A 64,121-nucleotide genomic window follows, 5' to 3' on the forward strand; every position below is an offset into this window, starting at 1 on the left:
TGTTATAGTTTTATTTAAACCTATGAATCTTTCCCATCTAGCTTATCTTATACGTTCATCTTATCATTTATGTTCAAATCCCCTAGTTGGTGTACTATTTTCACTTCATCCTATAGATCAATATTATCCAGTTTATTTCACTTATCATATAAAAATATAATTATATTTTACTATGATCACATAGTTTATATCTCATACTTTGCTTTCTCATGTTCACCTATATCATGTCATATGGATCATATCTTTCTCATGCAGTCACATAGTTCAGTTTGACATATGTATATATATATACCTTATATAGCACATACTTCTCATAACATTACATTCAAAAGCATGTCAGCACATATATTCATGCATACATACAATTCATGTCATTCATATACGTATAATCATATATTCATGCATTCTAACATAGGAAATAGACTTGTCGCAAGTCTTGTTTCCATTTAGCACCATAAACTAACTAATATGCACTCACCTGGCCTCACTAGCCAAATCCAATCTCTTATCTTTCCCTTGATCGATCTTACTTGCTAAACGTTCCGGAATTGCTTTATGCGTAGAATCTACATAAATGTACATTTCGAGACCATCATTAGATACCTACACCTTGTAATTGGATACTATCAATTTAAACGAACTTATTAAATCCATATCCCCAATTTTCCTTTAGGGGAATCGGTTCCCCCCCATGGGGGTATCGGTTCCCCTATGACATACTGGAAATTCTTGTTCGTTTGAAGGGGTATCGGTTCCCCTTGAATGGGTACCGATTCCCCTTGCCCAGAAATCATATTTTGAGCTCGAAAATCCTTCATTTCAGCTCAACACATCATATTTCATTCCTTTAATATTCCTAACTTTCATACACATACTTAAACTCATTTCTACTCCATAATCACTTCTTTAAACTCAAAATTCTATCTTCCATATAAGATTCAAAAATCATACCAAATTTTCAATGTGTTCTAATTCTCATTCTATCACTTCATATCTCTTAATTTAATCCTTGACAAGTCAAATTCAACTTCACAATCTATTAACTCCTTCCATATCAAAAATTCACTTAAAAACTCATTTTTCTTAATTTCTCATAACTTGTTAATCTTTGAGGTTTAAGCCACTTAAAGCTTTCTTTAATCTTTCTTAATATCCCAAGAATCAAAACAAGCTTTAAAACGAAAGAATTAACCAACTAAAGACTCACTTACCTTATACCAAGCTTCACGGTGGAGAGGAGGAAGAAGAAGACTGAAGAATGCTCTGGACTCTTCTTCATACGTGCTTATTACCCTTAAAAAAAATATAAAAAATCTTTCTGGTCAAATGACCATAATACCCTTAATTTCCTTTAATAATTACCAAATAACCTTCAATATATATATTCAAATAATCATTGAATTCTTTCATTCTTCTACTTTAGTCACCAAATTCTGAAACTTGACAATTTGGTCACTAACCCGGTATTGCGGATGTTACATGGAGGATGAGAGTTGGATGTTAAAGAGGTGTTGAATGAGTATAAAGTGGTTTAAGTAGGTGTGTGTAAGTTAAGAATATGAAAGGGGTTGAAATATGGCACAATTAAGTTATAATAAAGTGATTTTCGTCCATAAATTGGAATTTTGGGCTAGTGTGCATCAGTACACATTCAACATGTACCGATGCATCAAGGGTAAATTTCCAGAAATTATTCAGTGTGTATCGATGCACAGGAAGTGTATCGATGCACCCCTTAAAATAAAAAACATCGAATGTAATTTGTGTATCGATGCATAGTTAGTGCATCGATACACATATTAAGGAATGTACCGATGCACTTTAGAGTGTACCGATGCATACCTTAAATAAAAGATGAAATCATTCTTTCTTTTAGTCTAAGGAGTGAACAATTAGAGTATATCAATTTGAATATTGATATGGATCCATGTATGTTTATGTAGATATTAAACGTAATTATGTTCCGGAACAATCGAATGACTATGATTGATTCAAAGAAAACAAGGTTAAGGTGAGTGCCTATTAGAGGAGTAATTCAAAGGAATTATGACTTGTGATAAGTTTATTCCTATGATTAATAGTTATAGCATAGTCATTATGAACATGCATACATGATGTTTATTATAAGTATATGCATAAGTTACATATGTTATATATATGTGTACGTGTGTGTGTATTTATAGTAATTGTTAAATGTTATATGATTCATATGAATAGATGAAAGTACACATGTCATATGATACGAGATAGATAATTATATGTACATGTGTTATGTGATAAAAGAAAAAACATATGTGAATACATGAGAAATGACATGAGTACATGAACATATGAAATATAAGAATAATGCCCATGGTATATGATATGAAAGCTATAGGTATAGTTGGCATGACAAGAGTCGAGGGTTCTACGTGGTCCTTCGGGAAAAATACAGAGGTCCTTCGGTGTAACACCCCGACCCGACCCAAATACGAGTCTGAGGTGTCACATTGACTTTTCAAACTTTGACTCTTGACAAAATTCAAGGAAAATTTAAAACTTTCATTAAAATAAAGGTAATCTATTTACATAAATTGACCAAAATAACCAAAATCGATCAGAGCATTCATAACTGACACTTTTTTACATGCCAACACACTATACACAATAAAATACATACTTTATCAGTTACTTCTGATATGGTCTTCTAGTAATGATGTTGTTCTTGCCACTCCTATTTATGCTCTTCTGGATTCTTGGTACCTACGTGTAAATCACTTACACGCTAAGTCACAGACTCAGTGAGGCATAGTATAAATATATATAGATATAACAATGCATTAATGAACATGCACTCTTACTATTTGATCATGATATTTTAATTTACATGCATCGATTACACTATAATATATATGATAGTGGCATACACATATAAAACATATATTTTTATGCTAATTTCACTTTAATGTATCTTTGGATTTCCCATGTACATTATTGAGAACAGAATGTACGTAAGTACACTGAGGTTGTGCACAATGCTGTCACCACAGCTCGAATAAAATCCCACTAGGGGCACTGAATATTTGTCCCAAATGACCACTATGTCCCGAAGGACCACTGATAATCTCTCAACTCTTGGCATGCCAATTATACCTACAGCTCTCACATTAAGTAACATGGACTTAATTATAATACAATTTTCATTTTCATACATCTTCTATCACTTTTCACATAAACATATAATTCACTTCATATGAGTACACATGATCATTTTCATTATTTCCCATACATGAATGGATTCTCATATAATTGCATTCATTCAAATAAGTTCATATTTATACATGAAAGTACTATAGCATTAATACATATATAAATATGTATGTACATGAATGTAAAATCATAAGTTTAACTATAAGAGATAGACTCATCGCAAGTCGTATCTCAATATAATTTCATATGAGATATGCACTCACCTTAGCCTTGCTTTGACTCGATTCTATTCCTTCGATTATTCCAGAACAAGATTATGTTCTATATCTACATAGTAATACATTGATACATATCAGTGTACTAATTGATATATTATAAACTATCACTACTTAGGCTAAAAAGAAAGTTATTTTTATCTTTTAATGAAGGTATGCATCGATGCACTCTACAGTGTATCGATGCATTCTTTAACGTGTGCATCGATGCACTAGCTATGCATCGATACACAAATCCCATTCGATGTTTGTATTTTAAGTGGGGTGCATCGATGCACTCCTCATGCATCGATGCACTAATTGCATTAGATGTTCATTTATTTGAGAGTGCATCGATACACATTGAAGATGCATCGATGCACATAACCCAGAAGTGTGATTTTGAGCACGAAAATCCCTTTATAATCCTCTCAACACTTCTTATTTCACCTCATTTTATGTCTCTAACTTGCATACACCTACTTAAACTAATTATTATCCTTTCAATACCTTTAAAACTTAAAAATCCAATCCTCTATATAAAATTCAAGAATCTCACTCAAATTCCAACATGTTCTAAATCTAATTCTAACACTTCATATCCCTCAATTAAGTTGGTGACATGTTAAATTCAACTTCCAATTCTCATTATGAACTTTATTTCAAAATTTCATTCAAGAACTCCTAACCTTTAATTCTTCCTACACCCTTTCATTCATCTTGTTGTTTTGAAGCAAATTAAACTTTCCTTAAGCTTAATTAGCATTTAATGATCAAAACCAAACTTAAATCTCAACTAATAAGAATTCTTACCTTTACCTTGGCTCATACGCACAAAGAAGAAAGGAGGAGAAGAGTTGTCTGGAAGATTGGATATTTGCTTCCTCTCATACACGTGGCCTCCATATATATATAACCAATTTAATTATTTACTAACAAAATGACCATATTGTCCTTCCATTCTCCATTCTTTGAAATTTGATCATACATAACATTTTCATGTAAGTCCTTGAACTAATCAATTATTCTACTTTAATCACCAGATTATGTAACTTTACAATTTAGTCACTAACCCGGTATAGAGGATGTTACAAATCTCTCTCCCTTAAGAAAATTCGTCCTCGAATTCTCATTACACGAAGAGATAGGGATATTTATTCCTCATATCCTCTTCAGGTTCCCATATTACTTCCTCTACCTTGTGATTCCTCCACAATACTTTGACCAATGAAATAGTCTTGTTCCTTAGTTGCTTAATCTCATGAGCTAAGATTCGAACCGCTTATTCTTCATACGTCAAATCCGGTTGAATCTTGATCTCTTCTGGAGTCACAATATGGGAGGGATCATATCGATACTTCCGAAGCATTGAGACATGGAAGACATCATGAATCTTTTCCATCTCAGGTGGCAAAGTCAGTTGATATGCCAATGGTCCAACTTTCTTAACGATCTCATACAGTCCGATGAATCTAGGACTACGTTTTCTCTTACGTCCAAACCTTAAAACTTTCTTCCATGGGGACACTTTTAAAAACACTTTATCTCCCACTTGAAACTTAATTTCTTTTCTTTTTAAGTCTACATAAGATTTATGTCTGTCAGCTGCATCTTTGAGGTTATTCTATATCGCTTGTACTTTTCTTCCACTTCCTGGATCAACTCAGGACCAAGAACTTCTTTATCTTTAAGCTCGAACCAATTTGGATAACTGTTGTTATATGCAAACTCGGCAAGTGGCAAGTATCTTTCCCATTATCCTTTGAACTGGATAACACAAGCTCTCAACATATACTCTAAAATTTGGATTGTTCGCTCAGATTGCCCATCAGTTTGAGGATGAAGCGTTGTACTAAAGTTCAATCGAGTTCCCAACGCTCGATGTAATGATTTCCAAAACCATAAGGTAAATCTAGGATCTCAGTCTGAAACAATAGAGACAGGTACCCCATGTAGACGTATAATCTCCCTGATATATAGCACGGCGTACTTATCCATGGAAAAGTCAAGTCGTACCGAAATAAAATAAGCTAACTTAGTCAATCTGTCAACAATCACCCAAATCAAATCTCTTTTATTCGGAGTCAAAGGCAACTCTGTTACAAAATCCATTGTTACATTCTCCCATTTCCACTGAGGAATAGACATTGGTTGCAATAGTCCTGACGAAACCTAATGCTCAGCTTTGATTTGCTGACAAGTCAAACACTTGTATATGAATTCCGTAATATACTTCTTTATTCCAGGCCACCAATATCGATTCTTGAGATCCGTATACATTTTATTTCCTCCCAGATGCATAGTCAATGGACTACAATGAGCTTCCGTTAACAAGTCTTTCTTCAACTCATCGTCATTTGGAATCACTAGCCTCCCTTGATAATATAAGTTCCCGTCAGCTTTCATTTCATAATCCGTAACCTCTCTATTTCTTATATGTTGTAGCTTCTTTGAACACTTTTCATCTCTAGTTTGCAATTCTTTAATTCGATCTAGTCATGATGGCTTGAGAATTAACTCTGAACATATTGCACCATCTCCGCTTAACGATAGTCTGACATCCATAGCTCGTAAGGCTAAAAATGTCTTCCGACTTAAGGCATCTGCTACCACATTTGCTTTTCCCGGATGGAAATCGATCACTACATCGTAATCTTTTAGGAATTCTACCCATCTCCTCTGTCTTAAATTCAACTCCTTCTGAGTCATCAAATATTTCAAACTCTTATGGTCCGTATACAAGTAGCATCGTTCACCATACAAGTAGTGACGCCAGATCTTAAGAGCGAATACTACTGCAGCCATCTCCAGATCGTACGTTGGATAATTCTTTTCGTACGGTTTTAATTGCCTCGATGCATAAGCCACCACTTTACCTTCTTGCATTAATACGCATCCCAAGCCATTATGAGATGCATCACTATACACTACAAAGTTCTTGCTAGGCTCGGGTTGAACCAACATTGGAGCTTATGTCAAAATCTTCTTTAACCTTTCAAAACTCTCTTGGCACTCTGGAGTCTACAAAACTTTTATCACCTTCCTCAATAATTTAGTTAGGGGTAATGCTATTATCGAAAAGTTTTTAACAAACCTTCGGTAATATTTAGCTAAACCCATAAAACTCATGACTTCTGACACATTCTTTGGAACTTCCCACTCTAAAATGGCTTTAATCTTTTGGGGATCCACTCGAATTTCTTCTACAGAAATCACATGTCCAAGGAACGTCACTTCCTTCAACCAGAATTCACATTTGGAGAGTTTAGCATAAAGCTTCTTTTCTCTCAAAATCTGTAGAACAATCTTTAAATGTGAACTATGCTCTTCTTCTTACTTTGAATACACTAAAATATCATCGATGAACACCACTACGAATCGATCCAAATAGGGTTAGAATAATCTATTCATAAGATCCATGAAAGCAGTCGGTGCATTCGTAACTCCAAATGGCATAACAATAAACTCATAATGCCCATATCTCGTTCTGAATGCCGTCTTTGGAATATCTTTATCTTGAATCTTCAATTGATGGTAACCAGAACGTAAATCAATCTTCGAAAACACGGAAGCTCCCTTCAACTAATCAAATAAATAGTCAATTCGGGGAAGGGGATACTTGTTCTTGATAGTCACTTTATTGAGTTGTTTATAATCAATGCAAAGACGCATGGATCCATCTTTCTTTTTGACGAACAAAACTGGAGCTCCCTATGGTGAGACACTCGGTATGATAAACCTTTTGTCCAATAATTCTTGTAATTGGATCTTTAATTCTTGTAACTCTTTTGGGCATTCTGTATGGTGCCATGGCGATAAGTGCAGTTCTTGGCATTACCTCAATTTAAAATTCTACCTCTCTGTCTGGAGGCAAACCCCTGCAGGAAAAACGTCGGGAAACTCTCTAACTATAGGAATTTCTTCAATCCCCTTCTCTTTAACTCTAACATCCAACACATTAGCAATAAACCCTTGACATCCCTATAACAATAACTTCTTTGCTGACATCACTGATATTACATTAGCCAATGAGTTACATCCTTCACTAAATACAATAACTTCTATACCTTCTGAACTTCTCAACATTACTCTTTTCAGTCTACAATCAACATTAGCGTAATAGCGATATAACCAATCCATTCCCAATATCACTTCAAATTCGTCAAAAGATAATTCCATCATATTAGCAGGGAATTCAATTCCTTGAATTCATATGGGACACCCTCGCTACATCATATTGACCCGAGCATTGTGCCCTAACGGATTAGTCACTACCACCTCACTGTTAATAGCTTCTAACGGAATATTCAATTTTTTACTAACTTACTACAAATGTAAGAATAAGTAGACCCTGAATCAATCAATACAAACACATTCTTATCATACAACTGAAAAATACCTACAATTATCTCAGGGTCATCTCGATCCTCACTAGTCTTGAGATTATACACACGATTTGTAGAACATATCTCTTGTGGAGCTGAGGACTCTGACTGACTTCTTCCTCTGCCTCTACCTCTTCCCCTCAGGGTAGCCGAGGCAGACCTCTCTGGCTGAGAAAATTCACTAGCTAATATGGGACAATCCTGAACAAAATGCTCGGTGTCCCCACATTTAAAACAGGCTCCAGAAATCATCCTACATATCCCCGAGTGATTCTTTCCGCAATGTGAACATTGTCTGACTTGACTTGGGTTAGATCTCCCAGCTCCAAATCCCACTGACTATGTTTGTCTACCCCTCATCTGATTTGATCCCCTTGCAGAAGATGCAACTGACTCTGATCTCGTTTGGGGCCGAGAACTCATATCGCTGCCCTTTTTTAGGGTACATCACTCGATGATGCACCCGATCTTTTCGAAGCCTGAGCTCGAGAATCTTCGAACCTCTCATTTTAAGCTCTTTTCAGAGCTTTAGCACGATTCACCACTTCTTGAAATGAAGATAAATTCAACACAATCAATATTTCTTTCAATCTTTGACGCAAACATTCTACAAACCATTCACAAGCATCATTCTCTATAGGAATAAACTCGGTAGTGAAACGGCTCAACTTGTTGAATTTATACTCATATTCATATACAGTGTGATTTCATTGCTTCATATTCATGAACTCTTGCTTCATCTGTCGGATGAACTGATCTCCTATGTATTTATGCTTGAATTCCTCTAAGAACAAAGACCAAGTTACTTGATCACCAATCATTCTCAGTGTAACATTTATCCACGAAATCCGTGCTTGCCCTCTAAGCAAGGCAACCACCCCATCTAACTTCTCTGAATCAGAGCAATGAAGTCCCTCCAACATTATTTTCACATCATTAAGCCAAAGGTCCGCATCAACAGGACCTTCTTTGGCTTCACCTCTAAACTCTGGTGCTCCTAAACACTTCAACTCCTTTACAACATTCATTCTCGGAGTTGAAGTAACAGAAGGTTAGAAACGAGCCAATACTACGTCCAAAGTCCTAAAGAATACATCTTGATCAGCTACAGGCACTCCAGAAGGTGTATGCTCTTCACCTTGCCTGGCAAGGGAAGGTGAATTGCTACTTTCAACGGGCCTATCATTTCCCGCTTCACTTCTAGAACTACCATGTCCAGACATCTATATAAAAAAATAACCATATCGTTCTATTAGCAAAACAACATACTTACTATTATATCATATCAGAATTTTTCACTATTTTGTTGGCATGCATACTTTATAGGACACTCTAGACTCCGGTTTATATCGAGAATCGACTAAACCGTAGCTCTGATACCATTAAATGTAACACCACTAACCCGTACCTGACCCGAATACGAGTCTGAGGTGTCACGTTGACTTTTCAAACTTTGACTCTTGACAAAATTCAAGGAAAATTTAAAACTTTCATTAAAATAAAAGGTAATCTATTTACATAAATTGACCAAAATAACCAAAATCGATCAGAGCATTCATAACTGACACTTTTCTTACATGCCAACAAACTATACACAATAAAATACATACTTTATCAGTTACTTCTGATCTGGTCTTCTAGTAATGATGTTGTTCTTGCCACCCCTATTTATGTTCTTCTGGATTCTTAGTACCTACGTGTAAATCACTTACACGCTAAGTCACAGTCTTAGTGAGACATAGTATAAATATATATAGATATAACAATGCATTCATGAACATGCATTCTTACAATCTGATCATGACATTTTAATTTACATGCATCGATGACACTATAACATATATGATAGTGGCATGCACATATAAAATATATATTCTTATGCTAATTTCACTTTAATTTATCTTTGGATTGCCCATATACATTATTGAGAACAGAAGGTACGCGAGTACACTGAGGTTGTGCACAATACTGTCACCACAGCTCGAATAAAATCCCACTAGGGGCACTAAATATTTATCCCGAAGGACCACTGATAATCCCTCGACTCTTGGCATGCCAATTATACCTACAGCTCTCACATTAAGTAGCATGGGCTTAATTATAATACAATTTTCATTTTCATATCTTCTATCACTTTTCACATAAACACATAATTCACTTCATATGAGTACACATGATCATTTTCATTATTTCCCATACCTGTATGGATTCTCATATAATTGCATTCATTCAAATAAGTTCATATTTAAGCATGAAAGCACTATAGCATTAATACATATATAAATATGCATGTACATGAATGTAAATCATAAGTTTAACTATAAGATAGACATCGCAAGTCGTATCTCAATACAATTCATATGAGATATGCACTCACCTTAGCCTTGCTTTGACTCGATTCTAATCCTTCGATTGTTCCGGAACAAGATTACATTCTATATCTACATAGTAATACATTGATACATATCAGTATACTAATTGATATATTCTAAACTATCACTCCTTAGACTAAAAAGAAAGCTATTTTTATCTTTTTAATGAAGGTATGCATCGATGCACTCTACAGTGTATCGATGCATTCTTTAACGTGTGCATCGATGTGCATCGATGCACTAGTTATGCATCGGTACATAAATACCATTCGATGTTTGTATTTTAAGGGGGTGCATCGATGCACTAATTGCATTCGATGTTCATTTATTTGAGAGTGCATCGATACACATTGAAGATGCATCGATGCACATAACCCAGAAGTGTGATTTTGAGGACGAAAATCCCTTCATAATCCTCTCAACGCTTCCTATTTCACCTTCTTTTATGTCTCTAACTTGCATACACCTACTTAAACTAATTATCCTTCAATACCTCTAAACTTAAAAATCCAATCCTCCATATAAAATTAAGAATCTCACTCAATTCCACATGTTCTAAATCTAATTCTAACACTTCATATCCCTTAATCAAGTTAGTGACATGTCAAATTCAACTACTAGTTCTCATTATGAACTTTATTTCAAAATTTCATTCAAGAACTCCTAACCTTAATTCTTCCTACACCCTTTCATCTGTTGTTTTGAAGCAAATTAAACTTTTCTTAAGCTTAATTAGCATTTAATGATCAAAACCAAACTTAAATCTCAACTAATAAACAACTAATAAGAATTCTTACCTTTACCTTGGCTCATACGCACAAAAAAGAAAGGAGGAGAAGAGTTGTCTGGAAGCTTGGATATTTGCTTCCTCTTATACACGTGGCCTCCATATATATTATTTACTAACAAAATGACCATATTATCCTTTCATTCTCCATTCTTTGAAATTTGATCCTACATAACATTTTCATATAAGTCCTTGAACTAATAAATTATTCTACTTTAATCACCAGATTCTGTAACTTTACAATTTAGTCACTAACCTGGTATAGAAGATGTTACATTCGGGACAAATACATAGGTCATTCGGGACAAATTTCACATGCCCCTAGCGGGACCCCATACGAGCTGTGGTGATAGAAATAGTGCACAACCTTAATGTACTCGAATACCTTTAGTTCTCAGTAATGTACATGGGCCTATAAAATGTCATCAAAGGTAATTGCATTATTATTGTTATATGTTACCATGTTATTATCGTTTACATTGAATTGAATGGATAGATTGCATGTTCATATTCATAAGGAATACATCATTATTATATTTATATGCCTCACTAAGTCAATGACTTAGCGTGTAAGTGATTTACACGTAGGTACTAAGAAACAGGAGGATCAAAGTTAAGTTCAAAGGAACAACATATCTCCACTCAAAGATCATATCAGAAATAAATTATACAGTATGTTTTGTTTTGTTATAAATAGGTTGGCATGTAAACAAAGTCGGTAAATTATGTAGGTATGCTCTGATCGAGTTTTGTAATGTTTTAAACGTATTTATGTAAACGGTAACTTTATAGTGGTGAAAGTTTAAGTTTTTATGAGTTTTATATATGTTTTACCGAAATTACTGTAGCAGTGCATCGGTATACTGTAGCAGTACATCGATACACAATTTATGTTCGAAGTTTTCGTGCATCGGTACACTGTAGCAGTGCATCGATACACTGTTTATTACTGTTCATACAATATAATATTGTTCATAAAATATTTTTTAAAATTTTTATAACGAAACATAATTCAACAGTATAGTATTGTATTTCCTTAATATAAGTCCAAACGTTCTGATATTTTGTAAAAATATTGTTTTAAAAGTCAATGTGACATCTCAGCCTCGTATCTGGGTCGGGTACGAGTTGGGGTGTTACAATCGGCTCTGTTTATTTTAGTCATCTACAATTAAAAATTAAAAGAACTACTAACGTACGTATTTTTTTAATTTTTTTAGTGATAATATATTATTTTCTTATAATGATACATCAATAATGTAATTAATTTTTTAACTGCGATTGACTAAATAAAACTAAAACTAAATATTAAATATTATTTTTTCTAAAAATAGTTAAATAATAAAAATGAAAAAAATGATAATTGAAATATTAAAAGAGAGTTTTTTAACTCTTAAATGAGTGTTTAAGTTCACAGAAAATATTATTATCAATGATATAATTTTTCTCAGAAACATCACCCATATTTAATTTAGAAGCATTTAATGCCATCGAATTCGGGTTGAAAACAAACTGGTTACGCTTGATCCAAATGCACCAATTATTGACCCAAACAATAAATCCCAATCATCCACGTGTATCGGAAAGTAGATGGGAGCTGCAATATTTACTCTAATCCAATCACCAGTTTCCGTTTGCATGTACTCATCAAAACGACTTGGTTGATAAGAAAGGCCAAGGCAGATCTTGCAAGCACGCAATCTCGAAAATATGTGAAATGGATTCAAGAGCAGAGTTACAAACCGAACATCTTGAGGAGTCGGACAGATGACGGAGAACTCGTTTCTCGTTGTCATCAACTGCTGCTTGCCAATTAACCAAAGGAGCATACAAACCAAGAGCGAGCCCTTTATATGAAGCTATGGTCCGCCACAACTCCAGGGAGGTGATATCCTCTCTCCCGACTCGCTCGTATATGCACTCGAGGAGGTTTCAGCCTGTTCACGATCATCTTGGTAACCACTTTAAAGGGACAGTGCATAAGCTAATCAGCCTAAAATGGGAAATCAGTTCAGGCGCATAACTTTGGGAATGAGCACCAGAATCGTTTATTCATCTCCAGCTTTAGATTTGTTTTTGAAGCACTCACGAAATAGCTGACACACGCGCCGGACCAAACTTCCCAATTTTCTGAAAAAATGAAACTTGAACCATCAATACCCGGAGCTTTGGAATGATCCATGCTAAAAATAGTTGATGGATCTTCTCATCAGTAAGCCGATGCAGACAATCTAGCAAAGGCATATTCGGCAACCTGGAAACAACCACGGATGTTATAAGTATAACCAAAAGCACCATCACTAGTGAAAAACACCTAAAGAAGTCAGTAGTCAGGCGACTAATTCCTCAGGATCCGAACACCAAGTACCGTCCGCTTGTTTAAGAGCGAGGATGGTATTACGACTTCTCCAAATCCTAGCAAAAGACTGATAGAATTTCGTATTACGGTCCCATAATAATCCAGTTGGCCTCGATTTGAATCCAAATACTCTCTTGTTCAAGCGTTTGCTCCAATCCAATTTCAACTCCTTTTCCAAATCTACTAAAAGTTCCGAATGTCGACAAGTTAATGCCCGATCAATACCCCTCAGCCTTGCCAGGAGCCTCCTTTTACGATCACCAATCGAGCCAAAGCTATTGTCATTCCACTTGACCAATTCGGTTCATTGTAATGTTATTGTGTGGATTGAATTTCTCTTATCAAACAAAATCAAGTCTTCACGAGAAACTCATTTCGGTTTCATTAATTTTGGGTCTCTCATATCTTTATGTTGAAGGAATGAATGTTGTATGTTGTATGTTGTATGTGCATCAAATATTACCTCATAAATTATTATTTTATTTTCACACCGTGGTAAAAAAACAAATTAATTGTATCCTTTGAGGTTTGATGATCAGAAAATTATTTTTAATATTTATTAAATTGAGTACCATTATTTGCATACTATTAGTTTAATGTATTAGATTAAATGATAATTATTTGATGATTAATCGAGAAGTGGAACCTTACATGATTATGACAGTGAGACATAGAGAGAGTTGGGTCGGGTCAGCAAAGGTTTAGGGTTTGAATGGGTTAGACTATAATTGAATTGGGCCAATTCGAGGCTAGGCATAATCAATTGGGCACGATTTGTCGATCCAAACAAAATTGATGTCGACATATACGTGAGATATGCATGCTGGGTAAACCTTTAATATTGTGTAATGTTATTCAACCCAGTGACAGATCCATAAATATTTTTCAGGGTAAAAATTTTAAATAGCATAGGTAAAATTAAAATTTCAGGATTGTCACTGTCTATAAATATAAGTAAATAATCGAAGAAAACTCCGTTTCAAGGTGGACATAAAAAATTTTAAGCTAGACACCATCAATAAAATAAGTAATAATCGAAAAAAAAAATTTCGAATTTCAGGATGGGCCGTGTTGCCCTCACCAAGCTGCGGCTCTGCCTCTGTTTCAGGCCCTCTAAGTTTCATCAGGATATTCTTTATTTAAACATACTTGCATTCAATTAGTTCCTGATGTGGAGATTGTTTGATTAACGACCAAGTAGTTGTTCATCAAAATATATATATATATATATATATATATATCAAACCCTATATTTAAAATAACTATCAATTTCACCCTCACCCTTTTCATCAAGTTCAAACTCTAATAAAGCCTCATTTAAAAACTCTGATAAACCTCTTTATGTACGATATTGACATATCAAATAAAGATTGTATACTAATAACACATTAATCCTTTGTTTTTTTATTTGAGCTACCTCTAAAATTTTATTTTCTCTATCCTATTAAATGTATTATTTTGAATTTTAGAATTGTCTCATTCAAAATGTTTTATTAAAAAAATTAACAAACAACAATATTTACATTCTTTTTTACCCTTTATATCATATTATTTACATTACATCAAAACAATATGTTAAATTCATTAATTGTCTTTTACGAATAATTTAATAATTTTTTTAATTATAATACTAAAATTACGTGATAATTAATATAAAACAAAGGACGGAATGAATAATAAACACAAGGGAGAAAAAAAGTATATAATATTATTAGTAGATCTAGAATTGTCTCATTCAAAATGTTTTATTAAAAAAATTAACAAACAACAATATTTACATTTCTTTTTTACCCTTTATATCATATTATTTTACATACATCAAAACAAATATGTTAAATTCATTAATTGTCTTTTACGAATAATTTAATAATTTTTTTTAATTTATATACTAAAATTACGTGTATAATTAATATAAAACAAAGGACGGAATGAATAATAAACACAAGGGAGAAAAAAAGTATATAATAATATTAGTAGATCTTAATGGATAATAACATCACGTGAGAAAGTGATGGACCCCCACGTGTCCTTGAAAGCGATTCCTTGTAGTACAAAATTTGTATGTCAGATCAAATGTCGTAAATATCCCTCGGCATGCTTGTTCTTTACTCGTTTGGAACCTAACGGGTAATTCAAAAATATTATCATGTTTGAAAATCCGTTTTACTGTTTAAATATATATTAACATATTAAAAGATTAATTTATATTTGTATTCAGTTTTTTTTTACTAACAATCTTTTTCAGAATTTAAAAAATATCACGATATTAATTATTTTAAAATTAATATTTAAAAAATTATAATTTTATTTGTAATATTAATTTTCAATAAAAAAATATTTTTTAGGTGTCAACTTGCACCCTAATCAACCGGCGCCCTTAACTAATTATTGTAATAGTATTCTTTCTTTTTCAAAATTCAATTTTACATAAATTTCAGTAAAATCAATATCTACATTATTGAATTCATGGGATTTATAAAAAGTCGATTTTCCCCAAAATCACCTTTGTCTTTTATATTTTCCTATCAGATACCCATTTAGATATATTTCTTGATCTAACACAATTTACAAAAAAACGCCATCCATACACCACGATTTTATACCACCGTATAAAAATCATATGTTAGTTTTGTAAATTTTTTTAAAATGATGTCTAATATGTAAATTTTTTTGTTAGAGTGTTTTGTGAAAAATGTCAACTTTTTTTATTTTTGATTTGTGCAAAAAAAACATTCAACATTAAAATCTTTAAATATTCTTTTGCAAATTATTTTAGAACTCTATAAATTTTGATTTTTATATGGAATTACACAATACGTATAATCTAGTATAGAAAAACTTTGAGGGTAAGTAATTTAAAATATGAATAATTTTATAAAGTATTAACTATTATTTCTTTTACAAAATGATGATGATGATGATGATAAATAAATATTTTATAATTTAAAAAATAATAAATTTCATATATTTTTTAAAAAATTATTGATTTTTAAATTAATTGTTTAAAAATATAAAAATATTAAAATAAATTTTTAATTACAATTACGGGATCAAATGAATTATTATTCATTATATTATTTTTTAACAACAATTAATGATGTTTATTCATTTTTAATAATGAATGAATAATATTCATTTTGATCCCACAATTGTAATTAAAAGTTTTTGATCCCGCAGTTTTAATTAAAGTTTTTGATCCCGCAATTCTAATTTTATTAAAATAAATAAAAATTATTAATTGTTGTTAAAAATAATAATTAATTAATAATAATTTATTTGATCCTGCAATTGTAATTAAAAGTTTATGTTACTATTTTTTATATTTTTAAACAATTAATTTTAAAAGTCAATAATTTTTTCAAAAATATATGAAATCTATAATTTTTTAAATTATAAAATATTTATCATCATCATTTTGTAAAAAAATACTAGTTATAAAATTTTTATAAAATTATTCATATTTTAAATTACTTACCCTCAAAGTTTTTCTATATAGATTATGCGTATTGTAATTTCATGCAAAATTAAATTTGTCAAGTTATAAAATCATTTGAAAAATAATATTTAAAGATTTTGATACAAAAAGTTTTTTTTACACACACAAAATAAATAAATAAATAAAATTGACGTTTTTACAAAAAAATCATCCAATAAAAATATTTACATATTAGACATTTTTTAAAAAAATAAAAACTAACACCCAATTTTTACACGGTGACATAAGGCGCGATGCATGAGTTGTGTCTTTCTGCAAAAAAAATGGTGTTAGAGCGGAAAATATATCTAATAGGGTGTCTTATAGGGAAATATAAAAAAATATATATGATTTTGGGGGAAAATCACCTTATAAAACATCCTCTGAATTAATTGATTTACATTTATAGTTATGATAAGACACCAATTTGTACCCACCAAAATAAATATTTTCCATAGTTTAAAATTAAAATTAGCTCGACCACTTCAGAAATGTAGGAATTAATATATTCCATTTGTAGGTAGGAGTTGAGGTGTTCCCAAAATTTACTTTACAAATATAGTTGTGGTAGTGAATTTTATGGGGTCTTTTTTAAAGTTTAATATTGTTTATGGGTCATGTCAGAAATATTTATCTTTATTTAAGTTGCTTTAGGTCTAGGTTGATTATGGTCTGTTTTATACGTGTAAAATTAATATTTTAGTAATTTATATTTTATGCAAGTTTTTTTCCTAAAATGAGATCATAATAACTTAATTTTTTTAAAAAATTTAAATTAAAACTCAAATCAACACGATAAGAAATACTTTTAGAATACTAGGTTTAAATAAAATATTATCAGTGAATTCTAAACCTACATTTATATTAATTATTAGATTTTCAATGATAAAAATAAATATAAAATTAGGAAGCGTATTGTAAGATCACACGCCATTTTATTCATCTGATTTGATAGGAAATAAAGAATAAACTAAAATAAATTAATATAATAATCGTATTGTGAAATAAAAATTATTATATCAAATCAAATATTAATATATCCCCAAATGTGAGATCATAGAAATTTCAACCCAAAGGGACACTTGGCCGTCACTAAAGGACAATATACCTATTGTAAAGTATAGAAGAAAATTGAATAGAAAAAGTCTATAACAAAGTAATTTATAACCATTATTTTGAAAATCGTACTGGATCGGCCGGTTCTACCGCTTCAATCGAGTACTGCTGTTTAATCCGGTTCAATTTACACCGGTGGAACCGCTACTAGTGAACCGGCCGAAATCGCTGAACCGTTTGAACTGGACCGGCTAAAAACTGGAAAAAACCGAAAAAACCATCAATTTTGTTTTTAAAAAAAAAATTAAACCAAACGACGTCGTTTGTTAAACGAGCCAAGTCGAACTCGAGTATTGCTGAGCTCACTCAAACTTGAAAACTTTAAAAGTAAGCTCAACTCGACTCAAACTCACGAGCTAAAAATTATCAAGTTCAACTCAAACTCGAAAAGACTTGAACTAAAAAAATTTAGAAGCTCGATTAAAGCCTAAAATTTGAGCTTGATTAAAGTGAAAGAATAGTTCACTCAATGCTCACAAAAAGGCTCCATGATTTTGAATGCCAAATTACCTCTATTATTTATATAAGTTAGTTGAGATGCTCTTCTATGTTTCTTAGCCATGTGGGATTGTTTTGTTCTCATATTTTTACTCTTTAGACTTCTGGAATGTCCTTTTATGTTTCTTAGCCATGTGAGATTGTTTTTAAAATAAATTTAAACCAAACAATATCATTTTGTTATGATTTTTTTAGCCCCAAATTTATTTTTTTAATTATAGTTATATAATTATATTTATTATTTAATATGTTTTACCTTAAATATTATGTTGTAGTTAATTTGAATCATTTTGTTTCACTTGATTTTATGGTTTTTAACTTATATATGTTATGATTTGCTTTGAATATGACTTGTGATATAAAAAATTATTTTTTATTAAATATTTTTGATATTTTTATTTAATTTTTTAAATAATTATGACGTCGTCCGGTTCTTCCGACCGGTCGAATCGGTTCGACCGGTTGAACCAGTAAATCGATAGCATAACCAGTTCGCTAACCAGTCCGATTCTAAAAACCATGTTTATAACCTTCGATTGACATTTATGCCCATTTGACAAGTACTCAAAAAAAGCACCAATACTGTTTTATTCCATCAAGGTTTAATGAAAAAAAATAAGGGATCAAATTGTTATTTATTAACTTTATATTTTGAAAAATTATTCAAAGTAGGTGTCTTGTAACATCTTAATTCGTCTGACTCAAAGATCGAATGGTTAGAATGTTACACGAGACCATCGAGATAACCCATTTTTTAAAACAATAATGAAATCATCACTTGAACATCATCAATTAAATATATGTGAAAGCATAAATATTAAAGTTGGTAAAATGAAGAGCTCCTAATACACCCTAAAATAAAAAAAATGTCAATCATTTCAAAAATAGAGATACAACTTGAATACATGAAGATATATAAATAGTACAATTCCTTTAAAAAGACTCAAGACGTACTATGGTGTCTCGGTAGATCTGGAATCCCGAACCGACGATAAAGCTACTCAAGAGGTCTCATAAGAGCCTGCACACATCAACAAATTTTGAACACTTAACTCACAAGCTCAATGTCACACTAATAACTATACTATGTGCATTCACTATACGAGCATGTTGCAGGCAAAGGCATAAACGTAGATAGGGTTGTAAATGAGACGAGACAGATCGTGAGTTATTTGAGATCGACTCGGTCAAAACTTATAAATACTCGACTCGAATGGACTCGACTTGAGCTTGACTTGAGTTCTTAACGAGCCTAAACGACCTACTTAATACTCGACTTGAAAAGCTCGTGAGCAACTTGAAAATATAATATATTAAGATTTTATTTTTTTTTAAATAAATTATTAATAATATTAACACTTTTGTGCTCATTTTAAAAAAAATACAGTATAAGGTTTTCATGTATTTAAGGTTCATGTTCTAGTTTGAGACTTTAATCGAGTAAGTTTAAGAATTTTTTTCTTTTCGAGCTTTTACAAGCTTCAGTTCATGATTTCGAGTTCGAGTCAAGCTTGAAAATTTTAGGCTTGCGAGTTTTCGAGTCGAGACGAACTCAATAATACTCGAGCTCGATTCCGCTCGTTTATAGCCCTAAACATATAAGAACACTAACATACAGAGTTGAGGTAGGAATCATGGTGTATTCAGAGAATTCTGCATCTCGAGACACCCCCTCTAGCCTACTTAAGATATATGTGGGTACCTTAGGTGAGATTCGTAACTACATAAGAAATGAACACTTAGTCAGTTTACTCGTCTAGAGTACTTGGGGCATTTACGCCCAACCAACGATTGAAGTATCTTGGAACATGTTGGGATATATACGAATGTTATAATCAATCAAGACGATCTTCATAGCTACTCAAATAACTAAGGTGTCTGAATTGTTTCTCGAGCATCATACAAGGATTAGTTTTACGACATATTACTTTATAAGTTTTCTTATATATTTGTTGTATTTATTAGTTGTTCTCACTTGAAAGTTTATTAAAGGAGTATCGATATCATAGACTTTTTCCCAAACCTTCTCTCAAAGTTGGGCTTATTGTCTAAGATTGTGCGATGGTACTGATACTAAGCCCTTTAGTATTGATACTAATCCCTTTAGTATTGATACTAATCTATCAATATATGTTTTAAAAAATAACCCTTCAGTATCAATACTCAACCATTATATTGATAAAAATTTTGTTTATTGCAATATGAGAAAGCCTTATAGTATTGATACCTTATATGAAGTATTAATACTTCTTTACTAGGGTACTGATACCATCTTGGGTATCGATACCAATTTACGATTCGATGTCTAAGAAATAATTTAGTATTGATACCCTTACTTAGGGTATCATTACTTTCTGCTTTTTAGTATCGATACACTCTGAGTACCGATATCAAAACTAACTACTAAAATTTGTAACTTGTCACTGGTACTGATACCCAACCTTTAGTATCAATACTCGAAGAACAATATCGATACATAATGAAAAGGGTACCGATACTACCCATCCCAAAAACCCTTTGTTTTGGCTATCTAAAGAATAGATGAGTATTATTTATCCAATACTGATATTCGAGCCTAAATATTTTATTTTTGCTTGAAAATGGCATTCCAATTTACCCATTTATCCCTCTAAGGCCCTTAAACTTTACTTATATCTTATGTAATGTTAAAGAGGGTCATAATAGGTCAATTTCCATATTGTATAACATTATAAACTGAAATATACCATGGATGCACTTTATGCTTCATGAACTCATGCAAGTTAACCAAACACATCTAGTGATCTACAAGTGGTATAGGTGAGGAAAAAATGTGTTGTCTTGATCAAAAGTTGTTGGAATGACTCAAAGTTCAACCAAGAACTAGTTTTTCCTTAACCTTGCCCTTAGAGCTCTCACTAACTTTTTTTCTCTAATTGAAAACAAGAAAATGAGTTACTAACTTATTTAAGAGCTTGTAAAGAAGTTAAAAAAAAAACTTTCTAAGGCTTAAATTCATTAAAATCATGTTGGTTCACTAAGGGTTTTTAAACCCCTACTAAACTTCCATTTATGGCCAACATGACAAAACTTTTTTGTTGTAGGCTCGAAAAGAAGCTTGAGAAAAGGAGATTACAACTCTTACCTTGGTTTTTTTGGATTAAGCTTGCAAGGCCACAAAGTTACTACATTTTCTAATCTCTTGGTATTGAAGAAGATGGAGAAGTAAGGGGGGAAACAAATAAGTGAGGAAAGATGAGGGAGTTGAGTATTCTATTTTGATGTTTCTCCATTTGTCGTTTACATTACCCAAAATAAATAGGTTTTCAGCCTTTGAATCAACAATTGGATAACTACCTCCTAGGTCTTTCTTCCTTCGCTTCTAATTTAAAAACATCATTTTTAACTCTATTTGAGCTCAACATGAGCCCAATCCAACTCAAACTCAAACTAAAGGTTGTCTACAAGGCTAATGGGTAATCTAAAACTCTTTCGGGTTAGTCTAAAATTACTAACCCAGAATTTGAGACGTTACATGTCTAATGTTTATAATATTACTCTTCTAAGTGCTTACATTGTAATGATAATAAAAATTGTTATTTGATATGAGTCGCACTTATTTTTTTTTCTTTCAAAAAACTAGTTTTTAACAAAAAAAAAACTTATAAAATTAGTTTTTATTAAAAAATAAATTACTTGAAACTACAAAAATCCTAAATCTCTATCATTAATTTCATTCTATCGTTGATTATTTATTGTATATCGTATAAGTGACAAAAAAACTCGATTGAGTTTGGCCTTGTAGAGTGAGTCGGTGTCGATATTCATTTGACGTATTAAGGTCATGTCTCGTAAGAATGTGAGTTCACTGGGATTGATCTCGACAGAGCATGAAGACACTTCTCAATGGTCAGAGGTGAAAGGCACAAAGATCTTAAACGATTATGGGAATGGTGTTGACGGAGATGAGGAGGTAAAGGAATACAACAGAGTATATGAGCTTCATATTGACAGAACAAACAGTTATTCTTTAGATTTTTCACTTTTGTTTTCCTTATTCATTTTCTTTATTTCTTCAACTTTTTATTTTCTATTTCCTTTTCCTCCACTGATGGAAGTTGAAATGTCGCAATGGAAAGAGGTGACTGGTAGTGGATTCCGTCGATGTTGGTTGAGTGTTCAACGAATATGATGACGGTGGACAATGGGTAATATATTTTGGGTTAGACATTTAGAAGTATTAGAGGATTTTATGAATTTTTAGGTGTTTTGTGAAAAATATGAAAATTAAAGAGATTTTTTTAAAAAATTATAAATTTTACTTTTAAAAAATAAAAATAGAATTAAGACACATGTCAAACATTGATTAATTAGTTAATTTTGGTTTAAGAGCCATAATTACACTGTAATGACCAAATTTATCAATTTCATCTATATCGTATTTTCGCATCAATTTTACCCGAATTATTTAATTATATCATTTTTATACCGTTGATTGTGGTTATTAACACGACCATTAAATTCTGCATATATGGACAGCTGTTTCCACTTCAGATAACATTACTAACGTGTCTACTTGATTATGTGGCAATTAAAAATAAATATTATTTTTATTTTAATTAACCTATGAACTTCAATCCATCAAATCGTGGCGCGAATTTCTCCCTTTCAGACGCCGTGCAATTCATCTACACTCCGTTCTATGCTCCTAAACAATCATCATTCAATGTCAAGATCAAGACACTAAAACATAAACTCCTTCCATCGGCAAATTTTTTGATCCAAATTTACACAATAAAATTTAAGGAGCGATCTAGAGAAAGCATACTAAAACTACTAGAATTAAACAGTCAAAATCTCACAGCAAAGTAAATAAAATGAGAGAAAAAGCATTCATCGGACATTGGAAAGGGAGAATTAACAAACCAATACGAAGAAAATAGAGGAAGCATTAGAAAAAAAAAGTTAAAAAAAAACCTTGTTGGAGGAGATCGGAGAAAATAAAAATGTTGGACTCCAGTGGATGAAGATGAAGTGAGAGCCATCGTGGAAGCAGCGATCACAGCCGCAACAACAGGCCCATCCCTTCATTTTCCCGAATCCTTTTATTTCAGTAAACAAAACTCAGATCGAGAGTGATTACTTCCGAAGCTCCGATGAGAAATATGTGAAATCCGACGAACTTCGCCGGGTCCAGACCGCCCGCTTTCCCCTCATTTCTTTTTATTCCATTGCATAAATACAATGGTGATTTTTGGGTTCAGGATTGGTTTTGGGAATTTGTCTGTTCTCTTCATGTTTTTAGGGATTAGGAAAAAAATTAAGGATTTCTTGGTTGAGTCTCGTATAATAAGCTAATTAAAATAAAATAATATATTTATTTTAATTATCACATCATCAATAAACACATCAACAATATTATCTGAGGTGAAATAATTAACATCCACATCAATAGAAATTAACAGTTTTGTTAGTTAACATTACAAAATGATATAATTAAACAAATTCGAGAGTAAAATTGATGTGAAAATACGAAAGAGACGAAATTGATAAATTTTATCTATTACAGTGACAACTCTAACCTTTTAACCATTAATTTTTAATTATTTTTTAATGACCATTATGACGTAGGTACTTAAAAGATTAATATTAAAAACATAAACACATATTTTAAATGAAAAATTATTTAAACATAAAAATTAATTAAAAATATATATAAATCTCCTATTAAATAAAATCCCTATCAAGTGAATTGAACATTCAATTCAAATATTTATTAAACATTTAATATGAAATGTGTAATATTGATATTATCAAAGCTTTAACTTAAAAAGTATCACCAAAAAAATATAAAATACAAAATTCTAAAGTTTCCCCCTTAAAGTACAAGGAGATTTTTGTAACTTTGACCTTTCTTGAAGAAAACGAGTAACCGATAAATAAATGAATCTGTACTAACATGGGCATGGCCGAGATGTGGTTACACTGTGGTTGGTTGTTGGAACTCTAGTCTTCGGCTGTTCTGTTCTGTTCTGTTCATTTCCTCTAAGTTTCACAATTTCTTCTTTTCAATCTCAAAACATGACAAACTCAGCCATGATACAGTGAAGGAAACAAAAACACATACATGAAGATCACCTTCTCAAAAGCTTCAACTCTCAGCTCTTCCTTGTCATCATCAACCCATACTTTTTACAGGCTGTTTTGATTGTTTCCTTCTCCAAAATGGATTTTGGGGTTCCTGGTTTGGATGGTCCATCTCAAACTCAGCCTAACCTTGTTGGATCTGGGCTTACCAAGCAGGAGAGATCTTGTGAGTCAACTGAAGATCACTGGAAATGTTCAAAGTTGCAAAGAACTGATGGTTTGTTAACTCCTAAGACAATGCCATTGCATCAAGGCACTCCGTTGTTGAGATCTAATTCTTTGGTCTCAGCTGACTCTGGTGGTCAGCAAGAGCATATGCTTAGCTTCTCTTCACTCAAATCTGAAGCTCCTTTCAGCAACAAAGACGGTGACTTTTCGGAGATAAGTGCACTAAACAGTGGCTTTTCTATTATCACCATACACCCTCCACATATGCTAGAAATCCAGGTAACCAAAAAATATTGGTTCTTTGGGATGATGAGGTTTTGGGGTATGACTGTATGAGATTTAGGCAACACACTTTGCGCAGAAAAGGGTCTTTTTTTTACTAGAAATTTCACGATTTTTGCTTGCAACATGTGTTAATGTTTGTGGTATGTGGATGTTCAATGAAGTAGCAGCAAAGTTAAGACTTTTCAATGTTGTGTGCTTTCAGGTTATGGTTGTGGAAGCTCTACTGCAAGCATGCATGAGGCTTTTAGAGGACCATTAACTCCATCTCAGTTGACTGAGTTGCAACACCAGGCATTGATCTACAAATACATCACTTGTAATGTGGCAGTGCCTTCCAATTTGATCATACCTCTCAAGAAATCACTTTATCCTTATGGCTTCACCGTCATCTGCTGGATCTTTGCCCCCAAATTCATGTAAGTTTCTTTGAAATTATGTTACTTTTTTTTACTCCATTTGAGTTTTGAAGTGCCTGCTGGTGTTCTTGTTGGTGTATATATAATTTCATATCCTGGATTACTTTGCTGTTTGTAACAGGGAATTTTGGATTTTGCAGTGATCTCAAAGTTTTCTGTTTATCTTTTTATTTGAAAAGTATTTTGGCTAAAAGTAACAATGGGTTGATGTTTAATCCTTTTCCTTTTATTGTTTGCTCGTCTTTATTATTGATCATTGTGTTTTGTTTTTTTGCTTTAAATATATATATGTTCGTGTAGTGGATGGACTTCTTTACATCTGGGGTACTCAGGTAGCGCTGACCCTGAGCCGGGGAGGTGTCGCCGGACAGATGGAAAGAAATGGCGGTGCTCTAGAGACGCTGTTGCCGACCAAAAGTATGTGAAAGGCACATAAACAGGGGCCGCCATCGTTCAAGAAAGCCTGTGGAAGGCCAGACTGGCCATGCCGCCTCTGGGACCACTAATCCGAAGGTGGTGCCGATGTCCTCCCCTTTGTCGGCATCGGTGATAACTGGCGGAGGTGCATCCAGAAGCCTCGCAATCGCACAGCAGCAGAGGTTTAAAAGCTTGCAATCTGGTGCTACCGATCATTCCCCAACACAATTGTTAACAGGTAAAAAATATTGCTCATGAATTCGAGATTGCTTTAGTTGCTTGCATTCGTATAATTTGGTTAGTAATATTTTAGATGGTATTGGTTTGAACAGTTCGACTAGGGATACATTCTGCTCTTTTCTTTTCTCTTTAAAGTAGACCCCATTGTTTCATCTTTACTTTGGTGACATTGACAACACATTTTGGAGCATTTTACTTGTATCTTCTGCGTTCTATTGATACGGACTTTGGTTTATTGGATATTATTACTGATTAAAATTCAAGTTCTTGATCTTTTAATCATGTTCGTTATGATCGGTTTCCGTATTTCGACTGTATTTAAGTTTTTCTAAACGAAGGGTACTTGTGTGGCAGGATACAGGATCCACGAGCGTCGTCTGTGATGTCTTCCACCGCCAACCTGAAATCAAACAACTCCACATTTACCATTACGAAGCAAGGTGGTCCGTTTGCAGAATCCTCTCAATCAGATTTTGAACATGTCGCCTTTGATTCTCTAGTTAATCTCTCGCATGGAAGCTCGAACATGGATTCTAAAGAGTATGGTCATCTCCTAGACTTCACTAGTGATCAAGAAAACCAAGGGCAAAATCTGCGTCACAGATTCATCGATGACTGGCCCAAGGACGAATCTATTCAATCCCTTATTACTTGGCCGGTGGATTTGAGATCGGACTGGACCCAACTATCTATGTCTAATCCTATGAAGTCTTCTGAGTTCTCATCATCCTCGTCCTCGCCGGTACAAGAGAAGCTTGCCCTTTCGCCTCTTAGGCTATCTTGCGAATTTGGTCCGGTAGTGAGCAGTGACATTGGTGACCCGAAGCAAAGCCAAGCTCACTGGATACCGATATCTTGGGGAAGTTCAACGGGAGGCCCTTTAGGGGAGGTCATAACCAACAGCGCAAGCAATGTGGGTAGCTGCAAGAACTCATCCCCACTTAGCATCATATCTGAAGGTTGGTCTGTCAGTCCGCATTCGGGATCTCCTCTGCCAACAGGCATGTTGCAGACAACACCTTTCGGATCACTTTCGAATAGCAGTTCAGGGAGCAGTCCGATATCTGAGAATAAGACGCTCCACGATGGTTCAAGCCTTTGTGACGACGTGCTCCCATCGACCCTTGTAAGTTCTGCCTTGATCCCCTCCGTAATCCGTAGCTTATGATTTAAGCTAGACAAGGACGGAAACTTGAGAGAGAAAACAGCTTTTATTCGAAGGATGTTTGAAGAAACTCATGTTCAATCAAATTTCTTTCAATCTTTGTTGAACTTTTAAACTTGATTGTTCTTAAATTTGGCGAAAGTAGGAAATGTTGAACATTCTTCGGCTCAATTAGATTTGTGGAGTGTGTGAACAATTTATGATCAGATTCAGGAATGGATCGAGGGGCCATGAAAATTTTAAATTATTATATATATATATTTAATAAATTATTTATTTTTACTTTTTTTTTTTTGAAAATTTATAAGTTTATCCCTTATTTAAATCCTGTGTTGTGTCGTTTTTTCCAATCAGCTTTGTCCCAGTTGGGTACATGTTTTGCCAAAGGGATGTCTTCTTCCCATCTATTCCTGCTGGTTTCAACAATAGAGTTACCATGACTCCAGGCGGGAGGCACATTGCTACCTGTCCACGTATTTAAAAAACAGGGGACCATTTCTTTCATTTCTCTGTTCCAAAACCCTATCGGACTTTATATTAAACTCTTTATTTTTTAAATTCTATTTGACTTTTTTTGGGGGTTCTAAATCATGATGGATTGGGACCATCTTTGAAACGGACATTTTGGTGCATGGGTCCCATAATTGGAGGGATTGAGAATGAGGCCTTAAATATGTGTTTTTGACATGATGGAATTAAAAAGAAAGACACTAGTTGGTACTAGTATGTGCTGTACCCTACCCTACATTGGGTGAGAAAATAATCGATTTTGTCGAGTGGCCTTGCTTGGCACCAAGGGAAATGAACACCGTTCCAGTTCGTTCCCAGAAAACTAAGCAAGTGGAAGATTTGTTGGCTGCCTGCAGACAGTAATCGCCATTGGAGTGAAAATTGGAAATGCATGGAAGAAGAGAACTAAAATTCCCTGCTGCGATATTTGACTGCCTTGTTTTTCTCTTTTTGGATCAGAAAACTAAAGCTTTTACGTTTTTGAATTACCAAGTGAATACATCAAAACTAAAGTTGGAAGAAATTTCTTGGCTTGAATTCTACTGTTGGAAACATATAAACATTGGGTTCCACTGTAATTAGAGTTCGAAATTTCTAACAATGATGGGCCTTCCTCCTGTTTCGAAACAGATAAACATTGGGTTCTATTAGTAATGAAGGTCTGATGTTATTCTCCTTAAAATATCTACATGTAATCAGTAAGATCTAACCAAGTTCCCCTAACGTAAAAGAAACGGTAAATATACTTTAGTAGCTAAATTTGATTTTAAAGTGCAGTTTCATACTAAATATTTTTCTTGGGTCCAATTAGGTATTTGAACATGAATCGTCGGTTCAAATTGGCATCCAAACTTCATTTTATGATCCAAATTGGTACGTATAAGCGACTTTTTGAACCATGAAGTCAAATTTAGGTATCAATTTGAACCTAAAGAGCCAAGTCCATACACTTTAATTGGAAAAAAATTCAATTGCCAAGTTCAAGTACTTGAGTGGATCAAGATAAGTTCTGGTACTAAATTGTGACTTAAAACTAAGATCAGGCCAAAATATATATTACCCAAAAATAAAGGCAACAGTCCTAATTACAATTTTACCCTATCCAAAGAGAGGAATTAACAAAGCCTCAGCCTGTAAACCTCTCCGCTACAACTTAGCTACAAATTACTTCATTTGCCTTCCAAATTTCTGCTGTAATTGACATATGCAGTGGGTGTTTAACAGTTTATCGGTAATTGTTTTAAACTTAGCTAAAAGTTGAGCCATTATGGACTGTTAGTAATTTAGACTTATTTTGTTTCTTCCACTTGCTACTTACATTTTACTTCTGAAAGTAAAAACATAAGTATATGATCAAGAGGTATGCTTGATGAAAAGGCCTACAGCATTCTGGAAACCTTATTGAAATAAGTGGATTTGATTTTCACATTTAGAGGAACCTATTGATATGACATTGAGAACGGAGCTTCTGCAAGTTAAGAGGGATGAAAAGGCTTGAGTATCCAGTAAGTCTTGATTCTTACTATAGTTGCACCAATGTATATGAACCCTACTTATGTGGCATCCTTATACTATCAGTCGATCAAACGGATTTGTTTGTACCATTACTTTATGACTTTGATGGAAGAATTTGTGAATGACAGTCCTTTGGCTAGTCAGATTGTATCAGTACGATATGAACGTCATTACTTGTTTAAATGTATCTCACTAGCTTGAATTCCTGATCTGCCTTCTGGGAGATTCTTCACATGAAGAGCTTTTTACGATCTACTATATTCATCTGTTCTGAGTTTTAAATGTCTTATTATGTTTTCTGGTTCAGAACATAGAGATTTCGAACTTCATGCCGAGGTAAGAGAACAAATTGCACAAGGTTGCAGAGTGGAGGGAGGAAGGCAAGGCGGAAGTTGTGCCCGGTGTTCTCTTTATGATGAGTGTGTATATGCTTGACATTGAGTGCTTTTTCGTTCCCCAGCTGTGCTCTTGAGAATGAGATGACCCCTATGTTAGTCGTTTCTATAACATTGCTTCGACTCTCAACGAGAGCATAGTAGATTTTTTATTCATTTATTAATTTTGAAATTAAGATTAATCTGTCTAGTAGCACACAGCTTTCGTAGCTCAGTTGGTTAGAGCACTCGTTTAAGTGGAGGTCTTGAGTTCGACTATCACGAAAACACATTTCAAACTTTATTTCTTTGATTTTGTTGGGTATTGACGCTCGCTGTCCATGAGTACACGAGAAGATGAATATCCCCATTACAGCCAGGCATTCTACCATTAATTTCTGCCCAGATTTTGATAGCTGAAAACCATTTTTATAACCAAAATTTGAACCTTTAAGATTCAGTCATTATAATTATGATTGAACATGTTTTAGCTGTATGATTCAGTCTTTATCTTACTTTAGCTCTGATTAACCTTTATGTTTACATTGCATAGATTCGTAGTTTATATAAGTTACGACATTTGTAGTCCATGAACCAAATAATGGAAGATACGAATGATGGACTCAGAATCGCTAGATGCTGCAGAATGATGGACTCAGAATCGCTAGATGCTGCAACGGAAGCGGAAGGTGGAATCCGTGTAATGATATAAGCAAGGCTTTCTCAAGAACCCTCACATCTAATATTCGTCCACATGCTGATAGTAGTCGTTTTCATGAAGTTGGAGTCAGTGTTGCAGCCAAGGCTAGATGTTTATGTTTGAGACTATACTGAGTAGGGATATATTATCTCACATTTATTTGCAAGTACATGTAACCCACCTTATTCATACTAAGATGCATGTGTCGGACATAAGTACGTGTCCAATCCTAGTTATTTTGTCTCATATTTATATGTATTGAAGGGTTCTTGGAGGAACATTCCCATGCCCTGTACCTATATCCAGTATACATGGAAGGGTTCTTTGAGGATGATTCCCCATGCGCTGTTCCTATATCCAAGTATACATTATACAGGTGTATGAGACACGGATGCATAAGGAAAAGAAGAATTGGAGCAATATAACATATGGAGAGATTGGTGGCCTGAGAAAACATATAACATATGGAGAGATTGGTGGCTGGTACGTCCTCTGCTGTTCGACTTTTTATGTTCTCCTCTGTGAATCTTGTTAAACCCTTTTGCAGAGAAGATAAATTGTTGCAGGTGTTGATTATGGTGCTACTGGTCATCAGAGAACCAAACCTTGTTAAAAAACGCTTTCCTAAATTTCAGCACATACGAAGTTGCTACAGGTTGTGCATTAGCTGTTAGAGCCGATGAGCGTATTTGTATCATAGCTGGTCCGATCTTGGATGAGAATGGATGCCTTGTTAATTTATTGCCTCTTAAAGAGCAAGCTGTGTTAATCCAACAGCGAGCCCAGCAAAGCGAGATAGCAGCTAAATATGTTAAAGCTTTTGCTGAAGAAGATCTCACCTGCCCAGCATAGGAGGAGGGTATTATCATGCAAGTGTTTGGCATAAAGCATGACCTATTGCAGTCGTCTAATCTTGGCGGATCCTTAATGGTGCTCGTAGCTCAGCCTTTCATAATGCTGCTGGTTTTGATAACCGCAATGGACTAATGCGAAGTGCAGGTTGGAATGTAAATGACTAAACGTCCCATAAGTTATTTGTAAAATATTTATTTATTGACAACATTTTTTTATTTAATTAGTAAACAAATAATTACACATAGAATGTGCGTTTGATTTGTTTATGCTCACCAATAAACTCATTTAAAAACTTATTGATCGACTCATTTATAAATTTATTTATCTAATTTCACTTTTTTTTTCTTTTTTACATTTTAAATATTAATAAAGACAAATTAAATTAAACTTAAAATGAATTTTAGAGTTCAATTGTAAAACTTAATGAACTTACAAACTGATAGTCTAGTTTACCATTTTCTTGGCTCGTAAATCAAAAGGTTTAAAAGGTTGCAACTGACATGTCGACGAAGTTTGGAGGTAAGTATGTTTACTATCATATACGTGAAAATTAAATAAATATGTCTATACCATTAAATGAATCGAATATAAATATCTTCATAGTAAACAAAAACAAACATAAAACATATTAAAATTTCAAACAAACAATAAATACCACCAATAAAAACGAATATACAAAATCTTATTTGTTCAAAGCGGCTAAATTTACAATCTGAACTAGCAACGTAATTTTAGAAATCAAGTACAGGTACTACATTGCTCCAAACAATCTTCTCCCTAAACTAATTCAATCTGTAGTACCCAAATTTTGGCTAGTAACAAAAAATGTAATTTTTGAAAGTTTAGTGATCAAAGTATACATTTAAGAAAAGCTTAGGGTTCAAAGCGATAATTTTTCCGGGAAAAAAATTTATTTCGTAAATGAATAGTTCACCCTCAAGAATGACTTTTTCATGGGTTTTAGATTGAACAAAAAGATCGTGATAACTTCAGTACTTCCACTAATAGCTTATTTTTGGACTCCCGTTCGGTTGCTTGTCTTAAATTCTCTGTTTCAAACATCTAATACATACAGTACACTTATTCACTTTCATTAGTAACCTCCCGTTCGGTTGCTTGTCTTAAACTCTCTGTTTCAAACATCTAATACATACACTATACTTATTCACTTTCATTAGTAACCTCCCGTTCGGTTGCTTGCCTTAAACTCTCTGTTTCAAACTTCTAATACATACACTACACTTATTCACTTTCACTAGTAAGGAGTGACATCAATCAAATCATATAAATATCATATCAGTAATAATGTCAATAAATGTAACACCATTTTCCCGTATTTATTACTGAATACAAGTCAGGGACGTCACATGACATTTATAATATATTTGTTATTTGAAAACAAGTAAAATTTTGTTTCTTTAAAAGTTATAAAATTTAACATTAAACATTGAAACAAGTTAATCACGTAAAATCAAAAAATAATATTTAAAAATATATTTCGCATTCGATTTTAAGCAACATAACAATTCAATATTATTTCATATATAAGGTAAAACTGCCTAAAAACTACCAAATTTCAAATTCATTTTTACGCTAATAAAATATAACTTTATCAAATATAAAACTAAAACCCTTATTTTTAATCATATTTTACTTACTAAAATCCACTCATATAAATTATTATGAACCATTTAAACGCCATACACATATCAAAGTATTTCTAATTTATCTCAAATTTTACCATATTAAAATACTACGACATTTATTATATGTATACATGTCAACTAGAAATTAAACAATAGTAGAATGCTATTATTGATACCGGTAAATATTCTTTGATGATTGATGTCAAACTAAGTTACTTGTTCCATTTTTTTTTCATCTATGTGTAAAAATCATCACATGCTAAATATGCACTTATTGAGACATTTATAACTTTTAAATTAAAAATATCAAAACATTTTTTTGACTTGAAACGTCTGCCATGAAATAAACCAAACAAAGTATAGCTGTCCCGCAAAACAAATAAACTAAAAATAAAAGACATCGAAAGAAAGCAGCTTCATCAAAACAAATAGAAAACAAAAAGCAAAATAAAACCATGGCTGACGTTTCTTTTTCTTACATGTAACTGGAAACCATGAACGAGCGATCTACAAGAAGAAACAGAAGAAACAAAATTCGAACCTAAGAGAGTAGCAACTCAACCCCTCAGAAGACATCTAAGGAGGGTTCAGGTAGTGACGGTCCTCCGGCACTTGAAGTTCCACAGCAGGAGGTGCTTCCTCAATCCAAAACCGATCGATTTCTCCAACCCCTCTCTCATTTGCTAAAATATGGGCCGCCTGATTTCCATTTCTATTGGCGTAGCATAACGAACAGGCATGGAAACCAACTGCTCGTCGCCGAGCTTCCCAAATCAGCGCACTAATTTCCGAACGATCTGACTCCGATGATGAAATCTTCTCGATCACCGTCTTCGAATCCCCTCCACAATGACGTTTTGAAATCTCAGATCCTGTGCAAAATCTATGGCATGAATCGCCGCCCAATCTTCACCCGAGAAAACAGAGGTAATTCTCGAAACCTTCCTTCTGCATGCACCTAGAATCTGCCCAAGGTTGTCACGAATGATGATACCTGACCATGCAACTTTTGATGCAAGTAATAAATAGGCGTCAAAATTGATCTTTACAACCGACTGAGGAGGAGCTTGCCATTAAACCACAGGGGAGTCGAGAGTATTTCCCAATCGAGCGTTGACAGTGGGAAAATCGCTGCATTAGGAATGAATCAAGGTAAGAATATATTCATTTCTCAACATTTTTCCTTAAATGTAAATGTATATTACGAGCATACCACAAGGACCATATTGACACCTGAATCTCTACATGTTTAGAACTAATATTGTTAGAAAAAGCTACCCTAGCCACTCCACCAAATTAGATCGTGAAATCACCCATGGCCAAGAATAATTTAAATCCCTCCATACTGATTTTGCAAGGACGCAATCCCTGACCACATGTAAATTTGATTCCACTTCGATAGAACATCTCGGACACATGGACTCTGAATCAAACGCCTAAAGCGTAAATTCTGAGCAGTTGGAATGAAATTCCTAGAAAACGTCATACTTGTATTTTAATCTTCAGTTGACATGAGGTAGCCCATATAACATTATAAACCATTTTCTCCGATTGTGATACGTTTACCTCCAGTAACATAAGTCGGTATCCGCTTCTAACATTGTACACCCTCGATCTCTCCCCACTCCATACTCTACAATCTTCCTGTCTACTGCTTGCTCAGGGAATCTCCAAAATTTTATTAGCTTCCTCTGCCACAAACACCTCCATGCTTCTCATCAATTAGATCGACCACCATATTTATCGAATGCACAAGGGAGGAAAGCACCCTGTGAGGCGCCTGATTAGGTAGCCAACAGTCAAATCAAACTGAGATGGCTTCTCCGGATCCCACCTTCCACTACATACCTTTTTGAAGCAAACCCTTTACACTCCAAATACTTCGCCATATATATGATGGGGAAGAACCAAGAGCCGAACTGAGAAAATCTCCTGAAGAATAATATTTTGCTCTTAAAACACGTCCAACCAGCGAAGTAGAATTAGTTAATAACCACCCCCTGCTTTGCTTTGCAAGTAAAGCAACGTTAAACTTCGCCATATCCCGGAATCTGAGACCCCCATCCTCCTTATGCTGACAAAGGGCTTCCCACGTGCACCAGTGAATGCCTCTTTTCGTTTCGGACTTTTGCCACCAAAACTTTGCCATGATCCTTTCAAGTTCCAAGAAAAGTATAAAACATAATATTGATATCATATATTAACATTTAATATAAAATTTACTTTCAAATCATTTTTCTCATATTGTAACATGTAAATCAGAAATTCAGATATAAAACATTTTATATCAAATCAGAGTATTTGATGAAAGATTTACTTTTAACGAATCAATTAAACATGTACTTTTCATTTTCATTTAATTCGCATGCTGATAGTTTGCGCTACTCTCAAAGAATCATTATTATGTATTGATCTATACACTTAGAAAAACTTGAATACAAATCTAACCATATATGAATTTCTTTCTCATTCAACATGTACAATTTATAGTGAATTTTCTAATATAGCTCACAGAATATATTTTGAGCAAAATCTTTTGTCTCGATTTTTTTGACCTATCATCGATAAAAAAAATTCATATAATCTATTATACAATTCAAAATCAGTATTCGTTTGTTTTACACACAACTATATTGACATATGAATCCAACGATATAAAAATCACTTTCTAATCATTTTTGTAGCATTTATAGTGATTTTCTAAATCTACTGTTAAGATCATACTTTCTAAGCATATTTTATTATTTTACATCTTTAGTTAATTCACTAATAATATTAGCTTCTAATCACAAAATGAATGTATATGCATAAATCATTAGTCACATAATATTCATGAGTCACTTTTTATCATAATAACTTCGTCACTGACTCATCACAAGCCAATATTTACATAATAACATAAAGAGAAAATAACTTCAGTGACCGAAAATGTCTTATAATTTACGATTTTAACCAACTTTTTTTTTATTTGCGAAAATAACCAACAAATTCGCAACGCGATCTCAAATTTGTAACACGAACTCCAATTTTGCAACACACTTTCCAAATTCACAACATGAAATTTCAAATTCGCAACTCGATTTTTGAATTCGCAACGCGATTTTCAAATTTGCAACACGAACTCCAATTTCGCAACACGGAATTGCAACTCGATTTCTGAATTCATAATGCGATTTTTAAATTCGCAACACAAGTTTCCTTTTCGTCGTTTTTCTCTAAGTTAGTGATGATATCTAGTTTATTGCTCGTTTGTTTAGTAAATTAATTTACAATTTGTAGAATGAAATCATCTAATGTTGATCATGTTTGGATATATTTGTGTTATAGGGGGTCATGGGAGAATGTTAATGGTGTTTTACAATATATGCCTTTACCCACGAATCTTCAACTAAAACTGTCATTAAAAAAGTTAACTTATGAAACTCTAATGTTACGTGTTTCAGAAAAATTGAATTTAGAGTCTCTAAGTGGATTTAGGCTATCTTATCAGAGAAAAGGTAAAGTTTATTTGTTAACCGATAATGAAGATGTTGAACGATTCATTGCTTACATTAGTGTTTCGCAAGATGATGTTACATTGTATGTTGTTGAACCTAAAAGTAGTGAAGTTGGGTCAGTAACGGGTAGTAATCAACTAAGTTCTTCAGCTCCAGTTTATGGTGCTCACAATGTACAACGTTGTTATCAACCTCAAAATTTCATGATTCCACCACAATTTAATCACCAAGAAAATTTTGTTTCACCACATTTACAAAACCAAACACAATATCAAAATCCACAACATTTCCCTAATCCAAATCTCAATCAACTTTCAGCACCAAATTCCGGTTTTCGTATTGACCAGTTAGACGATGATGAGCCAACAGAAAAAATGTGAGTACTAGTCAGTATTCAAAATTTGATCTTGGTCAATACTCGGACTTTGATCTTGCTCAATACTCAGATTTTGATGATGTTTCAGAAGAAGAAACATACCATGCGTGTAATGATTTTGATATTGGTCAATACCCAAATTTTGATGATGAAACAACCGCTACCGAGGAAGATGTTGTTGATGATAATGAGGAGGAAGTTAAGGCTGTGAATGAACATGTTGAACATCCATTCTGTAATTCATATAACCCTGAAGAAGAAAAAGAAGAAATCCTCGAAGAAAAGAAAAATAAGAAAATACCAAGGGAGTATAACTGGAATATGCCAGAATTACTTCATATACCGGAATAAGAGTTGATAAAGATAGCAGTTGATTGTTAAACAAAAATTATTCGTTTCAAGAAAGATGATTGTTTTGATACAAAGGAAGTCTTGAAGATAACTTTGTATACGGAATGTGTGGAAGATGGTTATCAACTAAAAGTTAACAAATCAAGCAAAACTCATTTCGAAACAAAGTGTATGATTGACAAAAACTGTACGTGACGTATGATTGTAAAGAGGATAAAAGATTATGAAATGTTTCAAGTTAGGACTTTTATTGATAAACATACATGTTCAAGAATCCAAATTTTTCCTCACCATAGACAGACAAACAAAAAGATGTTGGGTGGTTTTCTAGCTGAGTTAATGTTTTTGAATGACATGGTATATCAGGGACATAAAATTATGACTGACATGAATGTTCAGTTCAAGATTAGTATCTCATATTCTCAATCTTGGAGAGCCAAATGTTATGCCTTGGAATTGTTGAGAGGGTCGCCAGAAGCATCGTTTGCCCAACTGTCGACTTATTGTCACAATTTAAAGCTGAAAAATCCTTGGTCGGTAACTCATATCAAAACAGATAGAGATTGAAGTTTTGAGTTATTGTTTATCGCCATTGGTGTTGCGGTTAGTAAATCAATATAATTTTGTTGACTCATTTTTGTTAGTTACATTCATTTCACATTTAAATGATTATATTTCATGTGTATATTATTTTGTAGATTCGTTCGTTTATTACTTGTATTTTCCCAGTTATTATAGTTGACGGGGCACATTTCAAAGGTCCATACCTTGGAGTAAACTTATTAAAAGTAGCCATGGATGCTAACAATGTGATACTGCCAATAGCTTACGGGGTTGGCAAATCTGAAACCTCTTATTCATGGACATGGTTTATGGGGAATCTTAGGGATTGTATAGATCCTATTAGTAATCTGACAATCATATCCGATAGGGCAAACTTAATTGACAACACTATATGAAGGTGTTTCCCATATGTTTTTCATGGACTTTGTGGTGTTCATTTATACAGAAATCTAAAATCAAGGTCTGCTGGTATAAAAAATCACAAATGGACATATTGGAATGCTGTAAAAGCTTATCGGGAAGTGGATTTTAATAAGCATATAAATTGTTTAAGACATGTTTTGCCTCAATGTGTTCAAACACTAGAAGATGTCGGGTTTGAAATATGGTTAAGAGTACATCAACTTGGAGCAAGATATGGTTTCATGACGTCTAATAGTGCAGAATCAATCAACGCTCTAAGTCGTCATTCCCAAAAATTACCAATTACTATGTTAATGGAATTTTTTCGAGTCTCTATTCAACAGTGGTACTACAAGAAAAAAAACCATGCATGTATTATTTATTAAAATTCGTAACTTATCATATTTAATAGATTTTACTAAGTATTATTTATTTAAATTTACAGAAACATTAGAACGTCGTGTTACACCATGGACTGAAAAAAAGATAATGAAACGTGTAGTTGAACCATGTTCAAACACTTTGTTTGAAGTCTTGGAAAATAACTTAAATGAACTTGTCGATCTAAATGCAAAGACGTGTAGTCGTATGAAATGACAAACATCTGGTTATCCGTGTGGCCATGTTATAAAAGTTGCTCTTCATCTAAACCAAGATAATTCAAGCGCATACGCTATGGATTGCTACACTACAGAAGTATATCGACAGACTTATGACGAGATTGTCTACCATATTCCACATCTTTCTGAGTGGGACATACCAGATGACTTACAAACAGTTTTGCCATCAGTCATGGACAGAAGACTACTTGGCTGACAAAAAAATCACGATCGTATAATGTCTAGGGGTGAAGAGAAAAAGATATCGACATGTAGTCGGTGCAAGGAAAGTGGTCATACAAGGTTGACATGTGAATCATAATCATCTTTTCCTCTACCAAAATATGGATCCTCATCAAAATTCAAAGCTCATATGGTGCAAAGCAAAAAGAAATAAAAATCGCAATCAAAATCAAAATCCCAATCACAACCGCATTCACCTTTTGTGACTATTAACTTAGGTGATTTTTAAATGCAAACGTTGTATTATGTGTATTTTATGTGTGAATGCATACATTTTTAGTTAGGCATGCATTAGTGACTTGAGTTTGAACATTGCTATGATATGTTCAGTTGTTATCACTTATCAGATTGTTGTCTGTTATCTTTTTGAAGGTGTTTATCTTGAATTGAAACTAGAAAAAGATGGTTATTGTGAACTCCGATTCGCAACACGAAAATCGTAACTTGATACTCAAATTCACAACACGAAAATCGAATTCGCAACGCGAATTTGATTTTCGCGTTGCGAATTTGATTTTCTTAAAGGTAGTGTGCCTTTAACATGTATTTATTGCCTTTAACATAATGTAGATTGAAATTAAACAACAAATCAATTAAACAAAAAAAATAATTTTTATTTACACTTTACAACACATTGATACATCAATTTGCCCCAGACAGTACATCCAAATGCTCCTAACAATAGGGAGCTTACAGACATTGGTTAGAAATTAGAACATATGGAATGATTAACCTGCAGAAACGTTATGGCCATGAGATTTTCTACACATCCAAAACCAACAAATATGAGCTGAAATTATTGAATTCTAAGTACTTAACCAAACATTTTCAAACTACTTTTGATCAATATTTCATCTAAAACAAAGAGTAACATGTTAACAACCCTTGCTCAAACTTACCAATAACAAATGGTTGTTTATGCACACTTTCAGCACCCGGATGCAGATAGGCAACGTCTCGCATATATCTCTCTAGCCATAAAATGCCGAAACCACAACCCTACTGCACTTCTATCTCTATCTGTCGGAGGTAAAAACTGTTTACCTCCTCTCGTCATACGTTCCAAGCACATGCATACAAGAGGACCACAATCCCCTCTGGTTCCCGACGTTTGTTGTGGCGTTGTCTCGTCTCTCATCATTGTAACTTTTAACTTATTTGGCTTCTTGTTTCCTGAATTAGTCAAATAAGCAATCACATCCAAGTATTTAACCAAAAGATCGCTCCATCCCATACAAATAATATCTTTCAAATCAGACAATCGTATGTAATTCAGCATGATGTCACATACTATCGTCTTCAGGGATGGGAGCTGAAGCTCGACGAAAATCCAATGACGATGTTCCATAACAGGGATAAACACCTGCAATATAATAAATAATACTTCAACTGCGCACATCAAATAAATTTTATGAACGTCTTTAAATATGTAAAAATAAATACTAACATTATCGACCTCCCACCACGTAGGATAAATGATAGCTTTGCCATTACCCAACGCATATGAATCGTCTCTCTGATCCTGCAAGTGAGCTGCGTGAAAAGACGAAGGCATAATAGTCCATCGCGTCTTTTTGATTTTCTTCAATTTCCTTAGAATCAGGAGACGTAACACCCATGTATCAATATGTTGTTTTATAAAAAAATACATATATTAGTGAATTTAATAAATTTTAAAAAAATAATCAAAAATAATATAAAAAGAATATATTACTTACCCCCGTTCGAAATAGTCATTCTCTTCAACCCCTAATAAAACACCCCACAAGACCACTCAAGAAACAAATGTGTATTGTCAATTTTGCATATGTCAGTGTAGCACCCCTGGCTCCGCTTATGTAGATAAAATTCAACTGCGGTCTTAGCCCAAATGGTATTATCCATAATTGTGTCTGATAGTATGCATATCTCGTGCTGAGGAATGGTACTGGCCAGTAACTGATACGAAAGCTAACTCTGATCCATCATACCGGGCACAAGAGGGGGTTTACTAATATGTCGAATGCCATGTGGATCCTGAACGGTAGGAGGTGGATCATGAACGATGGGAAGGGCCTCTTGAACGATGGGGTGTGCCTCTTGAACGATGACAAGTGATTCCTGAACAATGGAAGGTGGATCCTGAACAATGGTAGGTGGATCGGGCTTCTTCTTAAGCAGTCTTGGAACTATTGGGGTGAAAGGAGACGTAATGGCACGTCCACGACGTCTGATGCGTGAACCTCGTCGTGCAAGAAAAACCCGACGTAAAGCACCTACCTTATCGGGACGCTAAAAATAAATTAATACATAAATCAGTAAATAAATAAATAAATAATGTCGAAAAAATGTTATTTACATTTTTAGTATAGTATTTCTTATAAAATTAAACAAACTTATCTCATTGCGTAGAGTATGAACCTCATTCTACAACGATAAAACAATCTCACGTAGAGCAGCTACCTCATCACGTAAAGCATATACCTCACCACGTAAATCACCATTGTCATCACGTAAAACAACTACCTCACCATGTAAATACCCTACCTCATCACGCCATGCACCATTGTCGTCACATAAAGCACCGACCTCATCACATAAAGCACCTAACTCATCCCGTGGAGGTGGAGAACAGTGAGATAAATATCATGACATCTTTTCCGATCGCCTATCATGAGGTGATGGTGGAGAAGAGGCTCGATGATGTGATGGAATAGGTGATGGCTCTTAGTGTCGAGGTGTAGAATCGACTCGATTAGGTGATGGCTCTCGGTGTCGAGGTGTAGAATCGTCTTGATCATGTGATGGATCTCGGTGTCGAAGTGGAGAAGAGGCTCGATGAGGTGATGGATCTCGGTGTCGAAGTGGGGGTGTTCATCATCCGTCCCATAAAAAATACCTACTAACTTGCCACCAATCAGTGGTAAACTCAGCCTCTGTGGGTGTCAATGTCTGTAATGGATAGTTTGCTTCCTAACAATATAAAAGCCCAAACAAAGTCAAACATCTACTAGTAATAACTTGTTTATATATGGTAGTATTTATGTTAACTTACATCATTCATCGTCGTATATGGTAGTAAATCTTCCCAATCCAACAATCGGATCCTCCTCCAAGTAATAACCCTATGAATATAATTTGAATTCTTGATGGCATAAGTACGCATGCTGGGAAATGCCTCAAATATCCAAATCTACAAACAATATAATACAAAAACATTAATTTTAGTAATTGTTAAATAATTAATTTTGGAAACATTATATAGAAATTCTTACCTTAAAGGCCCAAATAAAGCCTGTCAAAGTGTATTTAGAACCATGCACATACAAACTACGATGGTCCTCAAAGGCATACAACAATTTTTTCCAGGTAGCTTTCCATAGAAATGAACCCCACGGAAACACGTTCCATGCATCTAGGTCCTCTACTAATAATATTAAATCCTGAGAAATAGGTTGTCTACCATCTTTGGCTAAAAAGCCGGCATACAAAAGTAACAAAAGGCATACTCAGACAACATCAAGGTCATCTATCCGAGTAAAACCATCTTTAAGAAGTAATTTTCTCAACTCGTCTCGTGTAAAGTGGCCTTCAACTTTGCCAGCTCAGGAAAAACCTGAAATAACCATGATGGGCGGGAGATATAACTAGTGTATGGACCTAATTCATAGTGTCTTCCGAAACGTAGACCAGTGACTAAGCAAAACTCCTTCCACCCAAAACAAGTATACGCCGGTGGAAAATTAAACCATATCTCCTCATCACCACGTTGTATCCCCTCGGGTAGATCGTTAGTCATGGTCTGAAGAAACAAATGAGTCAACATAGCATCTCCACCCGGATGTTGTACTTTCAGCCATGGCCCGAAACAAGTATTCTCAAACAAATTTCTTTGGACAGGTGTAAGTGTCGACTCAATTGTAGTGACTATGCTTAATTTATTCCTTAAAGTCAATGCAGCCGAAAAAAATTCCTAACAAAAACAATAAACATACCAAGTTAGATATGCTAATAATATACCAAAAACTACAAATTATACACAATAAACAGACATGATATTAAACATGGAAAATATAGTCAAATATGTTTTAAACTAGCTCGGTATACACCCAAGTCATTATTCTATCATAGTTCACAAAATGCATCATATAACATTTCAGAAGTAAGTATAAATATTTAAAAGGACAACATATAGGTTTAGTGTAGGTTCAATGACAACATTCTAGAAGAGTAATAGTTTATTCTTGAAACTTAAATTCGCAACACTGTGAAGTTAGTATTTGTCTTTGTTTTTTTGTTGAAGTAATGTAATTCATTCAAGTTTCAATTTGCAGAAGAATAATAGTTTATTCTTGAAACTTAAATTTGCAACATGAAAATCCTAACTCGAAAATGAAATTCGCAACACGAAATTCGCAACGCGAAAACTAAAATCGCGTTGCGATTTTCGTGTTGCGAATTTAAGTTTCAAAAACTACTCTTCTTCTACAAATTGAAACTTAAATGAATTGTATTACTTCAATTAAAAGACAAATACTAACTTCACAGGGTTAAAGACTAAACAGTTTAGCAGTATTGGCAGTAACCGAATGAATTTACTAAGCAATCTAAGTGAAATTGTTAATCTATATATTGAAATTATGAGTAAATTTATTATCAATTTAAATATGAAAAATCTAATAATAATTCAAAATATTCAAAATAAATATAATTAAAAAAGCTAACTTTCGGTGGTTGATTTTTTATTTGTGGCTGTGAATGGTTGTGAGAGAGTGGCTCTGAGAGATAGAGATGGAGGGGGTCGCCGGATATGGGGACGGATGTCGCCAGAGATGGGGACGAATGTCGCCAGAGATGGGGACGAATGTCGCCGTAGAGAGTGAGAGATGAAGATGAGACTGAGTTGCGATTTAGAGTTTTAGGTTATGAGTTGCTATTTAGGGTTTTAGGTTATGAGTTGTGATTTACGGGATATATTGATTACATTTGTGTTGCGAAATTAATATTCGTGTTTTGAATTCGAAAATAAAATTCGCGTTGCGAAAATAAACGCGATTTGCGAATTTGACTTATGTGTTGCGAATTCCAAATTCGCGTTGCGAAAAAAGAAATTCGAGTTGCGAATTTCAAAATTGAGATGCGAATTTGGAAACTGTGTTGCGAAATTGGAGCTCGTGTTGCAAATTTATTGGTTATTTTCGCAAATCCAAATTTTTTTTTGTTAAAATCGTATATTATAAGACATTTTCGGTCACTGAAGTTATTTTCTCTAACATAAATACAAATTAAATATTTTATTAGCTTTCATCTTTATCCTTGCATTTTTTCAAAAATTACAAACTTACCACTTTAAATGGTCCCGATTTAACTTAGAAAATCAACTTAAATCTAATGATCCATGTTAAATTCTATTTATTAAAAATATGAAAATAACATTATTAATCCTTCAAATCTTTCTAATTTTTTCGTTTTGATCCGATTATTTGAATATTTTATCAAATTTTATTGTGTAATAATTTTTAATACAAGTTCCGGATCAAATATTTGAAACTCAAAAAACCTCACTCTTGAGGATGAATTATTCATTTACGGAATAAAATTTCTTTTCAGAAAAATATCATTTTAATCCCTAATATTTTCTTAAATTTATACTTTGACTATTAAACTTTCAAAAATTACATTTTGATCACTGACCAAAATTTTAAGTACTACACAATCAAATTCGATGCATACACCCATAAAGTAAAAAAGCATTAAAGTCTCTCCAAATAATTTCAATAAACCGAAAGAGCCTAAACTTCTGTAAATGGGCTAAATTGATTTCAGCAAAGTTTTCCATTTTCCAAATTCTAATGGAAATGCTAAGAACAAAAATATATTCGTCTAACTTCTTTCCCAATTTCCTCAGAACAATGTTATTTAAAAATTAAAAGGAAGGAAGAAAGAATCATTCAAGTACCGCAGTAGCACCCAATTCCTGGAGCTTCTTAATAATAGCTTCAGCGTCTTCTTTCGTAACGCCCTTTCTAACGACCACCGGAACTTTCTCCACCAAGTCTTTAGCTTCTTTTAATCCCAAATCCGTAAACGACCTTACTTCTTTAATTATCTTGATCTTCGCCGCCGCATCGAATTTCTCCAGCTTTATATCGAACGCCGTCTTCTCCGCGGCTTTCGTTTCGGATGCGCTGGCTCCGGGTGCCGAAGCGGCGGGGGAGGTGACGCCGGAGACGGCAGGGCCGTAGCGGTTGAGCCCGAGTTTTAGGCGGAAGAGGATGGAATAATCATAGCGTTCGAGCTTTGTAAGATCTAAGAGCTCGTCGGCGATGCGGTCTAGTTTCTGGGTCCGGTTCTCGGCGGTGACTGTGGAAAAGAACTGGTAAATGAGCCGCTTTGGTGAGGAAGAAATGAGGCGCTTGAAGAGAGATTTGGTGGGGATCCTTGTGATTGAGGAAGCCATTGTTTGAGAAATAAAGAGAGGAAGTTTCACTGTTAGGTCTGGGGGTTTTAATTTTAAGGGCTTTAAAAGGAGATGAGAATGTTTTCGAAATTTTATTCATTTATATAGATATATGGAGTGGAATGTGGATGATCCCCGTTTGCACATTAGATTATAGGTCATAAGATGCATCATTACATTTTCTTTTATTTTTGTTTTTTTAAAGAATATAAGGTAATTAAGATATAGTATCTATTAATTTTTTAACTATTGATAATATGCCTATCATATAAATGTATCTATTAAATTTGCACGAAACAAATAATTTCAGTAGTAAAGGAATTGTCGTTATTCTTTGAGATTTTGGGTTCAAGCACCAGAATGTCTAGGGATGGGCATGAGTTGGGTTGGGTCGGGTTTTTGGTACACCCGACCCGACCCGAGAGCAAGAGAGTCTCCACCCGAGACCCGACCCGACCCGACCCGACTCGAATATATGACATAGAAACCCGACCCGACCCGAAATAATAAAAAAAATTTATTCAATAAAAACAATGACTTAATTGAAAAAAATATATATAGAGGGGTATTATTGTAATTGTCCCTAAATATATAGGGTAAAATTATATATTTTTTCGGGTCGGGTCGGGTCAGATTTTTTTCACCCTAAACCCGAACCCGATTTTTTTTTAAAAAAAATCCGACCCGATCGGGTCGGGTTTAAATGCCCATCCCTATGAATGTCCATGATGTGAGTGTTCAATATCAAATGGTGAAGAGTTATATAATAACATATACTATCATGTACTTAACCCAGATTAATCAAAAGAAAAACAATTCAAATTTAAAATATTTAGAGAAAATGATATATTATTTAACCAATAAAGTCACTTAATGGGGTTATCCATCATTATATTTGATTATTTAACATATGTTGTGTTGTTATATTGTATTATTTGACACAAATTATGAACTAATTAAATGTATAAAAATATCATGTCAATGGTATACATTGTTATTAGTCAAACGATAATTTTTCTAAAAATATATTTTGACTAAAATTAAAATATTGAATACTAAAATATTATAGAAAAAGATTACGGATCAAAGTAGTGTTATGAACTCAGTTTCTTAATGATATGAACTCAAGTAATTAAGTTGTATTCCATTGAAGAAGGAGAAATTACAGCAAATAGAGAAGATAGACTGAGAAATAGGAGGGAAGAATAGAGAGAACAATAGAAAGGGAGAGAGTAACAGATTATAACAATATTTCATGCCCTTCCTTCATTGACTCCACTATATTTTATAGCTAATTACCGTAACCAACAAAGCCTTGGAATGTTGACCGGTCAATAATTGATAGGATTGCTGAGTTGGCATAGCTGCTTGGGTCATAACAAGTAGTTATTTTAATAAACATCGGAGGTTAATTTTATCTATAGTCTAATTAGAAATTTGGGTTCATTTTATGGTACAGTGTAAAAAAATATGGTAATGTTTATTAAAATGATTATTTTAGCTCATATTATTTTTAGAACATTCTGATTTTAATTTTTACTTTAGGATAAAAAGATATTTAATATAATGATTTTGATTCTTGTATCTTTTATGAAGTATTTTGACTCTCAATATTTCAGTTAAGAATGAAAAAACTCTTTTTTAGAGCATTAACTATTTGTTAACTAGCACTAACCAAGTGTCATCAGTGATTAAGGGACTTGGTATTCTCCTTAAAGATTTTGGGTTCAAGCACCGATTGTGGTATGAGTGTTTATTGGCAATTAGTCGAAAGTCTTTCAATAGATAGTATCTTATATTCACCATAGATTTATAAAAAAAAACTCATTTGTTAACTAATAGTTTCCGTCCACACGGATATTTTTTTATCCTAAAATAAAACGTTTAAATCAAAATACTATAAAAAAATATGAGGTAAAATAATTATTTTAATAAATGTTTGGAGTTAATTTTGACACTATATCTTATTTTAATTGAAAATAAAAAACTAAGATGGGCCTTAGTACCCATAACGCCCAGGCCCACACATTCCCAAGCAAACCCTAGTTTTCTTCTCTCTTCAACCATATATTCGTCCAAAAACCCAATCCCCTACTTTCCTCCCTTGCAGCCGCCGAGTCGAAGAGGAATCAGTCGCCATCCCACCGTCGCAACAATGAAGTACAACCCACGAGTGTCCTCCTCACGCCGCAAGAGCCGCAAGGCCCATTTCACGGCCCCCTCATCCGTCCGCCGCGTGCTCATGAGCGCCCCTCTCTCATCCGATCTGAGGTCCAAGTACAACGTCCGGTCCATGCCGGTCCGCAAGGACGACGAGGTCCAGGTCGTTCGTGGGACCTACAAAGGACGCGAAGGGAAAGTCGTTCAGGTCTACCGTCGCAAATGGGTGATCCACATCGAGCGCATCACCCGAGAGAAGGTGAACGGTACCACCGTCAACGTCGGAATCAACCCGTCGAAAGTCGTCATCACAAAGCTCAGACTGGACAAGGATCGTAAGTCGTTGCTGGATCGTAAAGCCAAGGGACGCGCTGCCGCTGATAAAGATAAGGGTACCAAGTTTTCGGCCGAGGATATCATGCAGAGCGTCGATTAAGGTTGTCATTTATGTTTTAAATTATATGGGTTGCAACTATTGAACTTCAGTTTTATCGGGTGTTTTTCTTTCTTTCTAATGTTATGAATCAGTAATATGGCGTGGAACCTGGGATTTTGTAGACGTGATAATGCTAAATGTTGCGATTCTTAATATGGTGGTGGTTGTTTCTTTTGCTGTATTTGTGTTTGTGATTTTAGATTAATCTGGGAAGCTAGAGTGAGCTCAATCAAGACTAGTTTAAAATACATCAAAAGACGTTTGGGTTTCAGCTCTGTTCAGTTTTACTTTAAAAATTCTCATAATTGCAAAGTCTTAGTTCATGGATTTAGGTTGCTCTTACAGCACTGTGTGTTAATTTCTATTTGCATTTCCCCTCAAATGGGTATGCCCCATCATCTTTCAATTTTTGTGTGTGTTTTCCCTTTGTTTCTCAAACAAAATTCCAACATTAATGTATGTTTTTCATTATATAAAAAAAATGAATGCTAGTTAGTTGGTATAGCCACTTGATTTCTCAAAGTTTGAATTGTGAATGGAGCACAATCGATTTTTTTTTTTGGGAACAATCGATTGAATTCTTATGTTATGAATGAAGCACGATCGATTGAATTTTAATATTATGAATGCTGCAAAATTTATTGAATTATCATTTTTTTCGGCTGATATATTAATGTGATGTTTTTATTTTTTTTAAATGAAAGAAACGAAGGGATTTAAAATATAATAAATACAAATGTCTAATTTTGAAACATTTACAAAGATAATTGTAAATGAAAATGAACATACAAAAAGCAAACCATGCTTATAAAGTAAACTAAAGGGCTAAAATTTATGTCGCATTAAAATTAAGTATACAAATGGTCTTATAGTTTTGTGATTGTAGGACATTGCTATAAAATATGTATCTGAAGTTTTCTCTGTTATATTTTTAGATGTCTATCATTAAAAATTCGTTAAGTGACACGTGTCACGTTCAGATTTTAATATATATATATATATATTATTTTGAGTATAATTTAGGCACTTTAGGCACTAAAAGTTAATTTTGAGTATAGTTTATGCACTTATTTTTATATTAAGCCTAAAAACTAATGATTATGAGTTAGATATTACCATGTTGATTGAGATATGATAAAATATTAGAATTGTTTGAGTTATATTTTGTAGATTGACTCTCTATTTCTATTATATCGGCGATTTAGTGTTTGAAATATTATGTCATCGAGTCGTGCTTGGAACATATGAATGGTTGACTGGCCATTTTATAATTTTTAATAGTTGGAGATTCAATAAAACAACATTATATTGTCAGGGACAATTTGTGTACTTTACCCTAAAAATAAAAAACATGAGTTTACGTTGTACTTTAAAAGAAATGGTGCAAAATAGTAGGAGAAAGAAAGCAAAGAAAATACCGGTTCAAACACTACTAAATTGCATCAAATTTCGGGAATTTCCCTCGAAGACTCATATTTCCTCCTAATTTTATCTTCATATATTTGATTGAATCTGAGAAATCAGTTTTAGCAACGAAATGGATAGTTATTTGAGTGACTTCGACGTCAAATCCAAACATGCTTCGGAAGAAGCCTTGGAAAAATGGAGGCAAGTTTGTGGTTTCGTCAAGAACCCAAAACGGCGGTTTCGATTCACCGCCAACCTCTCCAAACGTTACGAGGCTGCTGCAATGCGTCGCACCAATCAGGTCACCTCCCATTTTGAATCCAGTTCCATTATAAAATTTTCATTTTCGTTGTTGTTATTTAACATTAATGAGATTATTTTTTTTAGGTTTTTATTATTTGGTTTCGCTGTTCAAATATAGTAGGATTATTATGAATTTAAATATTTTTTTTTTATTATCATGGGGAATTGCAGGAAAAATTGAGAATTGCTGTACTGGTTTCAAAAGCTGCCTTTCAATTTATCTCTGGTGAGATATTTTGCTGCAAATTCAACTTTGTTATGCCTTTGAACATATATAATTGAATCTTTCTGTTGCAGGTGTACAGCCTAGTGATTATGTTGTTCCTGAAGCAGTCAAAGCTGCTGGTTTTCACCTTTGTGCCGATGAATTAGGATCCATTGTGGAAGGTCATGATGTGAAGAAAGTAAAGTTTCATGGTGGAGTAGAGGGCATTGCCGAAAAGCTCTCCACATCAACCGCCAAAGGACTAACTGCTGATACCGGTTTGTTGATTAAAAGGCAAGAGATTTATGGAATCAATAAGTTTGCTGAGGCCGAAGCTAAGGGATTCTGGGTATTTGTTTGGGAAGCTCTTCATGATATGACCCTTATGATCCTCGGGGTGTGCGCTATCATGTCGTTGGCCGTTGGGATAGCGATGGAAGGTTGGCCGGAAGGATCTCATGATGGACTCGGGATCGTCGTGAGTATCTTATTGGTTGTGTTCGTCACGGCGATGAGCGATTATCGCCAATCTCTGCAGTTCAAGGATTTGGACAAGGAGAAAAAGAAAATCACCATTCAGGTAACAAGAAGTGATTGCAGGCAGAAAATGTCTATATATGATTTGCTTCCTGGTGATATTGTACACCTTAATATTGGTGATCAAGTCCCTGCTGATGGCCTTTTCGTCTCGGGATTTTCAGTGCTAATAGATGAATCAAGTTTAACAGGGGAGAGTGAGCCGGTATTTGTGAATGATACAAACCCTTTTATGCTTTCTGGTACTAAGCTTCAGGATGGATCATGCAAGATGCTGGTTACCACTGTTGGGATGAGGACTCAATGGGGTAAATTGATGGCAACCCTCAGTGAAGGTGGAGATGATGAGACACCGCTGCAGGTGAAATTGAATGGAGTAGCAACCATTATAGGGAAGGTAGGCCTGTTTTTTGCTGTAGTGACTTTTTCTGTAATGATTCAAGGACTGGTAGTGAATAAAGTGCAGGAGGGGAGTATCTGGAGTTGGTCTGGCGATGAGTTACTGAAACTGCTGGAGTTCTTCGCTGTTGCAGTGACAATTGTTGTTGTTGCAGTTCCAGAGGGTCTACCATTGGCAGTGACTCTGAGCCTTGCTTTTGCCATGAAGAAGATGATGAATGATAAAGCGCTAGTTCGACACCTTGCGGCTTGCGAGACTATGGGGTCAGCAACGAGTATTTGTAGCGATAAAACTGGGACACTAACCACTAATCGCATGACGGTCGTGAAATCATGCATTTGCATGAATGTCAAGGAAGTAAGTAACGTTGATAAAACTTCTTTCTGCTCTGACATTCCAGAATCCTCTGTAAAACTTCTGCTACAATCAATTTTTCTGAACTCCGGGGGTGAAATTGTTATCGGCAAAGACGGAAAACGTGAGATATTGGGAACTCCCACAGAGACTGCTTTATTAGAGCTTGGCTTGGCTCTAGGTGGAGATCCCCAAGCAGAACGACAAGCATCAAAAACTGTTAAGGTTGAGCCATTCAACTCCACAAAGAAAAGGATGGGTGTGGTGCTGGAGCTTCCTGGAGCATCATTACGAGCACATACGAAAGGAGCTTCAGAGATAGTGTTGGCTGGATGTGACAAGGTGATCAATTCTAATGGACAAGTTGTTCCCTTGGATGAAAAATCCATGAACCACCTCAATGATATAATAAATCAGTTTGCTAATGAGGCTCTCCGAACCCTGTGCCTTGGCTATGTGGAACTTGAAAAAGGTTTCTCCCCGGACAGTGCTATACCAGTTTCGGGGTATACTTGTTTAGGAATCGTGGGCATTAAGGATCCTGTTCGCCCTGGTGTCAGAGAATCTGTTGCTACTTGTCGAACCGCCGGCATTACTGTAAGAATGGTTACCGGAGACAACATAAACACTGCAAAGGCCATAGCCAGGGAATGTGGAATTCTTACAGATGGAGGTGTAGCCATTGAGGGTCCGGATTTCAGAGAGAAGACGCAGGAAGAAATGCTTAGTTTGATTCCTAAGATTCAGGTATCCTCCAAATTGTTGTTCTTTTGCTTCACATACCAGTCAGGTGCTTGTAACAAGGATAAATAATGACTTTATATACCTCAATGTTCCTTTCTTTTGCAGGTGATAGCTCGATCTTCTCCTATGGATAAGCACACTCTAGTAAAGCAATTACGAACCATGTTTGATGAAGTTGTTGCTGTGACTGGTGATGGAACGAATGATGCCCCAGCTCTACATGAAGCAGATATCGGGTTAGCAATGGGAATTGCTGGAACTGAAGTCAGTAATGCATTAAATTTTCACATTGTGCATGCATCGTGTACCAATCAAATGAAGAAGATCTAACTAATCTTGCGTTTAATTCCAGGTAGCCAAGGAGAGTGCTGATGTCATAATTCTGGATGACAATTTCACAACAATTTTGACAGTGGCCAAATGGGGCCGTTCAGTATACATAAATATTCAAAAATTTGTGCAATTTCAACTGACTGTCAACATTGTTGCCTTGATTGTTAATTTCTCCTCAGCATGTTTGACAGGTTAGAAAGGGATATATTTGCCTACTCATATTTCAAACTTATGTCCTAACTTTCTTTGTGAATGATGATAATTTTTTACTTGTACTCGTATCGAACTTAAATTTTCTGATTCCACCCGTCTCTGACCACATGTCGGACATGCATGTCAAATACAAGTATTATAAAATGGAAAAGTCTGAACAACATACTTTTTTGTATGCTGCAGGGAGCGCTCCTCTGACAGCTGTTCAGCTACTGTGGGTGAATATGATTATGGATACTTTGGGAGCACTTGCACTTGCAACCGAGCCGCCAACCGATGAACTGATGAAGCGTTCACCAGTGGGAAGGAAAGGAAATTTTATCAGTAACGTCATGTGGAGGAACATCTTTGGGCAATCTTTCTATCAGTTGGTGGTAATATGGTGTCTACAGTCAAGAGGAAAAGCATTGTTTAATCTCGACGGCCCTGATTCTACTCTGATATTGAACACACTTATATTCAATTCATTTGTCTTCTGTCAGGTAAGCCTCTTTTTTATCAAGAACTCCTTCATACTCTTCAATATATACTATCACACAGTTGCCAGAAGGCGTTGGAGGTATAATCAGAGAAAGAAGCTAGAAGTTCGCTTGAACTCGAACTCAATCTAGTATTATTTTTAAAGTTCGAGTTCATTTCGAGACAAAGATCAAACTATTTGAACACATTTGATTACACTCGTCTACTTAGTAAAATATACGAGTTGCTTGATCTTTAGCTTGCCCTCGTTTGTTTTCTTTTTTTTTCCTTTCCCCAACAGGTTTTCAACGAGATAAGCTCACGAAATATGGAAGAAATAGATGTTTTCAGCGGCATATTAAATAATTACGTTTTTGTGGCTGTTCTTGGCTGCACTGCATGTTTCCAAGTCCTCATCATCGAATTTCTGGGTGCATTCGCTAGCACAACGCCGCTTACTTGTACGCAGTGGTGTGTGTGTGTCCTCATCGGGTTCATAGGCATGCCGATCGCTGCCGGTTTAAAGATGGTCCCGGTGTGAATCCTTAAAAAAAAAACAACCATGGCAGATATGTTGGTTTGTGAAGAACATCAACAAAACCTTTAAATGCCCCTTGTGATGTAAGACTCTCTAGTGACTATGAACCTTTTGGTCTTCTGTTTTCTTCTTTCTTGACAATTTGCCTGAGTTTCTTGCCATTAAATTGGTAAATAGAGAGTTTGTGATCAAGAATCTCCATGATCAAGTCTTTTTCCCCTTAAATATTTTGGTTTTTATAGGCAAAGCAGTAGGTTGGTTCTTATATTTTTGTAATTGTTCTTGATTTACTTGTATTTGGATTAAGTGTCATATGCTTGTATTTGTCATTTGCCAGACATGAACAATCGTATTCCCCCACCCCATGTTTATAAAATCATATTCCATTCTTAGTCCTGAATATTTGCTTATAGTTTCAATTTATTTTATTTTATTTTTTAAAACATTTATTTTGGATTTAATGTTTGAAAAATTATCTAATACACATATTATATAAATTTCAATTTACATAAGTCTATCTGTTTTACGGGTCACGTAGACAATATGGAACTAATTATAGATACAATGACATGTCATACAATCTTGTTCAAGCCTTTGTTTGTTCTTCGGAGAGCTTGTTTTCACTCTGATGCCCTTGATAGTTGATGGGGATTGTTTTTTCTCTAGCGCGAATGATTGTATTTCTCTAACACACTCTCTCGACGTGATTGCACTTTGGTGCCCTTTACATGATACATAACAGTAAGTACAAACAAATTAATGATTTACGTATCGGTGGTCGATAGTGTCCAACAGTGATTATTGGCAACAGTAGTGAGTGACGCCTAGGGATGGAAGACTTCGGTTAAATTTAGAGGTTAAATTGATATTTTATTTAAAGTTTAATGGTCAAAATGATATTCTATCGTCTAAAGTTCAAGGTCAGAATAGTATTATATCTAAAGTTCAATGGTTAAATTAAAAATTAACACTTTTGATTAACGTTCATATCATCAAATTAACCGACATTGGTGACCCAACGATCAAAATGTAACAATCGATATTATAAATGATCAAAATTTAATAAAATGATAATATAAATGATTAAAATTTATTTTTTTAATTTTGGTGAGTAAAAGTATACAAATATAAAAGAAAAGTTACCCTTATTATTTTCATAAATGGAATCAACCTATTCGAATGGGAGCAAGAGCATTAAAACTCCAAAAGCACAAATTTCCAAGTTCGAACCAACCAATGCGTTGTCGGCACTACTGGTCCAACCTTTCAGAAAGGGTTAGCCTCTCGACCTTTCTTCCTTCACACGTTACCATTATAAAGTAAAAGAACGTGACCAAACCGAACCCATTCCCGGTTCTCAATCACGTGAGAAATGGGCCAGTCTGTCGGTGGTGGTCCAGGTCCAGTCAGCCAGCCAACCTACATGCTCGAGTCCCTTTTGAGTTTTGTCCCAATGGGACCAAAACCCGAGCAAGATATGGTTAGGTCAGACCTACCGCCCAACAAACAGACAAAAGCGGGAAAAACTTGAATTAACGCAAACAAATGACTCGTAAAACCTGGCTTCAAGTGTGCTACTGTCTAGCACCTTCAAAGAAAAATTGACCATTATCTAAACTAAATATCTTCTCTTTTTGGCTTTTATAATCTTAGGTTCTCTAGGGTTGTTCAAAGGAAACGTTTTTCTTCTTGTTCTTTCAGCTGCTATGGAGGAAGTGAGAGAAAGCTCTGCTTGGGTGGCTCGTAATTCTTCTCACGTCACCATTGATTCTTCAGGTTCTTCCATATATATATATATTACTCTGTTTTTCTATTGAGAATGTGGGGTTTTTTCCTACTCTAAAAGACTATGATTGTGGGTTTTTTTTGGAGTGCAGGGATTGAGAAAGTAGTGGAGAAAATGAAAGAGTCAATTCCCAAAGTGGAATGGGATTACGAAGGGATTCATTATTTTGACAATGGACCCCTCACTGTACAATACCTTTTTGTTTTGGATGCTTTGAATTTCTGTTTTTGGCCTGGTATCTTCCTTTTATCTTTTTTTTTTTTTAGATTTTGAAATACCAAAACCCTTTCTGGGTTTTTCTTTTTGAAACTAAAATTTACTTTTTTGATTGGTTGGTCGTTTTTCTTTGTTAATCATTATGCTTTTGTTTTTGTTTATTAGTGGTGAATAGTTCTGAGACATCTTTGAAATCCCAGTTCTTAATTTGAATTTATTGATATGTTTGAATGCTAAATTTTTGTGGATTATGATTAATGATTGTGTTTTGACTTATTGTAATCTGTCTCTGCAAAATGGAATTCTCTTCCATTGTCTATAAGGGATCAATGATATGCAAAACATTTGTTATTGGCATTAATGAGTTTTAGGGCTCTAACCTTACATTCTCTCCTCGTGTTGGTGTTACCCTCGTTAGATAAGGATTTAAATTATGATCATTTGGCCAAGGGATTAAAGGATGCTTTGCTGAATGACAGCTCTGCATTCGATGCCGATCGTCTGCAAAATTACACAGGTAATTCTGTTTTCGGTCTTCTCTCATCTTCATTGACAAGCTTGCTTTCAGACATTCGAAAACACATGCTTGGACACATTCGTTTCTGTGTATCTGTTGACATGTTCTCATATCAATAAGTAGCCTTGTTTATGTGTTCGACACCATCATAACCATCACATTCTTTTCGTTAGCTCTTCATATCGATAGGAAACGATGAGCTGATCTTTTTTTTTCAGGTCCGCAACTGCGCGAGCTGTTGAAATGGCCTCGACCACTTCCTTTAGAGGAGGAGCGGGTTCGTTTGTTGCATGAGGTGTAGTATATTTTACTAATCGCTGCAGGTTTTGTCTTGTTTTAGTATTTGAATTCCATAGATAGTATGGATGGTATTGCTTTATTAACGGGCTTATTCTACCCTGCAATAAGTTGTTTGATATCATTATTTTTCATGGTTTAGGTTGGTTTTGAACTTGAAAGAAGCTTTGAGGGTAAGGCATTGAAACTTGTTGAATCATGTGGAAAATCAGCCGTAAAGCTTGTCGCACTCGTCACACGTCATTTTCCGGGTACATTTTCACTACACTCGATGTATTTAACCGGAAATTTATCCTGCTGAAGAATGGAAGAGTTTATCCTGTGTACGATGAATTTATTGCAGGGTTTCGAGATCACTCGGTGTACAAAGGGCACCAGGTATTCTTGTACAAAAGAGCACAGATATTTGCTGCCGACTTGTGGGGTGCATTCAAGGGCCAAGGATATGGAGAATTCAGTGACATTTGCTCGATCACTATGTTTGCCGACTATATCGTTCCGGCTGTCCTCCGGCAGCTTGGTGTGCTGAAATATAGTTCGACCCTTGCCAATGCCATTCAGGCTAGTAGCGAAATAGGTGCTGGGACAGAAGAGGAAATCGAACTTCGAGCATGTTCGATTTATGCTGTGGAGAAAATGAGAGAGTTACTAAGCATAAAGTCCGGAAAGCAGGTGCGGTCCGAATTCTTTAAACATGCTCGTACACTAACTCTTAATGTCGGTTTACGAGCTATCGCTCTGTAAAAACAGTATCAGAAAAGGTTTCTATGTCTTCAAATGAATCATTTACTCCCTCTTTTTTGCGATTTTCAGGTTTTGAGTGTGGAGTTAGATCTTTGGCTCTGGTCTGTTGGTGTTCAGTGCCCGTCGCTCCAACATCATCGAACTCTGTCAATATATTACTGAGTAGATCATATGCTTGTAAGAAGCAGGGCAGGAAAATTTTGGCTTGGAAGACATTAGGGAACTTCTTAGGATAAGTTTCATGTTACTCACCTACATCCTTTTATGTTTAATAGGTTCTAAGGATAGGTTCTAAGGATTACAGTTTCCTGGCTGAACCGTCCACCATATCGGACGAAGAAAAAATTCGGATGATTGGATCGGTCTAGGTATTTATTCGGATTTACAGTGAAGGGTCCAATCCAAGTTCTTTAGCTTCTCTAGTAGTTGTATCGCCATTGCCTTTGTCCCCGTACTCTGCTTAGCTGTGAAACTTCCCCGGCAACAATATATAATCATATTAATTAGTTTAATTAACCTTCTCTTAAAATATATAATTGAACAAAAATTAATTTTTTATATAATTTAAAATAAATTTATATATATAATTATATTAAACCAAAGTTTATATATTTTATTATACATTTGTATACACTTGAGTTGAATTAACATCTAAATTTTTATTTTAAAAAATCCAAATTTTAACAAAAGGTTTGTACATAGTAGTGTAAAGTCACAAGAATGAAGCGATTTTAGTAGTTAAAATATTTTTATTATTGGTTTTTTTGGCCCAATATCCTAGGCATATGAAATATTTAGGGTTTTATCCAAATTTTATTTAGTAAAATACAGTAAATGTTATAATCCATATTGAATTTGTTATTTTGAAGTGACGAGTTTCATGTGATACTATTTTTTAATGATCAACGCGTAGTAGGCACCACGTGGGCTATTATTCTAATGGCGTAATACTGACTTATCACATCGATGTGATGAGTTCATTAAAAAATATTTTATTAAAAAATAAAATTTATAAAATCAAATAAAAAAATATTCTATGAAACTCGTCACGTCGATGTGATGAGTTCCTCCGAATTAAAAAAAAATATGTCGTTGTTCAACGGGCAACAACAATCACTTGAAACTCATTATGTCGAGGTGACGAGTTCGACCGAGGATTTCAAAATACTAACTGTTTACAACCGTTGGGGGTAAGGTTATAAACAGGGTTTTGGTTTTTCACCAAACCTTGAATTCGAAAAAATTGAAAGAAAACCATACGTTATGAGAAAATCTCAAAAAATGGCAACCAGATAATGTATGTTGCGCCTGAATAACGTCCATGTTTCGTCCATCCAACGTGGGTTGGACGAGGAATGTAATATTCATAGTCGGGGGATGACAACCAGAGAGTCGCATCAACGGATGATGACATATATGCATCAATCTGGTATATTTTTAAGTGGCTTCAAGGTGTACTTGGCGTTGATCGAGGCTTTGATCAAACGTTGGCGCCTCGAAACGCACACGTTCATTTCTTGAGTGGCAAATCGACGATTACTTTAGAAGACGTCGCTTAACAACTCAGTGTTCCTGTGAATGGAGCTCTCGTGGTGAGGCAAAACATGTACGACCCTTCGACGTTGGTTTACCAAGTTATGGGAAAATGGCCACCATCTGACGTCAAGAGGGGCTAACAGGTAATGATAATGTGGCTGAAGTCTGAATTTGAAGTAACTGTTGATTCTACCGAGGCGGAGGTAGTTTTCGTGTCTCGAGCATTTCTTATCCTAATGATTGGACTGGATAAATATGGTAATCTGGTGCACATTCAGTAACTGCAAATTTTGGAAGACTTCGCTGTGTGTCATAATACCAGCTGGGGCTAGGGATGGCAATGGGTCGGGTCGGGTCAGGTTTTTGGGCCACCCGACCCGACCCGAGAAGAAAGGGTTCTCCACCCGTGACCCGACCCGACCCGACAAAATTAATGTTTCACCCGACCCGACCCGACCCGAATATATGACTTAGAAACCCGACCCGACCCGACCCGAAATAATAATAAAAAATTTAATTCAATGAAAACAGTGACTTAATTGAAAAAAATTATATATGGAGGGATATTATTGTAATTATCCCTAAATATATAAGATAAAATTATATATATTTTTCGGGTCGGGTCGGATTTTTTTACCCTAAACCCGACCCGACCCGAACAGTGCATTAAAAAAAACCCCGACCCGACCCGAACCAAAATTTTTTTAAAAAAAATCCGACCCGATCGGGTCGGGTCGGGTCGGAACCCGTCGGATTCGGGTTGAGTTGCCATCCCTAGCTGGGGCTCGGCGATTCTAGTCTTTTTGTACTGGGAGCTTTGTAGGGTTGCATTTGTAATGCCGGGTCGAAAAGTCGATGTAGCATGCTGTCTGATACTGCTACAATCTTGGGCTTGGTATTGCTTCCTTTTTTTATGCCAATTAAAGAAGCCTCGATCGAGTTTTCGTTGGCTGGAATATAATTGTTTAACTTCATTTATTTTAACTTTTTTTTAATTTTTTAATTTTTTATTTGTTTATAATAATTTTTTTTTTATATTTTAGATTGCGTCATAAAATATCAAAGACGAAGTTGGTGGGTGCCACTGCACGACACATACGGATGATGATCGACATCGTCGGTCGATTTGTGGTATGACATACAATTTTTTTTTTTGAATCTTTTTAACTTTGATATTTAATATTTACTGTAACACCCCAACCCGTATTCAACCTAGATACGAATCCAATGTGTCACATTGACTTTTCAAACTCTTTGACCCTTTTTAAATTACAATTAAAAACATGAAAATGAACATAAAACTTAATAAATCATAGTTAAAATACATATCATAAGATCTATAATTTACTTTTATGGTATATGCCAACAACCTTCCTGTGACACTATCACATACAATATTACATTTCTCTAATCTGAAAATCTGCAAAGATATGATGTCATGCCCTTGCTTACTCTACTTACATCTCGCATACTCTTGAACATACGTGTGAAAAAACTCACACGCTAAGTCATTGACTTAGTGAGACATTATAAATAATATGAAACAATAAAACATTTGTATAAATTTATAAAAGAAAGTTTAAAATTACAAACATCACTACATATAACTTATACACTTTTCATTTAATATCCATTTGTTTAATCGGCCCAACGTGTAATACTGAGAACTCAAGGTATGTGAGTACATTGAGGCTGTGCACTAATGTTGTCACCACAACTCACATAATTTACACTAAAGTGCCACATAGGTTTGTCCCGAATGACCACGTAGAATTTGTCCCGAATGAACTCGTAGAATTTGTCCCGAATGACCACATAGATTGTCCCGAAGGACCGCGTAGAACCCTCGACTCTTGGCATACCAACTATACCTCTAATTCTCATACATATACATATGGCTTTAACTTATAATTATTTTGAGTTTCACTAATGAAAGTGTATCTTATTTTCATATAGTACATTCTCGTAGTTTACTTTCACGTATAACAGTTTCACGTAGATCACATTTTTCACTAGAACATTTTTCTTCACATCATTTATGTTCTATAAAACATATACACTTATCACATATTCACATATACTTCACGTAGATATTTGTCACGTAGCATTATCAAATTTTCTTATTTATTCATATTCAAACATTTACTCAAAGTATTTAATTTCTCATAGCATTCTTCAATATTTTCCTTTAATCACATAACATATATTCATAGTGATTCATATAACTATTTCATATTACACTTATTCATTTACTTATAGGAATTATACTCATATAGAAAATCTTCACATAAACTCATGTCATTTCATTTTATTTAAAAACAATTTTAGGTTGGCTCATCACAAGCCTTCCTCCCATCATAAATTATTTAAATAAATAACACTCACATTTCCCTCACTTAAGCCTTAAGCAACCCCTCTTTCACTTTAGCTTACTAACTCTGCACGTCATTTGTTCAAACACTTGCTTCCGATCAAATCTACACATTAATATGACCCATGAATGTTAGAGCTCAATTACACCTACCCAATTAATCTTTACTTAAACGAAATAAAACACTTAATTTAACATTTCAAACTAACTAGTATTGATACTCTGCCTACAATACCGATATTTCTCTTATATGGTACCGATACCCACTTCAGTACCGATACCATTTTAGCATTCTATAAATCTCCTTTCAACTACAGTATCGATACCGTCATCTTGGTATCGATACCTCCACATCAGTACCGATACTAATTCAATTAGTATCGATACTAATCTTCGGTTCATACAAAATTATTTAACTTTAACCTTATAGTATCGTTATTGTTCTTCCAGTACCGATACCCTTACCCAGAATTCTTCTGTATCATTTCGAAAATTTACCCATCTTAACTTAAATATCCTACTTTATACCCCATTCATGCCTTTAAACTTACTTACTCTTACCCCAACTAACTTATATACAACAATCTCCTTTAGACATCCAAATTTATCCATATAACTCTTGAGACTAAAAATCATATCACTTCTTCAAATATGTTCTTAATCTTTTTTTATACTTTTAATCCCTTAATTAAACCCTTGACAAGTCAAATATTCCTTTAGAATTCAAATATTCATCATTTCCTAACGATTCCCTAAAAAACTCATTTTACTAAATCACTATTAATTTATCCATCCCTTATTATATACTCATCTTTAAGCTTTATTAAGCTTTTATATTATCAAAAGAACCAAAACCAAATAAAAAAATAAAGGAATGAAACAACTTTAATTAACTTACCTTAATCATGAAAGCATACAGTGGAAGAGAAGAAGAGAAGATAAGAGTATCTAGAATTCTCCTTTCATTTTTCCTCATTTCCCACATACTTAAATAACCTTATAAATGAATTTTTAATCCCTTTCATGACAAAAGACCACTTTGCCTTTCTAACCTTCAATCTTTAATAATAAGACCTATATACAAATTATCTAAATTAGTCCTTGAACTTTTTTAATTATCGAAACTAAACCACTAATGTAACACCTTTAACACATATTCAACCCGAATACAAGTCTGAGGTGTCACATTGACTTTTCAAACTTTGACTCTTATAAAAAAACCCGGGAATTTTTAAAACTTTCATTAAAACAAAATACATTAATTTACATAAGACCATAAAATACAAAATCGATCAGAGTATTCGTAATTAACACTTATTACATGCCAACATTCTATACATAACCAAGTACATACTTTGTCAATTACTTCTGATCTGATCTATTAGTAGTATTGATGTCCGTGCTATTTCTATTTCCACTTTTCCTGATTCTTGGTACCTACGTGTAAATCACTTACACGCTAAGTCATAGACTTAGTGAGGCAATAAATGAATATGCAACAATAAACTTATGAAAGTTCATACTTACCATTGGATCATGACATTTCAATATGCATGTATCTATCGAACGATAACATATAATGCACATACGAAACTTACCTTCTTGTATCACTTTCACTGTAAATCTGTATTCCAATTGTATAGCCCATGTATATTATTGAGAATAGAGGTATGTGAGTACATTGAGATTGTGCACTAATGCTGTCACCACAGCTCGTATCAATTCCCTCATGGGGCACCAAACCTTAGTTCAGTATTCGTCCCGTAGGACTATTATCTATGTCCCGTAGGACCCCTACATCCCAAAGGACTACATCCCGAATAACTATTATACCCTCGACTCTTGGCATGCCAATTACACCTACAGTTCTCATATCGTATACTATGAGAATTATTGTTATATTTCATATGTTCATGTACTCATATCATTTCTCTTGTGATCATGTATCTCATATCACTTCATATCATGTTCTCATATCACATGTCATATCACATATCATATCACATGAACATATATATGTCTTATGCATGTATCACAATAATTATCATGTATGCATATTCACCACTACTATATTATAAAAATCAACTTATGGATTAGACTTATCACAAGTCTTATTCCATTATAATATACATATAGTATGCACTCACCTTAGCTTTGCTTTGATTCGATTCTAATCATTTGATCGTTCCGGAATAAGCTTACTTTTAGTATCTACATAATCACACATGGATTTATATCAATATTATAACTAATATACTCTAATGGTTCACTCTTTAGACTAAGAGAAAAGTCAATTTCATCTTTTAATGAAGGTATGCATCGATGCACTACTGATGCATCGGTGCATAAAAGGTATTCGATGTATTATTATTGTTGGGATGCATCGATGCACTCCCTATGCATCGATGCACCAATTGCATTCGATGTTTCATTATTAATGGGATGCATCGATGCACTACTTATGCATCGATGCATGAATTGCATTCGATGTTTTTATTTTAAAAGAATGCATCGATGCACTACCAATGCATCGATACACCTTCAAACAATTTCTGGGTTTTAACCTTGATGCATCGATGCACTATGAATGTGCATCGATGCACTCTGCCCAGAATCCTCTTTTTGAACCCGAAAATTCATGCATTTTGGATTAAATCCTTCATGTTTAATCCTCTTTTTCATTCTTAACTATAGTACACATCCTTAAACAAATTTATACTCATTTATTTCATCTTAAACCTTCAAATCCTATCCTTCATATGTAATTCAAGAATTACATTAATAAATCAACATGTTTGAATTCCGCTTTTAACACTTCGTATATCTTAACTAGATTGATGACAAGTCAAATATAACTTTCAATTCTAGTTATGAACTCTATTCCAAGATTTCATTTAAGAACTTCAAATCTTAAATCTCTCCTAACTCAATCATCATTTGATGTTAAAATAACTTAAGCTTTCCTTAAGCTTAGTTATCATCTAATAATCAAAACCCAATATTAAATTTAACAAGAAACTCAATAATCAGAAATCTTACCTTTGCTTTGGTTCACACGCACAAGGAAGAAAGAAGAAGAAGAAGAGAACTTTGGAAGCCTTTGATGTTCTCTCCTTTTCAACCCACTTGTACTCATATATATCTTTATCCCTTCTTTAATTAATTTTCCTTGCAAATGACTCTGTGGCCCTTCCATTCCTTCTTCCTTTCAATTAAATTCTACACAATCATTTACATATAAA

At 34.2% G+C, this 64,121-nt stretch overlaps 5 protein-coding genes and 1 pseudogene across 5 annotated transcripts; 4 read left to right on the forward strand and 2 right to left on the reverse strand.

Annotated features, from left to right (window-relative positions):
* The first annotated feature begins 24,391 nt into the window (after positions 1-24,391).
* LOC120185802 lies at positions 24,392-27,466 on the forward strand (annotated as a pseudogene).
* A 7,104-nt stretch (positions 27,467-34,570) lies between these two features.
* LOC120185723 (uncharacterized mitochondrial protein AtMg00310-like) lies at positions 34,571-35,001 on the reverse strand. Its single transcript, XM_039189867.1, has 2 exons — positions 34,701-35,001; positions 34,571-34,632 (listed from the first exon to the last, which is right to left on the reverse strand). Exons 1-2 carry the CDS (start codon positions 34,999-35,001, stop codon positions 34,571-34,573), a joined length of 363 nt encoding a protein of 120 aa, XP_039045798.1.
* Positions 35,002-44,806: 9,805 nt separating this feature from the next.
* Positions 44,807-45,375, reverse strand: LOC120185592 (50S ribosomal protein L7/L12-like). Its single transcript, XM_039189767.1, has one exon. The coding sequence runs from the start codon at positions 45,321-45,323 to the stop codon at positions 44,811-44,813; it is 513 nt and encodes a 170-aa protein (XP_039045698.1). The 5' UTR covers positions 45,324-45,375; the 3' UTR covers positions 44,807-44,810.
* Positions 45,376-47,404: 2,029 nt separating this feature from the next.
* LOC120185670 (60S ribosomal protein L26-1) lies at positions 47,405-48,072 on the forward strand. The gene has a single exon (XM_039189835.1). It carries the CDS (start codon positions 47,479-47,481, stop codon positions 47,917-47,919), a length of 441 nt encoding a protein of 146 aa, XP_039045766.1. The 5' UTR covers positions 47,405-47,478; the 3' UTR covers positions 47,920-48,072.
* A 1,384-nt stretch (positions 48,073-49,456) lies between these two features.
* On the forward strand, positions 49,457-53,420 carry LOC120185595 (calcium-transporting ATPase 2, plasma membrane-type-like). Its single transcript, XM_039189771.1, has 7 exons — positions 49,457-49,627; positions 49,801-49,855; positions 49,927-51,872; positions 51,975-52,133; positions 52,222-52,393; positions 52,599-52,897; positions 53,176-53,420. Exons 1-7 carry the CDS (start codon positions 49,457-49,459, stop codon positions 53,413-53,415), a joined length of 3,042 nt encoding a protein of 1,013 aa, XP_039045702.1. The 3' UTR covers positions 53,416-53,420.
* Positions 53,421-55,025: 1,605 nt separating this feature from the next.
* LOC120185681 (queuosine salvage protein-like) lies at positions 55,026-57,468 on the forward strand. The gene is made up of 7 exons (XM_039189843.1): positions 55,026-55,188; positions 55,290-55,433; positions 55,833-55,931; positions 56,150-56,226; positions 56,371-56,479; positions 56,572-56,900; positions 57,042-57,468. Exons 1-7 carry the CDS (start codon positions 55,119-55,121, stop codon positions 57,132-57,134), a joined length of 921 nt encoding a protein of 306 aa, XP_039045774.1. The 5' UTR covers positions 55,026-55,118; the 3' UTR covers positions 57,135-57,468.
* Positions 57,469-64,121: the final 6,653 nt, after the last annotated feature.

Source organism: Hibiscus syriacus, unplaced genomic scaffold, assembly GCF_006381635.1.
Source record: "Hibiscus syriacus cultivar Baekdansim isolate YM2019G1 unplaced genomic scaffold, ASM638163v2 tig00113124_pilon, whole genome shotgun sequence".
NCBI lineage: Eukaryota > Viridiplantae > Streptophyta > Magnoliopsida > Malvales > Malvaceae > Hibiscus > Hibiscus syriacus.

Excerpts from the sequence above, each read along its gene's own strand:
- LOC120185681 (XM_039189843.1), top strand. The coding sequence starts at position 55,119 with ATGGAGGAAGTGAGAGAAAGCTCTGCTTGGGTGGCTCGTAATTCTTCT. Across the intron at positions 55,434-55,832 it reads GAATTTCTGTTTTTGGCCTG|ATAAGGATTTAAATTATGAT; the intron begins GTATCTTCCTTT and ends TACCCTCGTTAG. Across the intron at positions 56,480-56,571 it reads CGTCACACGTCATTTTCCGG|GGTTTCGAGATCACTCGGTG; the intron begins GTACATTTTCAC and ends AATTTATTGCAG.
- LOC120185723 (XM_039189867.1), bottom strand. The coding sequence starts at position 35,001 with ATGGCAAAGTTTTGGTGGCAAAAGTCCGAAACGAAAAGAGGCATTCAC. Across the intron at positions 34,633-34,700 it reads AAAGGGTTTGCTTCAAAAAG|GCGCCTCACAGGGTGCTTTC; the intron begins GTATGTAGTGGA and ends CTACCTAATCAG.
- LOC120185595 (XM_039189771.1), top strand. The coding sequence starts at position 49,457 with ATGGATAGTTATTTGAGTGACTTCGACGTCAAATCCAAACATGCTTCG. Across the intron at positions 49,628-49,800 it reads CAATGCGTCGCACCAATCAG|GAAAAATTGAGAATTGCTGT; the intron begins GTCACCTCCCAT and ends GGGGAATTGCAG. Across the intron at positions 52,394-52,598 it reads CTCCTCAGCATGTTTGACAG|GGAGCGCTCCTCTGACAGCT; the intron begins GTTAGAAAGGGA and ends TGTATGCTGCAG.
- LOC120185670 (XM_039189835.1), top strand. The coding sequence starts at position 47,479 with ATGAAGTACAACCCACGAGTGTCCTCCTCACGCCGCAAGAGCCGCAAG.
- LOC120185592 (XM_039189767.1), bottom strand. The coding sequence starts at position 45,323 with ATGGCTTCCTCAATCACAAGGATCCCCACCAAATCTCTCTTCAAGCGC.